This window comes from Zea mays, chromosome 10, assembly GCF_902167145.1.
Source record: "Zea mays cultivar B73 chromosome 10, Zm-B73-REFERENCE-NAM-5.0, whole genome shotgun sequence".
Taxonomy (NCBI): domain Eukaryota; kingdom Viridiplantae; phylum Streptophyta; class Magnoliopsida; order Poales; family Poaceae; genus Zea; species Zea mays.
In genome coordinates this window covers 103852287-103924253 of record NC_050105.1, presented here as the reverse complement: position 1 = coordinate 103924253, position 71967 = coordinate 103852287, and the positions used below count along the sequence as shown (strand labels likewise).

Genomic DNA, 71967 nt, shown 5'->3' with positions numbered 1-71967 from the left:
AGGAGAATAATTTGCGTACCCTTTTTGCCAACCTCAACATGCAACAAAAGGAGAAACTTAATGAATTGATTAGTGCCATCCATGAAAAGGATGATCTCTTGGACACCCAAGAGGACTTCCTTATTAAAGAAAATAAGAAGCATGTTAAGGTTAAAAATGCTTATGCTCTAGAAATTGAGAAATGTCAAAAATTATCTAGTGAGCTAAGCACTTGCCATGAAACAATAGACAACCTTAGAAATGAAAATGCTAATTTATTAGCTAAGGTTGATTCTCATGTTTGCAATGTTTCAATTCCCAACCCTAGAGATAATAATGATGATTTGCTTGCTAGGATTGAAGAATTGAACATTTCTCTTGCTAGCCTTAGAATTGAGAATGAAAAATTGCTTGCTAAGGCTAAAGATTTTGATGTTTGCAATGCTACCATTTCCGACCTTAGAACTAAGAATGATATCTTGCATGCTAAGGTTGTAGAATTAAAATCTTGCAAACCCTCTACATCTACCATTGAGCATGTTTCCATTTGTACTAGATGTAGAGATGTTAACATTGATGCTATTCATGATCATATGGCTTTAATTAAACAACAAAATGATCATATAGCAAAACTAGATGCCAAAATTGCCGAGCATAACTTAGAAAATGAAAATTTTAAATTTGCTAGAAGTATGCTCTATAGTGGGAGACGCCCTGGCATCAAGGATGGCATTGGCTTCCAAAGGGGAGACAATGTCAAACTTAATGCCCCTCCTAAAAGATTATCTAATTTTGTTAAGGGCAAGGCTCTCATGCCTCAGGACAACGAGGGTTACATTTTGTACCCTGCCGGCTATCCTGAGAGCAAAATTAGGAGAATTCATTCTAGGAAGTCTCACTCTGGCCCTAATCATGCATTTTTGTATAAGGGTGAGACATCTAGCTCTAGGCAACCAACCCGTGCTAAGTTGCCTAAAAGGAAAACTCCTAGTGCATCAAATGAGCATGACATTTCATTTAAGACTTTTGATGCATCCTATGTTTTAACTAACAAATCCGGCAAAGTAGTTGCCAAGTATGTTGGGGGCAAGCACAAGGGGTCAAAGACTTGTGTTTGGGTACCCAAAGTTCTTGTGTCTAATGCCAAAGGACCCAAAACCATTTGGGTACCTAAAGTCAAGAACTAAACTTGTTTTGTAGGTTTATGCATCCGGGGGCTCAAGTTGGATACTCGACAGCGGGTGCACAAACCATATGACAGGGGAGAAAAGGATGTTCTCCTCCTATGAGAAAAACAAAGATCCCCAACGAGCTATCACATTCGGGGATGGAAATCAAGGTTTGGTCAAAGGTTTGGGTAAAATTGCTATATCTCCTGACCACTCCATTTCCAATGTTTTTCTTGTTGATTCTTTAGATTACAACTTGCTTTCTGTTTCCCAATTATGTCAAATGGGCTACAACTGTCTATTCACTGATATAGGTGTCACTGTCTTTAGAAGAAGTGATGATTCAATAGCATTTAAGGGAGTGTTAGAGGGTCAGCTATACTTGGTAGATTTTGATAGAGCTGAACTCGACACTTGCTTAATTGCTAAGACTAACATGGGTTGGCTCTGGCATCGCCGACTAGCCCATGTTGGGATGAAGAATCTTCATAAGCTTCTAAAGGGAGAACACATTTTAGGATTAACAAATGTTCATTTTGAGAAAGACAGGATTTGTAGCGCATGCCAGGCAGGAAAGCAAGTTGGAGCCCATCATCCGCATAAGAACATAATGACGACCGACAGGCCACTGGAGCTCCTACACATGGATCTATTCGGCCCGATCGCTTACATAAGCATCGGCGGGAGTAAGTACTGTCTAGTTATTGTGGATGATTATTCTCGCTTCACTTGGGTATTCTTTTTGCAGGAAAAATCTCAAACCCAAGAGACCTTAAAGGGATTCTTGAGACGGGCTCAAAATGAGTTCGGATTAAGGATCAACAAAATTAGAAGCGACAACGGAACGGAGTTCAAGAATTCTCAAATCGAAGGCTTCCTTGAGGAGGAGGGCATCAAGCATCAGTTCTCTTCTCCCTACACGCCTCAACAAAATGGTGTAGTGGAGAGGAAGAATCGAACTCTACTAGACATGGCAAGAACCATGCTTGATGAGTATAAGACTTCGGATCGGTTTTGGGCCGAGGCGGTCAACACCGCTTGCTACGCCATCAACCGGTTATATCTACACCGAATCCTCAAGAAGACATCATATGAACTCCTAACCGGTAAAAAGCCCAACATTTCATATTTTAGAGTCTTTGGTAGCAAATGCTTCATTCTTGTTAAAAAGGGTAGAAAATCTAAATTTGCTCCTAAGACTGTAGAAGGCTTTTTACTAGGATATGATTCAAATACAAGGGCATATAGGGTCTTTAACAAGTCCACTGGACTAGTTGAAGTCTCATGTGACGTTGTGTTTGATGAAACTAACGGCTCTCAAGTGGAGCAAGTTGATCTTGATGAGATAGGTGATGAAGAGGCTCCGTACATCGCGCTAAGGAACATGTCCATTGGGGATGTGTGTCCTAAAGAATCCTAAGAGCTTCCAAATGCACAAGATCAACCATCCTCCTCCACGCAAGCATCTCCACCAACTCAAAATGAGGATGAAGCTCAAGTTGATGAAGAAGAAGATCAATCAAATGAGCCACCTCAAAATGACGGCATAGATCAAGGGAGAGATGCAAATGATCAAGACAAGGAGGATGAAGAGCAAAGACCGCCACACCCAAGAGTCCACCAAGCAATCCAACGAGATCACCCCGTCGACACCATCCTCGGCGACATTCACAAGGGGGTAACTACTAGATCTCGTGTTGCACATTTTTGTGAGCATTACTCGTTTGTTTCCTCTATTGAGCCACACAGGGTAGAGGAAGCACTTCAAGATTCGGATTGGGTGGTGGCGATGCAAGAGGAGCTCAACAACTTCACTAGGAATAAGGTATGGCATTTAGTTCCACGTCCTAATCAAAATGTTGTAGGAACCAAATGGGTCTTTCGCAACAAGCAAGATGAGCATGGTGTGGTGACAAGGAACAAAGCTCGACTTGTGACCAAAGGATACTCTCAAGTCGAAGGTTTGGATTTCGGTGAAACCTATGCACCCGTAGCTAGGCTTGAGTCAATTCGTATATTATTAGCCTATGCTACTTACCATGCCTTTAAGCTTTATCAAATGGACGTGAAAAGTGCCTTCCTCAATGGACCAATCAAGGAAGAGGTCTATGTTGAGCAACCTCCCGGCTTTGAAGACAGTAAGTATCCTAATCATGTCTATAAGCTCTCTAAGGCGCTTTATGGGCTCAAGCAAGCCCCAAGAGCATGGTATGAATGCCTTAGAGATTTCCTTATTGCAAATGGCTTCAAAGTCGGAAAGGCCGATCCTACGCTCTTTACCAAAACACTTGAGAATGATTTGTTTGTATGCCAAATTTATGTTGATGATATTATATTTGGGTCTACTAACGAATCTACATGTGAAGAGTTTAGCAGGATCATGACACAAAAGTTCGAGATGTCTATGATGGGGGAGTTGAAGTATTTCTTAGGATTTCAAGTGAAGCAACTCCAAGAAGGCACCTTCATTAGCCAAACGAAGTACACTCAAGACATTCTAAACAAGTTTGGGATGAAGGATGCCAAGCCCATCAAGACACCCATGGGAACCAATGGGCATCTCGACCTCGACACGGGAGGTAAGTCCGTGGATCAAAAGGTATACCGGTCGATGATTGGTTCATTACTCTATCTATGTGCATCTCGACCGGACATTATGCTTTCCGTTTGCATGTGTGCAAGATTCCAAGCCGACCCTAAGGAAGCTCACCTTACGGCCGTAAAACGAATCTTGAGATATTTGGCTTATACTCCTAAGTTTGGACTTTGGTACCCTCGGGGATCCACTTTTGATTTGATTGGTTATTCGGATGCCGATTGGGCGGGGTGCAAAATCAATAGGAAGAGCACATCGGGGACTTGCCAGTTCTTGGGAAGATCCTTGGTGTCTTGGGCTTCAAAGAAGCAAAATTCGGTCGCTCTTTCCACCGCCGAAGCCGAGTACATTGTCGCAGGTCATTGTTGCGCGCAATTACTTTGGATGAGGCAAACCCTGCGGGACTACGGTTACAAATTAACCAAAGTCCCTTTGCTATGTGATAATGAAAGTGCAATCAAGATGGCGGATAATCCCGTCGAGCATAGCCGCACTAAACACATAGCCATTCGGTATCACTTTTTAAGGGATCACCAACAAAAGGGAGATATCGAGATTTCTTACATTAACACTAAAGATCAATTAGTCGATATCTTTACCAAGCCTCTTGATGAACAAACTTTTAACAAACTTAGGCATGAGCTCAATATTCTTGATTCTAGGAATTTCTTTTGTTGACTTGCACATATAGCTCATTTATATACCTTTGATCATGTCTCTTTCATATGCTATGACTAATGTGTTTTCAAGTCTATTTCAAACCAAGTCATAGGAATATTGAAAGGGAATTGGAGTCTTCGGCGAAGACAAAGGCTTCCACTCCGTAACTCATCTTTCGTCGTCACTCCAAGCAACTCTCCATTCTTGGGGGGGGGAAAGCATGAGCACCAAGCAAAAGGACTTCGTCTTTGGTATAATCTTAACTCATTTATTTATGACCAAAGGGGAAGAAAGTATGTCTAGGGCTCTAATGATTCTGTTTTTGGCGATTCATGCCAAAGGGGGAGAAAGTAAGAGCCCAAAGCAAAAGGACCGCACCACCACCAATTTCAAAAACTTCGTGTTTTCCAAGAATTTTATCAATTGGTAACCTATTGTGTTCAAAAGGGGGAGAAAGTAGTATTTCAAAATGTTATATCAAAACCCTCTTGAACACCAAGAGAAGGATCTCATTTAGGGGGAGTTTTGTTTAGTCAAAGTAAAAGCATTTGAAACAGGGGGAGAGAATTTCAAATCTTGAAAAATGCTTCTCAAAATATTATTCATTTACCTTTGACTATTTGCAAAAGAACTTTGAAAAAGATTTACAAAAGAATTTGCAAAAGCAAAACATGTGGTGCAAGCGTGGTCCAAAATGTTAAAAATAAAGAAACACTCCATGAATATCTTGTAAGTATTTACATTGGCTCAATTCCAAGCAACCTTTGCACTTACATTATGCAAACTAGTTCAATTATGCACTTCTATATTTGCTTTGGTTTGTGTTGGCATCAACACCAAAAAGGGGGAGATTGAAAGGGAATTAGGCCTACACATAGTCCCTAATTAATTTTGGTGGTTGAATCGCCCAACACAAACAATTGGACTAACTAGTTTGCTCTAGATTATATGTTCTACAGGTGCCAAAGGTTCATCTATAACTATACTAAATCGACTGTCCGGAATACCGTAGATTATTCCGGACAGGAGAAGCTTTTTGGAAAAACAAGGCCAAGCGCGGACCGTCCGGGTCCCTACGGCGGACCGTCCGGGACACCAGGATACCCTTCGGACAGAACCAATGCAAAATTACAAGTCTCCACTACGGACCGTCCGAAGGAAAAGCAAGGACCGTCCGAGCCCTCGCGCGGACCGTCCGGCCTCAGGCGCGGACCGTCCGGTAGGTGAGAAACCGAAATACCCGAAGGTGACGGGTTCGGAAAAATGAATTATAGCGGCCTCGCGGACCGTCCGGGGTGCACGACCGGACCGTCCGCGACTGGCTTTATCTGACATCTGACGTCGCATTAAATGCAATATAGCCGTTACTGCTGACCGTTGCGTTTTCAGCCCTTGATCTACAGGCGCGGACCGTCCGGGCCAGGCGGGCGGACCGTCCGCGGTCGGCAGAATGGAGCAACGGCTAGGAAGTGGTTGGTGGCTATAAATACAACCCCAACCACCTCCATTCACTACACCCAAGCATTCCAACCTTCAACATTCAATACAAGAGCTAGCAATCCATTCCAAGACACATTCAAAGCCTCCATCTCTCCAAGTTTCACAATTGAGAAAAGAGATCATTAGTGATTAGTGACTTGAGAGAGAAAGTGATCCGTGTGTTATTTGTCGCTCTTGTCGCTTGGCTTTTGCAATCGTGCTTTCTTTCAATCTTTCTTACGTTCAACTCAATTGTAACCAAGGCAAGAGACACCAATTGTGTGGTGGTCCTTGTGGGGAAGTTTGTTCCCGTTTGATTGAGAAGAGAAAGCTCACTCGGTCCGAGGGACCGTTTGAGAGAGGGAAGGGTTGAAAGAGACCCGGCCTTTGTGGCCTCCTCAACGGGGAGTAGGTTTGCGAGAACCGAACCTCGGTAAAACAAATCCGCGTGTCACATTTCTTATTTGCTTGCGATTTGTTTTGCCCCTCTCTCGCGGACTCGATTATATTTCTAACGCTAACCCGGCTTGTAGTTGTGATTAATTTTTGTAAATTTAAGTCTCGCCCTATTCACCCCCCCCTCTAGGCGACTATCAAAAACCAAGATCCTCAACGAGCTATCACATGCGGGGATGGAAACCAAGGTTTGGTCAAAGGATTGGGTAAAATTGCTATATCACCTGACCATTCCATTTCCAATGTTTTTCTTGTTGATTCATTAGATTACAATTTGCTTTCCGTCTCTCAATTATGTCAAATGGGCTACAACTGTCTATTTACTGATGTAGGTGTCACTGTCTTTAGAAGAAGTGATGATTCAGTAGCATTTAAGGGAGTGTTAGAGGGTCAGCTATACTTGGTAGATTTTGATAGAGCTGAACTCGACACTTGCTTAATTGCTAAGACTAACATGGGTTGGCTCTGGCACCGCCGACTAGCCCATGTTGGGATGAAGAATCTTCATAAGCTTCTAAAAGAAGAGCACATTTTAGGATTAACAAATGTTCATTTTGAGAAAGACAGGATTTGTAGCGCATGCCAAGCAGGAAAGCAAGTTGGTGCTCATCATCCACACAAGAACATCATGACGACTGACAGACCACTGGAGCTCCTACACATGGACCTATTCGGCCCGATAGCTTATATAAGCATCGGCGGGAGTAAGTACTGTCTAGTTATTGTGGATGATTATTCTCGGTTCACTTGGGTGTTCTTTTTGCAGGAAAAATCTCATACCCAAGAGACCTTAAAGGGATTCTTGAGACGGGCTCAAAACGAGTTCGGCTTAAGGATCAAGAAAATTAGAAGCGACAACGGGACGGAGTTCAAGAACTCTCAAATTGAAGGCTTCCTTGAGGAGGAGGGCATCAAGCATGAGTTTTCTTCTCCCTACACCCCACAACAAAATGGTGTAGTGGAGAGGAAGAATAGAACTCTATTGGACATGGCAAGAACCATGCTTGATGAGTACAAGACTTCGGATCGGTTTTGGGCCGGGGCGGTCAACACCGCCTGCTATGCCATCAATCGGTTATATCTACACCGAATCCTCAAGAAGACATCATATGAACTCCTAACCGGTAAAAAACCCAATATTTCATATTTTAGAGTCTTTGGTAGCAAATGCTTTATACTTGTTAAAAGAGGTAGAAAATCTAAATTTGCTCCTAAGACTGTAGAAGGCTTTTTACTAGGATATGAATCAAACACAAGGGCATATAGAGTTTTTAACAAGTCCTCAGGACTAGTTGAAGTTTCTTGTGACGTTGTGTTTGATGAGACTAACGGCTCTCAAGTAGAGCAAGTTGATCTTGATGATATAGGTGATGAAGAGGCTCCGTGCATCGCTCTAAGGAACATGTCCATTAGGGATGTGTGTCCTAAGGAATCCGAAGAACCTCCAAATGCACAAGATCAACCATCCTCCTCCACGCAAGCATCTCCACCGACTCAAAATGAGGATGAGGCTCAAGTTGATGAAGGAGAAGATCAACAAGATGAGCCACCTCAAGATGACGGCAATGATCAAGGGGGAGATGCAAATGATCAAGACAAGGAAGATGATGAACTAAGGCCGCCACACCCAAGAGTCCACCAAGCAATCCAACGAGATCACCCCGTCGACACCATCCTTAGCGACATTTATAAGGGGGTAACCACTAGATCTCGTGTTGCACATTTTTGTGTGCATTACTCTTTTGTTTCCTCTATTGAGCCACACAGGGTAGAGGAAGCACTACAAGATTCAGATTGGGTGGTGGCAATGCAAGAGGAGCTCAACAACTTCACTAGGAATGAGGTATGGCATTGGTTCCATGTCCTAACCAAAATGTTGTAGGAACCAAATGGGTGTTCCGCAACAAGCAAGACGAGCATGTTGTGGTGACAAGGAACAAATCTCGACTTGTGGCCAAGGGATACTCCCAAGTCGAAGGTTTGGATTTTGGTGAAACCTATGCACCCGTAGCTAGGCTTGAGTCAATTCGTATATTATTGGCCTATGCTACTTACCATGGCTTCAAGCTTTATCAAATGGACGTGAAGAGTGCCTTCCTCAATGGACCAATCAAGGAAGAGGTCTATGTTGAGCAACCTCCCGGCTTTGAAGATAGTGAGTACCCTAACCATGTCTATAAACTCTCTAAGGCGCTTTATGGGCTCAAGCAAGCCCCAAGAGCATGGTATGAATGCCTTAGAGATTTCCTTATAACTAATGGATTCAAAGTCGGAAAGGCCGATCCTACACTCTTTACCAAAACACTTGAAAATGATTTGTTTGTATGCCAAATTTATGTTGATGATATTATATTTGGGTCTACTAACGAATCTACATGTGAAGAGTTTAGTAGGATCATGACACAAAAATTCGAGATGTCTATGATGGGAGAGTTGAAGTATTTCTTGGGATTTCAAGTGAAGCAACTCCAAGAGGGCACCTTCCTAAGCCAAACAAAGTATACTCAAGACATTCTAAGCAAGTTTGGGATGAAGGATGCCAAACCCATCAAGACACCCATGGGAACAAATGGGCATCTCGACCTCGACACGGAAGGTAAATCCGTAGATCAAAAGGTATACCGGTCGATGATAGGTTCACTACTCTATTTATGTGCATCTCGACCGGACATTATGCTTTCCGTATGCATGTGTGCAAGATTCCAAGCCGACCCTAAGGAAGCTCACCTTACGGCCGTAAAACGAATCTTGAGATATTTAGTTTATACTCCTAAGTTTGGGCTTTGGTATCCTAGGGGATCCACCTTTGATTTAATTGGTTATTCGGATGCTGATTGGGCAGGGTGTAAAATCAATAGAAAGAGCACATCGGGGACTTGCCAGTTCTTGGGAAGATCCTTGGTGTCTTGGGCTTCAAAGAAGCAAAATTCCGTCGCTCTTTCTACCGCCGAAGCCGAGTACATTACCGCAGGCCATTGTTGCGCGCAATTGCTTTGGATGAGGCAAACCCTTAGGGACTATGGTTACAAATTAACCAAAGTTTCTCTTCTATGTGATAATGACAGTGCAATCCGCATGGCGGATAATCCCGTTGACCATAGCCGCACTAAACACATAGCCATTCGGTATCATTTTCTAAGGGATCACCAACAAAAGGGAGATATCGAGATTGCATACATTAACACTAAGGATCAATTAGCTGATATCTTTACCAAGCCACTAGATGAACAAACCTTTAACAAACTTAGGCATGAGCTAAATATTCTTGATTCTAGGAACTTCTTTTGATGTTTTGCACACATAGCATATTAATATACCTTTGATCATATCTCTTTTATATACTATGACTAATGTGTTTTCAAGTGAATTTCAAACCAACTCATAGGTGTATTGAAAGGGAATTGGAGTCGTCGGCGAAGACAAAGGCTTCCACTCCACTCCATGACTCATCCTTCGCCGTCGCTCCGAGCATATCTCCGTCTTTGGTATAATCTTCACTCATGTTTTATTTTGCCAAAGGGGAGAAAGTAGTTTTATAAGGGCTCTAATGATTCCGTTTTTGGCGATTTATGCCAATGGGGGAGAGAGCATGAGCCCAAAGCAAAAGGACCGCACCACCACCTAATTTTAAAAAGAGTTTTTCAATTGGTATGATTTTCAAATTATCTCATTATGTTCAAAAGGGGGAGAGAGTACTATTTTCAAAATCGATATCTTAAAACCCTCTTGAACACTAAGAGGAGAATTTCATTGAGGGGGAGTTTTTGTTTAGTCAAAGGAAAAACATTTGAGACAGGGGGAGAAAAATTCAAATCTTGAAAATGCTTCGCAAAATCTTATTCATTTACCTTTGACTATCTGCAAAAGGACTTTGAAAAGAATTTACAAAAGAAATTTGCAAAAACAAAACATGTGGTGCAAGCGTGGTCCAAAATGTCAAAAATTAAAGAAACAATCCAAGCATATCTTATAAGTATCTATATTGGCTCAATTCCAAGTAACCTTTGCACTTACAATTATGTAAACTAGTTCAATTATGCACTTCTATACTTGCTTTGGTTTGTGTTGGCATCAATCACCAAAAAGGGGGAGATTGAAAGGGAATTAGGCTTACACCTATTTCCTAATTGATTTTGGTGGTTGAATTGCCCAACACAAATAATTGGACTAACTAGTTTGCTCTAGTCTATAAGTTATACAGGTGCCAAAGGTTCACACTAAGCCAATAAAAAGACCAAGAAAAGGGTTCAACAAAAAGAGCAAGGGATAACCGAAGGCTGCCCTGGTCTGGCGCACCGGACAGTGTCCGGTGCACCAAGGGACTCCAAGCTAAACTTCGCACCTTCGGGAATTTTTAGAGGCGCTTCGCTATAATTCACCGGACTGTCCGGTGTACCACCGAACAGTGTCCGGTGCCCCAGAGGAGAGCGACTCTGAACTCGCCAGCTTCGGATTTCCGCTCCGCTATAATTCACCGGACATGTCCGGTGCACACCGGACTGTCCGGTGAGCCAACAGAGCAACGGCTACTTCGCGCCAACGGTCGACTGCAACGCATTAAATGCGCGCCAGCGCGCTTAGAGGAGCAGTGCACGCGCGGGTGGCACACCGGACAGTCTACAGGACTTGTCCGGTGCACCACCGGACAGCCAGGCGGGCCCACAAGTCAGAGCTCCAACGGTCAGAACACAACGGCCTGGTGACGTGGCTGGCGCACCGGACACTGTCCGGTGCGCCATGCGACAGCAGCCTCCACCAAACGGCTAGTTTGGTGGTTGGGGTTATAAATACCCCCAACCACCCCACATTCAAGTCATCCAAGTTTCCCACCTTCCAACTACATTACAAGAGCTAGCATTCAATACAAGGCACACTAAAGAGATCAAATCCTCTCCCAACTCCACACAAAGCTTTAGTGATTAAAAAGAGTGATTTGTTGTGTTCATTTGAGCTCTTGCGCTTGGATCGCTTCTTTTCTTTCTCATTCTTTCTTGAGATCAAACTCACTTGTAAATTGAGGCAAGAGACACCAATCGTGTGGTGGTCCTTGCGGGAACTTCGTGTTCCAATTGATTGAGAAGAGAAGCTCACTCGGTCTAAGTGACCGTTTGAGAGAGGGAAAGGGTTGAAAGAGACCCGGTCTTTGTGACCACCTCAACGGGGAGTAGGTTTGCGAAAACCGAACCTCGGTAAAACAAATATGAGTGTCACACTCTTTATTCGCTTGCGATTTGTTTTGCACCCTCTCTCTCGGACTCGATTATATTTCTAACGCTAACCCGGCTTGTAGTTGTGATTAAGTTTGTAAATTTCAGATTCGCCCTATTCACCCCCCTCTAGGAGAATTTCAGCCCACGCGCTTCACGGTGGCGCACACCAACGACCTCACGACGACCAGCGTTTTAGTGTTTATCTCCGGTAATTACTAAGCGCTATAGCAGGCGGAAGAAAAGGCAAACTCGATGGAAGTACCCATACCGAAGGTCCAGGCGTTGGTGGCGCTGCCCACGACGCTATGTGGCACAGCGGCGGACCCCCGACACAGACGAGGAATTAGGGACGGCGCGATTGATCACTGGTTCCCGTGACACCACGCCTAGGTTCCCCACGACCCGTCGATGGCCCACGGCCCCACTCCGGCCACGGTCCGGCAGTCGGGGCGGAATACATCGGCAGCGACCGGTTTTCTCCCAACAATGGTAGCTCTGGCACCGCCCGATTCTCTCCCTCTCAGCGCTCTTTGGTGCTTTTGCTCGATGTCTTGGACGATAGAAGGTGGCCAGGTCTTAATAGATAGTCCTGCGAAGATCTCGGTCGGGGCAAGGACCGACCGGGAGGAACTCCACTGGAATCTGGCGGCGGCGGCGTATCCTAACAATCGGAGGGAGAAGAGGCCCCTAACATAGGTGTCCCACTGGCTAGGGTTTAGGGTTTTTTAGGGTTTAGGGTTTAGAGTATGAGAGACAATTTGGCTCTCCTTTCAGATCGTTTTTTAGGTGTGCGAAGAGGTACACACAGGTCTGATCCCATACGTAGGCCCTTGGAGGCAATTTGACTCTATACAAGTATGTCAAAACAAAAAAAACATTCTGAAAGGATGTTTGCCATGTCATAGTATTGTGCTTTTTGTGATGGTGATAGTTTTACAATCTTCTTGGTATCGCTATTTCATTTTTTATCCTTATACCTCTTCATAATTCATTAATAATCAAATGATGCGATATCCTTTTGTGGCATGTTTTGTGCGACTTCAATTAGAATTTGGTTTCTCGCTTAGTCTTACATTGGTACCTATTTTCATGTTGGGTACACTTCCATTTATGTAATGGATAGAAGCTGGATTAATCACCTTGTCACAATTGTTAGTCTACTTGTCCCCGAGAAGCTTTGGTGGTCCCTTGAATCTGATGTTGGAGGCTGGTGTATGCAAACACACTTCATGGAGACCACAACAAAATCGATGGAGAGGGACGGATGCTTCTACAATTTGAACGGAATGGCACGAAATAAAAAAAAATGTCGTTGGATGCAAGGATAACAAAAATGATGTTAAAATATTAAAGGCGGTCGAACCGAGGGGCTTAGAGCTAGTTTGGAAATTTTATTTTTTCCAAGGATATCCTATATTTACAAGAGAAAATGAACTAATTTTTCTTGGAAAAATAAAAATCCCTTAGGAAAAATGAGGTTGCCAAACTAGTCCTTAGAATTAAATATTCCGAATTCGCAGTACATGTTGACATAAGTACCATGTTAGACAATGAAGATGCTCCCTACTTGTGATCTGATCATTATGAAGGGATACTTATAAAGAAGAGTGTGATTATAAGAAGGCAAAGTATGAGGTGCAAACCAAGTTTCTGTGCAAACTCCATACAAACTAACTAACAAAAGTCACAAAAATTTCTCAAAAAGTTATAGATATAATCCATCGCCTACACTATCACTGTATAAAATTTCAATTTCAAATGTATCATATATATATGATGAATTTGAACTTAAAATTTTATACAATGGTAGAATGGGCAACGAAGTACATCCATAATTTTTTTTAGAATTTTTTTGTGACTTTTGTTAGTTGGTTTGCATGGAGTTTGCATAAAAGTACTGGTTTGCGTTTGATATGTTGCCTTGTAAGAAACGATAGATTGTAATGAGGGGAGACTGTATTGAATTATGAATTTCATTGAATTTTTTAATATGTTGACATTGTCCTTATTTGGATTTTTCAAAATGAATAAAATCTTTACTACATTAACTAAACCCTAAAGAAATAAAGAAATATTTAGTAGTTAGTAAACTTCATAGTACTTGCTTGTATACTTATATATATATTATTATTATTACTATTTATATTAATGTACGTATATTAATTAATGTATGTATAATAAAAGACTTTGGACACTTTAATTAATTTGCTCTTGCTATGTATATATTAATTTTTGGTATCTTTAGTGTGGGTGTTAAAAAGAACCGGTACTAAAATGTACCTTTAGTATTAATTTCCGTCTAGAAGGCGCTTTAGTATTTATGTTCTAAACAATCAGTACCAAAGGTGTATTTATAGTTCCTACCTAAATGGTTTAGTACTAGTTCTTTTTAACAACCACTACTAAATCTCTAGCTAGGTGGGAACTAAAAGTACACCTTTAGTATTAGTTCTATTTAACAACCCGTACTAAAAGCTTATTTAGTGCTGGTTCTTTTTAACAGCTAAAGTAAAGTTTGGAAACCCCATTTTTCTAAGTGATTTTCATTTTTTTCAAGTGAAATTAGTTCATTTTCCCTTGAGAAAACGAAAATCTCTTAAAAATGTAGTTTCCAAACTAGCTATAATACTAAAAGTTTCCCTTGTAAATACATCCTTGCATGCAGTTGCACCCTTTGTTCACTTCAGACAGCCAAACCACCAGACCTTCTAAAATAAACCTACAGACTGGCAAAGCAAGAACACATTCAGTGAACCGATCAGCTAGCAGAAACACAGTCTTCACACAAGAGCCATGAACTTCTCCAAAAAGAACAAAACCTCGAGAGCATTTCCTCCAACAAAGTTGTACCACCAGCTTGAGGAGAACACTCTAAATCACTCCAGAAAGCGTTGAGAAATCTCAACATTAATTTTTCCAATACTTCAATTCACTACTATGTCGCTTCCTCCTCCATCGATGCTCTTGAAGCTGAAAATCCAAGAATGCACCTCCTCTAGCTTCTTCTCCAACATGATTTGCTCATCTTCAGATAGCAACACCTTCCATTTCTGCAAAAACGAAACAACATCACGGAGGAGCACAAAAGGGTTGCATGGGAACTCTTTCTCGAACATCATCTTATTTCTATTACGCCATAAGGCCCAGACCATGCCTGCAAGCAGAAATAAACGAAAAAGATAAGCCCTCTTAGGTTTCGCTTCAATCCAGAAGCAGAACATCTCTTCCACCGAGCTGGGAATATTGTTCCTTCCAAAAACTTGCCTCAAACAACTCCACACAAAATATGCCAAGGAGCACTGAAAGAATATATGATCCACTGTTTCTTGCTTTTGACATAATTGCCACAAAAAACTTTAATCCGGTCACTACCCTTCCAACCTTTTTTCAGCACCGCGCCTGCCTGAATTTTCCGGTTACATAATTGCCACAAAAAACTTTAATCCGCAAGGGCACCTTGGACTTCCAAATATTTTTATACATATCTTTTCTAATCCCTCCATCAGTCATAAACCTATACATAGACTGAGTTGTGAAAGTTTTAGATTTGTCTAGGCCCCATATCACCTCATCTCTCTCATGAGTGAGCTCTTGATCGTCAAGCATAGTTATAAATTCATCCCAAACCTGAAAATCAGCAATCGTCAGGGGCCGCTTGAGGTCGATATTCCACTCCTCGTCCTCATAATAATCTACAACTCTGGCATCTTTGTCCATGCAAATGTCAAAGAATCTAGGATATACTAATTTTAGGGGCACATCCCCCCGCCAGGTATCTTTCCAAAAGAGGGTACCTTCCTCGTTCCTAACTTTATTAATAGCACCCATTTGAATAGGTGTTTAACCTTGTGCAACCCTTTCCAAAATTGAGACGCATCTCTATCCGATGACAGGAAAAAATTCCCTTGCTCATGTATTTCCCTTTGATAAGTTTGAACCAAGTGCCATTAGACCCCTGAGCAATTTTCCATATCGATTTTACCAGCAGACATTCATTCATCAATCTGCTGTCAAGGATGTCGAGACGACCTTGGTCTTTTGGTCTAGTTACCATCTCCCATTTGGCCATGTGATAGCATTTTTTCTTTTCAGCTCCTTGCCAAAAGAAGTTAGATCTAATCGAATTCATTTTATAATGAAACTCTTTAGGGAGGAGATAAAAACCCATGCAATACATAGGTAGACTACTGAGACAGGAGTTAGTTAGAATTAATCTCCCCCCAGAAGAGAGGTGCTTGCCCTTCTATGGGTCTAGCCTTTTCCTCATTTTCTCCAAAATAGGCTCCAAGATTACCGAGTTAATATTATGATCAGAGATAGATATACCTAGATATTTCATTGGAAAGGATCCCAAGGAACAGTTAAGCATATTGGCCATCTCTTTTTCTTCCTGGTAATCTGCTCCAAACACAAAGACCTCGCTTTTATGAAAATTTATTTTTAGCCCTGATAACCATTCAAAGCAATAAAGAATTAATTTCAGATTTAAAATTGATTTTTTGACCCGTCAATCATAATCACTGTGTCATCTGCGTATTGAATATGTGAAATACCTCCTGGTAGAACATCGTTCAAAACTCCAGAGATGTGACCTTTGGAAATCCCTACATCCAAAAGCACACTAACGGCATCAGCCACCAAATTGAAAAGCAGAGGGGAGAGAGGGTCGCCCTGCCTAAGACCCCTAAAGGTCTTGAAATATTTACTCCTACCACCATTAATGTTCACACATACTTTCCCATTCTCCACTGTTCTCATAACCATATTGGTCCATCTGTCAGGGAACTTCTTCAATTTTAAAACCTCAGCTAAAAAAATCCCATCTAACCTTGTCATAGGCTTTCTCAAAATCAATCTTCAAAATCAGACCTCTTTTTTTTAATTTCAAATCATGAATTACCTCAGGAAGTATCACTACTCCTTCAAGAATGTTTCTGTTTTTTATGAAGACTGTTTGATTGCCCCCAACAGCCACCTTGGCTACCTGGGAAAGCCTATTAGAAAGGCCTTTCGTGAAAATTGTGAAATCGACGTTAAGAAGACAGATTGGACGATATTGCTTAATCGAGGTGGCATCTTTAATTTTTGGAACCAAGGAGATGACCCCATAATTCAGCCTCTGAATATCTAAATTTCCGCCATGGAAATCTCTAAACATTTTCATAAGATCTCCTTTGATTAAATACCAAAAGTTTTTGAAGAAGGCCACCCCAAACCCATTTGGACCAGGGGCAGAGTCAACATGCATAAGGCCAATCGCCTGTTTTATCTCCTCTTCATCAAAGGGCCTAATCAGGTGAATGGCCTCCTCAGTAGATAGTTCACTTCTACCTTCCCAGAAGTCCTCGTGTAACTTCATCGCACAAGGAATAGATGGCCCAAAAAGATTTTTATAAAAATCAACCACGTGGTTTCTAATATCTTTCTGGTTCACCAAAGTACAAGAATCTGCCACCAAGTGCAAAATATTATTTTTCCTCCTCCGCCCGTTAGCAAACAGGTGAAAAAAACTAGAATTAGAGTCACCTTTGAGAAACCAGTTTTTTCCAGCCCGTTGTTGCCAATACACTTCTTCCATATGATAAACCTGCTCTAATTTTCTCTCAACTCTATATCTTTCGTTCCAATTTAGGGGAAGTTTGTCATTCATGTCCAAAACAGCATCCAAGTTTTTCAGCTTTAATAAAAGATCATGTTTAATCTTATTTTGTTCACCTCTTTTTTGTCTGTTCCACCCTCTTAAAAATCTTCTAATAGAAACCAGGCTCCCATGCCACCCATCCATCGAGTAGGAACCTTCAGGCCTACGATCCTTAAGTTTAGTCCATTTTTGCGAAATCAAAGGTCTGAAGCCTTGATGGAGAAGCCAGTTATTCTCAAAGAAAAAATAATGGGATTTATTAAGATTATTCTCACCAGAGTCAAGCACAATAGGACAATGATCAGATCCCACTCTAGTTAATCCTTTAGAGAAGCAAAGAGGGAACCTTTCCTCCCACTCAGTAGAAACAAGGAACTTGTCCAACTTAACTAGCACCGGATTAACTTGATTATTAGTCCAAGTATACTGAGGCCCCCTGGCAATTTCTCGCAGCTTGTAGTGATTAATAAATTCATTGAACATGTTCATGAGGTTCTAATCGATGTTCTGGGAATTCTTCTCTTTCCTATTCCTTATTAGATTAAAATCACCCCCAACACCATAGGAAGGGTCTCCCTTTCACATATCTCCGACAGCTCTTGCAAAAAACTAGCAGACTGGTGGTGCTGAGCAGGCCCGTAAACACACAACACCACCCAACGGTAATTGCTGAATTTATTTCTGATCGTAGCCTTAATAGCAAAATTGAAGGTTTACCAATTTTCCACCTCCAGGGAGTCTTCCTTGACCCCTAGTAAAATACCTCCAGAATGACCTCTCGTTGAAATCCAATTCCATTGGAAACAACAATTAGAGGAGATCTAGTTAAGCTCTCTAACCGAAAATTCTTGCTTAATGGTTTCTTGGATCCCAATTATGTCCACTCTTTCTTGAGTGAGAAATTCCCTAAGTTGATTGATTCTCCCTAACTGTCCCATTCCCCTAATATTCCAACTGAGAATTTTCATTTATCCTTTTTTAGACTGTTTCCCAGGCCTCCCTTTCTTTTTATTTTTCTCAGGCTCAGCCCCCCTGGGCCTTCCTGATTAATTACAGGAGCCTCCAATCTCTCTTTATTTGTTATAGCCCCATGGCTAATTCTTGCAGGTCCTCTTCAGTTTGAGGAGCATTTTTACTGTTAATTCTATCCACATATTTTTTATAGTATGCTTCAGCTATAGTGGCTCTAACCCGCTCTTCAGCTTTGAACACATTTTTTCTTGTCATAATTTTCTAGAACAATGCCTATATCTTTCATAACAATAGATAGATTTTCATTATATTCATTATTCAGGATGAGAAAAGGATTTGGATGCGATGTACCTTGTAGCTGGTTTTTCTCACGAACTCTTTTGGTTGCTTTCTCCAGTATGGGGATTCCATCTCTGGCAATTCTCGAGCTAGCTCTTGTAGCTATCACTGGAAAGTTCCTTCTATTTTTTTCTTCCCTTTCTTGCTTAATGCCTTCTCCCATTCATGTTCACCATATTCTTCTGTGTGGTAAAGCTCAGCCTGCTCCAATATGTTCCCATGCCAATCTTCCTCATTGCCCTCTATTGGGAAGTCATCCAGCATGTGTTTCAAATCCTGTTTCCCTTCCTCCTGGTTTGAAAGCTGAAGGTTAATCATTTCCCCAAAAAGATTCATACCATCCAGCCCAATACTGTTTTTGTTGACCCGACTGGTTGTAGTTGCATTAATCTCCTTGTTTGAGCAGAATGTCTGACCTTCCACTCTCTGCTTCATCATTTCAATCTGAGATTTCTCTGGAGCCACCATGGCCCGATCATCCACCGAACCTTCATTATCCAACACTTCAGAGAGTTGACTATCAGAGATGATTTATTGTTCTATTTCTTTATTAAGCATCAAGACTTCAGCTCTGTTCACCGTAGAAGTGTGATCTTTAGCCTTTTTTAGACCGGGCGAAAAGAATCCTTTTGTGGGGTGAAACGCCGCAATGGGTATCTCATCACAAATCTCTTGCAGTGACCCCTCCTCCCCAGCATCTTCCTCCATGTCCTCCTGAGACTCTCCAAAACCAGATTCTTGATTTTTCTCTAACTCCTTCCCTTTCCTCTCAAATTTCCCCCCTTTTTTCTCATAATTCCTCCCTGGTTTGTTCCTATCTTTATCTTGGTCTTTATCCTCTTGATTCTCAGATCCACTCGGCCCTGACAAGTAAGGAGATCGAGTGCAAGCTCCCTCAGCCACAACCTTCAGCTCATATCCCACTTTGTTAAAGAAGACTTCTATGAAACCTTTAATTCGAGAGGGATCCCGACAATCCACTTTGACTCTAACTGGTTCCTCCTTGATAATACTTAACTCATCGACCACCACTGGCTTACCCACTAAGCTTGCTACTTCTCTTATAATCCCTTCCTCACGCGTAATGTCTGGCAGGTTGTAAATTTTGATCCAAACACACTGGAGCACAGATGAAGCCTTCGGATCTGATTTGGATTTGGTTACTTGAACTCTATAACTGTATAAAGGCAACTCAAGGCTGCTCAGTTTTGTATATGATTCCAACGAGCTTTTGTCAGGAAAGGAGACACTAAAATCATATTTGTCCATCCTTCTAACTCTGAAATCCCAGTTAGCTTGCACCAGATTTTTAAGCTCTTTGTCTAATTTCTCTTTTGTGGGTTCCCCCTCAAGAATGTGAATAACAACATTTAACATATTCACCTGCACTTTTTTCTCAAGAATATCAAAACCAAAGAAGCCCTGCTCCGGAATTCCAAATCCAAACAACCGAAGTTTCTTGTTATTTTGGCATTCCGCCACCATATGTCCAGACTCTTTACATTTGTAACATAGAGGGTCATTCGGGCAGTCAGCTTGATGATGTCCAGATTGTGAGCAACTGAAGCATCTAATCTCCTTGACCAGTCCTTCCTGGATTTTAGAATCCCTGCCCTGCTGCATCCCAAATCCGAAAACAGAAGACCTCCCCCTCTATGTACATGGTTGAGAGCCTTGTTCCCTATCACGATTTTCTTGGTTTTTGCTTCCCCTACCGCCTGTCTCATTCCTACCAAAAGAACGATTACTGAAAGTCGCCTAGAGGGGGGTGAATAGGGTGAATCTGAAATTTATAAACTTAAGCACAACTACAAGCCGGGTTAGCGTTAGAAATATAAACGAGCCCGAGAGAGAGGGCGCAAAACAAATCGTAAGCAAATAAAGAGCGAGACACGATGATTTGTTTTACCGAGGTTCGGTTCTTGCAAACCTACTCCCCGTTGAGGTGGTCACGAAGACCGGGTCTCTTTCAACCCTTTCCCTCTCTCAAACGATCACTTAGACCGAGTGAGCTTCTCTTCTCAATCAAACGGAACACAAAGTTCTCGCAAGGACCACCACACAATTGGTGTCTCTTGCCTTGGTTACAATTGAGTTTGATCACAAGAAGAATGAGAAAGAAAAGAAGCAATCCAAGCGCAAGAGCTCAAATGAACACAAATGTCGCTCTCTCTAGTCACTATTGATTTGGAGTGATTCCGGACTTGGGAGAGGATTTGATCTCTTTGGTTGTGTCTAGAATTGAATGATATAGCTCTTGTAATGTGTTGAAGGTGGAAAACTTGGATGCCATTGAATGTGGGGTGGTTGGGGTATTTATAGCCCCAACCACCAAAATATGGTCGTTGGAAGGCTGTTGTCGCATGGCGCACCGGACAGTCCGGTGCGCCAGCCACGTCAGCCAGCTGTTGGGTTCTGACCGTTGGAGCTCTGACTTGTGGGGCCCCTAGGTTGTCCGGTGGTGCACCGGACAGGTCCTGTGGACTGTCCGGTGCGCCAATTGCGCGTCCTCTGTCCTCTACACGCGCAGACGCGCATTAAATGCGTTGCAGTCGAACGTTGCGCGCGAAGTAGTCGTTGCTCCGCTGGCACACCGGACACTGTCCGGTGCTTCACCGGACAGTCCGGTGAATTATAGCGGAGCGCCCTCTGATTTTCCCGAAGGTAGCGAGTTCAGCGTCGAGTGCCCTGGTGCACCGGACAGTCCGGTGCGCCAGACCAGGGTGCCTTTGGGTTGTCTTTTGCTCTCTTTGTTTGAACCCTTTTTGGTCTTTTATTGGCTTATTATGAACCTTGGCACCTGTAAAAACTTATAGACTAGAGCAAACTAGTTAGTCCAATTATTTGTGTTGGGCAATTCAACCACCAAAATCAATTAGGAAAAAGGTGTAAGCCTAATTCCCTTTCAATCTCTCCCCTGTTTTAAATGCTTTTCCTTTGACTAAACAAAACTCCCCCTCAATAAAATCCTCCTCTTAGTATTCAAGAGGGTTTTAGATATTAGTTTTTTTCTTGAAGAGGGTGAACCAATTTTGAAATTCTATCAAAAATAATATACGAATTGAAGAATTCATCATTTCAAAACTTTTTCTCAACTTCAAATTTTTGAAAATTGGTGGTGGTGCGGTCCTTTTGCTTTGGGCTATACTTTCTCCCCCTTTGGCATGAATTGCCAAAAACGGATACTTGAATGAAATATAAGCACTGTTACTACTTTCTCCTCCTTTGGCAAACAAAATATGAGTGAAGATTATACCAAAGTTGGAGAGTTGCTCGGAGCGACGGCGAAGGGTGAGTGTTTCGATGGAGTGGAGTGGAAGCCTTTTTCTTCGCCGAAGACTCCAATCCCTTTCAATCTATGACTTGGTTTGAAATTCACTTGAAAACACATTAGTCATAGCATATAAAAGAGACATGATCAAAGGTATATTAATGAACTATGTGTGCAAAATATCAAAAGAAGTTCCTAGAATCAAGAATATTTAGCTCATGCCTAAGTTTGTTAAAGGTTTGTTCATCTAGTGGCTTGGTAAAGATATCGGCTAATTGTTCCTTGGTGTTAATATAAGCAATCTCGATATCCCCCTTTTGTTGGTGATCCCTTAGAAAATGATACCGAATGGCTATGTGTTTAGTGCGGCTATGCTCAACGGGATTATCCGCCATGCGGATTGCACTCTCATTATCACATAGAAGAGGAACTTTGGTTAATTTGTAACCATAGTCCCTAAGGGTCTGCCTCATCCAAAGTAATTGTGCACAACAATGGCCTGCGGCAATATACTCGGCTTCGGCGGTAGAAAGAGCTACGGAATTTTGCTTCTTTGAAGCCCAAGACACCAGAGACCTTCCCAAGAACTGGCAAGTCCCCGATGTGCTCTTTCTATTAATTTTACACCCTGCCCAATCGGCATCCGAATAACCAATTAAATCAAATGTGGATCCCCGAGGGTACCAAAGCCCAAACTTAGGAGTATAAACTAAATATCTCAAGATTCGTTATACGGCCGTAAGGTCAGCTTCCTTAGGGTCGGCTTGAAATCTTGCACACATGCATACGGAAAGCATTATGTCTGGTCGAGATGCACATAAATAGAGTAAAGAGCCTATCATCGACCGGTATACCTTTTGATCTACAGATTTACCTCCCGTGTCGAGGTCGAGATGCCCATTGGTTCCCATGGGTGTCTTGATGGGCTTGGCATCCTTCATCCCGAACTTGTTGAGTATGTCTTGAATATACTTTGTTTGGCTAATGAAGGTGCCTTCTTGGAGTTGCTTCACTTGAAATCCCAAGAAGTACTTCAACTCCCCCATCATCGACATCTCGAATTTCTGTGTCATGATCCTACTAAATTCCTCACATGTAGATTCGTTAGTAGACCCAAATATAATATCATCAACATAAATTTGGCATACAAACAAATCATTGTCAAGAGTTTTAGTGAATAGAGTATGATCGGCCTTTCCGACTTTGAAGCCATTAGTGATAAGAAAATCTCTTAGGCATTCATACCATGCTCTTGGGGCTTGCTTTAGCTCATAAAGCGCCTTAGAGAGTTTATACACGTGATTAGAGTACTCGCTATCTTCAAAGCCGGGAGGTTGCTCAACATAGACCTCCTCCTTGATTGGTCCATTGAGGACAGCACTTTTGTAACACCCCACTAGTCACACACAATGGATATTACCAAAACTCCTCCCACCAAACTTACTCAACACAAGAGATGTAATAAAGAGAGAAATACTGCAAAATCCGGCAGCACCTCCTTTGAAACTAGCATAACAAGGAGGGGAAACATGTGGTTCAAACAGGATATAAAGACAGATAATCTACGTAGTAGAATTTAAATGCAAAAGTGGTAAAACACATTCATGACCCAACAGAAACAAAAACAAATGAGATAAGGAACTCAGCCCACCCCAAAACAAACGCTCAACCAAGAACAAAGTAATTCACTAGACTTGACCCTCTCTGATTAACAACATTATTAAGTGGTGGTTCCTTTATTAAAGGTGTAGTGGTCGTGCTGCTACATCCCTCTTTTCCCAAAGCAGAAATTAGGTGCCTGCATCAAACAATGCAAGATGTGACACATCTCAGCAAGTAAACATAACAACAACAAATTGGGCATAGTAAATCAACTGTGCTTAAACACCCATGTGGTTCAAACTTCCCTTTTGAACATTAAATTGCAGCAAGTAAAAAAGTAACTAAATACTTAACGTCAAGAAGAAACACCATGCACAAGACCAGATTATCCACATCCACATAATAGATTCCACACCTCTCCCATGAATGCACATGGCTACAGATACAATAATGACTTCTGCCTCCATATCTCTAAGGATATGAAGCTGCATCATACCCCTTCTCGGGCAACATATGATGCTCAATGTACCGGTACGGTCGGACCATAAGATCGTGACAAAACTTCAATGCAATGGATGATGAGTGCATTATGCATGACAACATCGTGAGTTCTTCTCAAATAAAATGTGCTAGACATATACTTCCACCCCTTCCACATAATAACCACTTGAGTAACATAATCAAACCTCAAACTCAACATATGAAATCCATGAAACATGAACCTTTTCAAATGATGGTACTCAATAAAAAAATATGAATATGGACACAATAGCACGACATAATCAAGTATAAGACTCCTCATTTGACAGAAGGAATAACCATCACAGTTTTACTTGCCTTCACCGGGAGTTTGGGCAAATCCCTAAGAACGATCCGGAAGTCCACCACCTATTTTTGACACCCAACTTAGTGCACCAAATTCACATAATAAGCCTCAAGAACAACGCCGCACCTATGTGCAATCTCAAACCCCGCCGCGGTAACAATTCTCCCCACACCAACCAAACTGTAGCGGCGCTGCTTAACAATTCCATAACTTTAAAATTAAGACAGCAATGGTGTCAAACAAAAACTCCAGAGACAACTACATAAAATTCCCCACAAGTTTTGTATACAATTTGTGATTAAATTCTAACATCTAATTACCCCTAAACTGTCCACAAAATAAACCATGCAATCTGTTTTTTTCCTGATTTGGGCAGTGACATACTCGGATTCAAACAGCGATAACCTTTAAAATATAATTCCGAATCGAGCGCATAAGTACTTGTTGGAAAGATAAGAAAAATCCCTACATGATTCTCATACTGATTAACACTAATTACTCCCGAAAAATCCCCAGAAACTGCTAATCCTGCTGCTGTTCATCTCCCTAAAAATCTGTTTTTTGGACAGCCACATACCCGGATTCAAACGGTGATAACTTTTAATTTATAACTCCAAATTGAGCGCATAAATACTCGTTGGGAAGGTAAGACAAAGTTCTACATGATTCCCAAACTGATTCCCATTAATTTCCCACGAAAAGTGCCCAGAAACTGCTAGAACTACTGCTGTTCATCCACCACCTAAAATTCTGGACAACCCCTCTACCCAATCGCATACGCAACATCTAATCAATTGGATTGCAGCGCAAATGAACAAGAGATGAACACAAAAATCACCTTGGATTCTCCCCCTTTTCTTCCTCCTTTCTTCCCTCCACCAAAACGATTGAAGATTCACACCACGCGACGACGATCCGAGTGGCAAGGAATGGTACCTTGGGAGGAGGAGATGGGGGGGGCGGCTAGGGCTTGGTGGTGTGGCTGCAAGGATTGAGAGAGGGGGGAGATGGAAGGGGGGCGGCGGCCAAAGGGTGGGGAAGTGGGGGCGGCTGCACAAAGGGGAAGGGGGTTAGGGGGGAGGGCGGCTAGGGTTTGGGAAGGATAGTGGGCCGAATCACTAATCGCGGCCCAACTAGCCCATGCGACAGCTCCCGACCCCATCACAAGCGCCAAACCAAAGAAATTCTACTGCCCTAGTTGTGAATGTTTTCCACAAATTCCAAATCCCCAAAATGCAACAACCAAATGAGGAAAAAAACCAAAAAGAACAACCCCCAACTTCTCTTCTTTGTGAACCGGGTATCACAACTTTTCACGTCCATTTGGTAAAGCTTAAAGCCATGGTAAGTAGCATAGGCAAGTAAAATGTGAATTGACTCAAGCCTAGCTACGGGTGCATAGGTTTCACCGAAATCCAAACCTTCGACTTGTGAATATCCCTTGGCCACAAGTCGGGCTTTGTTCCTTGTCACCACACCATGCTCATCTTGCTTGTTGCAGAAGACCCACTTGGTTCCTACAACATTTTGATTAGGACGTGGAACTAAATGCCATACCTCGTTCCTAGTGAAATTGTTGAGCTCCTCTTGCATTGCCACCACCCAATCCGAATCTTGTAGTGCTTCCTCTACCCTATGTGGCTCAATAGAGGAAACAAAAGAGTAATGCTCACAAAAATGTGCAACACGAGATCGTGTAGTTACCCCCTTTTGAATATCGCCAAGGATGGTGTTCACGGGGTGATCTCGTTGGATTGCTTGGTGGACTCTTGGGTGTGGCGGCCTTGGAACTTCATCCTCCTTGTCTTGATCATTTGCATCTCCCCCTTGATCATTGTCGTCATCTTGAGGTGGCTCATTTCCTTGATCTTCTCCTTCATCATCTTGAGCCTCATCCTCATTCCGAGTTGGTGGAGATGCTTGCGTGGAGGAGGATGGTTGATCTTGTGTTTGTGGAGGCTCTTCGGATTCCTTAGGACACACATCCCCAATGGACATGTTCCTTAGCTCGACGCACGGAGCCTCTTCATCACCTAATTCATCAAGATCAACTTGCTCTACTTGAGAGCCATTAGTCTCATCAAACACAATGTCACAAGAGACTTCAACTAATCCAGAGGATTTGTTAAAGACTCTATATGCCCTTGTGTTTGAATCATAACCTGGTAAAAAGCCTTCTACTGCCTTAGGAGCAAATTTAGATTTTCTACCTCTTTTAACAAGAATAAAGCATTTGCTACCAAAGACTCTAAAATATGAAACATTGGGCTTTTTACCGGTTAGGAGTTCATACGATGTCTTCTTGAGGATTCGGTGTAGATATAACTGGTTGATGGCGTAGCAGGCGGTGTTGACCGCCTCGGCCCAAAACCGATCCGAAGTCTTGTACTCATTAAGCATGGTTCTTGCCATGTCCAATAGAGTTCGATTCTTCCTCTCCACTACACCATTTTGTTGTGGGGTGTAGGGAGAAGAGAACTCATGCTTGATGCCCTCCTCCTCAAGGAAGCCTTCAATTTGAGAGTTCTTGAACTCCTTCCCGTTGTCGCTTCTAATCTTTTTGATCCTTAAGCCAAACTCATTTTGAGCCCATCTCAAGAATCCCTTTAAGGTCTCTTGGGTATGAGATTTTTCCTGCAAAAAGAACACCCAAGTGAAGCGAGAATAATCATCCACAATAACTAGACAGTACTTACTCCCACCGATGCTTATGTAAGCAATCGGGCCGAATAGATCCATGTGTAGGAGCTCGAGTGGCCTGTCAGTTGTCATGATGTTCTTGTGTGGATGATGAACACCAACTTGCTTCCCTGCCTGACATGCGCTACAAATCCTGTCTTTCTCAAAATGAACATCTGTTAGTCCCAAAATGTGTTCTCCCTTTAGAAGCTTGTGAAGATTCTTCATTCCAACATGTGCTAGTCGGCGATGCCAGAGCCAGCCCATGTTAGTCTTAGCAATTAAGCAAGTGTCGAGTTTAGCTCTATCAAAATCTACTAAGTATAGCTGACCCTCTAACACTCCCTTAAATGCTATTGAATCATCACTTCTTCTAAAGACAGTAACACTTGTATTCGTAAAAAGACAATTGTAACCCATTTTACATAATTGCGAAACTGAAAGCAAGTTGTAATCTAAAGAATCTACAAGAAAAACATTGGAAATGGAATGGTCAGGTGATATAGCAATTTTACCCAATCTTTTGACCAAACCTTGATTCCCATCCCCGAATGTGATCGCTCTTTGGGGATCTTGGTTTTTCTCATAGGAGGAGAACATTTTCTTCTCCCCTGTCATGTCGTTTGTGCACCCGTTGTCGATGATCCAACTTGAGCCCCTGGATGCATAAACCTACAAAACAATTTTAGTTCTTGATTTTATGTACCCAAACGGTTTTGGGTCCTTTGACATTAGATACAAGAACTTTGGGTACCCAAACACAAGTCTTTGACCCATTGTGCTTGCCCCCAACATACTTGGCAACTACCTTGCCGAATTTGTTAGTTAAAACAAAGGATGCATCAAAAGTCTTAAATGTAATGTTGGAATCATTTGATGCAATAGGAGTTTTCCTTTTAGGCAATTTTGCACGGGTTGATTGCCTAGAGCTAGATGTCTCACCCTTATACATAAAAGCATGATTAGGGCCAGAGTGAGACTTCCTAGAATGAATTCTCCTAATTTTGCTCTCGGGATAACCGACAGGGTACAAAATGTAACCCTCGTTATCCTGAGGCATGGGAGCCTTGCCCTTAACAAAATTAGACAATCTTTTAGGAGGGGCATTAAGTTTGACATTGTCCCCCTTTTAGAAGCCAATGTCATCCTTGATGTCAGGGCGTCTCCCACTATAGAGCATACTACGAGCAAATTTAAATTTTTCATTATCTATCTCATGCTCGGCAATTTTTGCATTAAGTTGAGCTATGTGATCATTTTGTTGTTTAATTAAAGCCATATGATCATGAATAGCATCAATGTTAACATCTCTACATCTAGTGCAAATAGTGACATGCTCAATGGTAGATGTAGAGGGTTTGCAAGCATTAAGTTCAACAATCTTAGCACGTAAAATATCATTGTTATCTCTAAGATCAGAAATTATAACATTGCAAACATCTAAATCTTTAGCCTTAGCAATTAATTTTTCATTATCATTTCTAAGGCTAGCAAGAGAAACATTTAATTCTTCAATCTTAGCAAGTAATTCAACATTATTATCTCTAAGATTGGGAATTGAAACATCACAAATATTAGAATCAACCTTAGCAATTAGTTTAGCATTTTCAATTCTAAGGTTGGCAATAGTATCATGGCAAGTGCTTAGCTCATTAGATAATTTTTCACATTTTTCTACTTCTAGAGCATAAGCATTTTTAACCTTAACATGCTTCTTATTTTCCTTAATTAGGAAGTCCTCTTGGGAGTCCAAGAGATCATCCTTCTCATGAATAGCACTAATTAATTCATTTAGTTTTTCCTTTTGTTGCATGTTTAGGTTGGCAAAAAGGGTACGCAAATTATCCTCCTCATCACTAACATTATCCTCATCACTAGAGGTTTCATATTTAGTGGAGGATTTTGATTTTACCTTCTTCCTTTTGCCGTCTTTTGCCATGAGGCACTTGTGGCCGACGTTGGGGAAGAGGAGGCCCTTGGTGATGGCGATGTTGGCGGCGTCCTCGTCGGAGGAGCTCTCCTCGGAGTCCCACTCGCGGCACACATGGGCATCGCCGCCCCTCTTCTTGTGGTACCTCTTCTTTTCTCTCCTCTTGCCCTTCTTGTCGTCGCCCCTGTCACTATCACTAGATAACGGACATTTAACAATGAAATGACCGGGCTTACCACATTTGTAGCACACCTTCTTGGAACGGGGCTTGTAATCTTTCCCCTTCCTTTGTTTGAGGATTTGGCGGAAGCTCTTGATGATGAGCGTCATTTCCTCATTGTCAAGTTTAGAGGCGTCGATGGGTTGTCTACTTGATGTAGACTCCTCCTTCTTCTCCTCCGTTGCCTTGAATGCAACCGGTTGTGCTTCGGGTGCGGAGGGGCCATCTAGATCGATGATTTTCTTTGAGCCTTTGATCATCAACTCAAAGCTCACAAAATTCCCTATTACTTCCTCGGGAGACATTAGTGTATATCTAGGATTACCTCGAATTAATTGAACTTGCGTAGGATTAAGAAAAACGAGGGATCTTAGAATAACCTTGACCATTTCATGGTCATCCCATTTGGTGCTCCCGAGGTTGCGCACTTGGTTCACCAAGGTCTTTAAGCGGTTGTACATGGCTTGAGGGTCCTCGCCTTGGTTGAGTCAGAACCGACCGAGCTCCCCCTCGATCGTCTCCCGCTTAGTGATTTTGGTCACCTCATCTCCTTCGTGCGCGGTCTTGAGTACATCCCAAATCTCCTTGGCGCTTTTTAGCCCTTGCACCTTGTTATACTCCTCTCGACTTAGAGAGGCGAGGAGTATAGTGGTGGCTTGGGAGTTGAAGTGTCGGATTTGGGCGACCTCGTCCGAATCATAGTCTTCATCCCCCGGTGATGGTACTTGTACTCCAATTTCAACAACATCCCAAATGCTTGTGTGGAGTGAGGTTAGGTGATGCCTCATTTTATCACTCCACATATTATAATCTTCACCATCAAACATAGGTGGTTTGCCTAATGGGACGGAAAGTAAAGGAGTACGTTTGGAAATGCGAGGGTAGCGTAGGGGAATCTTACTAAACTTCTTGCGCTCATGGCGCTTAGAAGTTACGGACGGCGTGTCGGAGCCGGAGGTGGATGGTGACGAGGAGTCGGTCTCGTAGTAGACCACCTTCCTCATCTTCTTCTTCTTGTCACCGCTCCGACCCGACTTGTTGTGTGAAGGGGATCCCTTCACTTTGTTGGCGGACTCCCCAGATGGAGCCTTCCCGTGGCTTGTAGCGGACTTCTCACCGCCGATCCCCATCTTCTTGGCGTGATCTCCCGACATCACTTCGAGCGGTTAGGCTCTAATGAAGCACCGGGCTCTGATACCAATTGAAATTCGCCTAGAGGGGGTGAATAGGGCGAATCTGAAATTTATGAACTTAAGCACAAGTACAAGCTGGGTTAGCGTTAGAAATATAAATGGGACCGAGAGAGAGGGCGCAAAACAAATCGTAAGCAAATAAAGAGCGAGACACGATGATTTGTTTTACCGAGGTTCGCTCCTTGCAAACCTACTCCCCATTGAGGTGGTCACGAAGACCGGGTCTCTTTCAACTCTTTCCCTCTCTCAAACGGTCACTTAGACCGAGTGAGCTTCTCTTCTCAATCAAACGGAACACAAAGTTCCCGCAAGGACCACCACACAATTGGTGTCTCTTGCCTTGGTTACAATTGAGTTTGATCACAAGAAGAATAAGAAAGAAAAGAAGCAATCCAAGCGCAAGAGCTCAAATGAACACAAATGTCGCTCTCTCTAGTCACTATTGATTTGGAGTGATTCCGGACTTGGGAGAGGATTTGATCTCTTTGGTTGTGTCTAGAATTGAATGCTATAGCTCTTGTAATGTGTTGAAGGTGGAAAACTTGGATGCCATTGAATGTGGGGTGGTTGGGGTATTTATAGCCCCAACCACCAAAATATGGTCGTTGGAAGGCTGCTGTCGCATGGCGCACCGGACAGTCCGGTGCGCCATCGGACACTGTCCGGTGCGCCAGCCACGTCAGCCAACCGTTGGGTTCTGACCGTTGGAGCTCTGACTTGTGGGGCCCCTGGGCTGTCCGGTGGTGCACCGGACAGGTCCTGTGGACTGTTCGGTGCGCCAACTGCGCTTCCTCTGTCCTCTGCGCGTGCAGGCGCGCATTAAATGCGTTGCAGTCGATCATTGCGCGCGAAGTAGTCGTTGCTCCGCTGGCACACCGGACAGTCCGGTGTTGCACCGGACACTGTCTGGTGCTTCACCGGACAGTCCGGTGAATTATAGCGGAGCGCCCTCTAATTTTCCCGAAGGTAGCGAGTTCAGCGTCGAGTGCCCTGGTGCACCGGACACTGTCCGGTGGCACACCGGACAGTCCGGTGCGCCAGACCAGGGTGCCTTTGGGTTGTCTTTTGCTCTCTTTGTTTGAACCCTTTCTTGGTCTTTTTATTGGCTTATTGTGAACCTTGGCACCTGTAAAAACTTATAGACTAGAGCAAACTAGTTAGTCCAATTATTTGTGTTGGGCAATTCAACCACCAAAATCAATTAGGAAAAAGGTGTAAGCCTAATTCCCTTTCAATTACCCCCAAAGCCACCCCTGGCTGGCACAAAATTCCCACGCCCTCTCCAGAAACCACCCCTCCGAGGAATCTTGTTACCTGTAAAACTTCCTTGACGATGATGTCCAATTTCTTGCTGATCCTGCTCAGTCTGTTCCCCTGGGGCTCTCTAGAGCTTGGCTCGTAGGTCTTCCTCCCTGCTAAACTCTGAATCCAATAAGTCATCATCTTCCATCCAATCCTTAGGGGGTCGCTTCCAACTATTCCTCCTGGTTCCGTTCTCCACGCCATCCCTCCTTCCTTAACCACCTGAGAAAAGGATCGCTCAAATGGTGTCGGTGGCTCAACTCTCTTGATACGCCTAGCACTTTGCCCTAGCCGGCGTACCTCTTCTGGTCTTGCCTAGTATCCTTTACCTGAGAGAATGTTGGTCCTGGGCACCCATAGCCATTTCGAGTTAATGGGCCTCCAGGAATGCCTGAACACCTGGGCCAGGGAGAGGCCCATACAAACGTGCTTCTCCTCCCCAACTTCCAAACGACCATCCCCGGTAGAACCCTCTTCCACCTTGGAATTCGATAGGACATGTTGTGCATTCGTGCATGAATGATCTATAGCAACTATTGGATTTGCCATCCTTCTCACCCTTGAGAAAGTGATAACCAAATCGTCATCAACCCTGTCATCTTCTAGCCCAAACTCCATAACCCCAACCCCCTAACGGCAGGCGCCGCGAACAAGCTGACACCCCAACCGCGCACAAACAAGGAGACAACAGACCTCAATACTTACTAGTGGGAATGACCTTTGCGCCGCACGCTGAAGACCCTAGTGTGGAAAGGCAGAGCGCTACCACCAACGAACTTGCCAGCTGCAACGCTGAATCCCCCTTCGCCTCGCCGGCTCCCTTGTTTGCCCTAGCTGCGATGGCGAATGGGCCGGAAGCCGTTGGGGGGGTAAGCGACGACGGCGAGCAGTGGGCGGTAGGATCGAGCCCCCCCACCCGATACCTTCTCTCTCTCTGGGTTTCGCTCCTTTCAGAGACCAACTTCACCCTTTGTTCACTTTGTTCATGACATTCCCTCACCCGACAATCCCACGCTCCTGTCAAGCTGTGCGCCCTCCCTACCCTCGTTGAGCCCAACCACAACCTTTGCTTGCCACCATTGTCCCCATCGGCCACACATGCCCTCCCTGTGTCGCCTCTGCTCTTCCTCTATTGACTGTGCGCCCTCCTGCGTCATCAAGGTACTAACCATTGCTCTATCAAGTGCGACAATGGATATGTTGTAAGTTCTCTCAATGTTGTAACTAGATCTAGTTTCTGGTTGCTAAATGGATGTGTTGTACTCCCTCCGAGTTCTTTTTACTAGTCATCATTCTGCCGTTTTTTTTTCAAAGAAGCTGAAAGGAAGTCAGCGTGCACACGCGAAGCTAAAAAGCAGCAAGAAGCTCAAAAAAAATTAAAAAATACCAGGTTTCGAACCTAGGCAACAGCGCATATGTATGCCCTATAGTAGGGCTGATAACCAGTTGAGATACAAAACTTCTTGAAAAGAGTATAGAAACACATAATTATAAGAGTGGAAAGTAGCATCCGCCTTGATATGTGAAATGCTGTCGAAAACGACTACTAGGGAGTAACAACGCCCAGTTCTCTCAATGTTGCAACTGCATCAAAACAGTCTGCTACATGGATATGCTATTATTTGTTATGTGTTGCTCATATTATTAGTTACCCGACGAGGAGTTGAATGACATCATCAGCGTAGAAGTGAAGGAACATTTCAAAACAACAATACCCGAGAAGGAAACACTAATAGATGCATCCAAAAAGACTTCTTTGTTAAAGATGAGCAAGAAAACAAAGAAAAAAATTGCATCTCTAGCTACTACAAGCACATGCTGATTAAAGCACATAAAATGTCCAAATAAAAGTGTACCATCACAAGAGCTCTCATGGATACACTAGCATGGCAAGCCTCTAGTCCGACCAGAAGAAGTGTGCGTAGATTCCATGACTCATACATGAGGGAGACAACCATTAATAGGGCATGTTTTGGTGTGCTTATAAAAGATTGTCCTTTCTATAATGTTTTGTTGATGTGGTACGGCCAAATTTCAAAGGTATATTTAAGATATACCAGCAGAATATTCTAGACATCTCTCTCCTCATTCGTTGGGTTCTTTAAATGTTTGCATTTCTCTTGTACACGATTGAATTATATATATTTAATGCTACATGGTATTCCCTTACACCTACTTTGTTTTATGAAGGATAGAGATCCGGAGATATTGTAAAGCAGGGACTTTCAATATCAATTTTATTGACCCGATGGTTATTAACCAAAAAATAATTACAGATTTCTGCGTAAACGTCTTAAAAAGATTGTTCAAGTTTTTAGAAGCAACTTCTTCCTTGCAATTTTAAGTTAGTCTCCACTACCTTTTTGTAGTTGTACCTTTTTGTAACTAAAATGTGTAGTCTAATTTGCTCTCCCTATTTATATCATTTCTATAACTTTCATTAAATGTTTCTTGTGATCTCAATGCATTGCACATATCTTTGACTCTAAGGAAGCAAATATGAAGAGGGTGCACATCTCTTGTGGATGTATATAGATGAGATATAGGTGGTGCTTATATGGTGAAAATTTGACCATTATAACTGTTTTTTTTATTTTTAGGGGTGCATGTGGACCCGCCAGACAACATATAGCTTCGCCCCTGGTGTCGAATGGCACGTAAGGAGAGGGGAGTGGGCACCTAGTGGCAACCATGAACAGGACACGCTACGATCTAAGGTTTGACTATCTCGACCATTATATCTCTCCCATTTAGGACCTATTTGTTTTGGCTTCTAGCAAAATTTGATCGCCAAAATTGGCTTCTGGCTGTCAAATGTTCCGTTTCTCGTTTTCGTGAAAATCGCTCAAATCGACATTAATGCGGAATCCGTCGAGTCATTGCAACAGAAGGAATCTATCGCTTCCTAAACCCTAAACCGTGCAAACTCCATTTTCATCTACACATAAGCCCCACGATGTACAGATTCTCGTGACAACTAGATTATCCAGGAATCTAGATTCTCAGAAAAGCTCTTCAAAATAAAAGTTGTCCCAAACAAGCTTTTACTCTTTTCCAAAATATTTCTCCTCTAATATCATTCTCTATATCTCATCATCTATACATGAATGTCTATTGTATAGATATATTTTACTCTAAACTTTTATACGTACTTATTTATCAGTCTCAAATATTTTTATATATTTTAGTTTTACTTAATTTGTTATTTAAAACGATAAAATAAAATATATAGAGAGAGGACACAAAACGTCCATTATATTTAGAGAACACTACTAAAGCATATTGAAGAGAAATTCTTCTCTAAGTATAGGAAGTCCAAGTCGATCTTTTGCTAGTTTCAGTTAGGGGTGTAATGTTACTGATATTATTTGTAAGTAACCGAATTCGATATGTCTAATTGATAAATATCCGAGTCTGGATACTCAAATACCCTATCTTCATATGTATCTGTATTCTTAAATTTGGATATTTAATCTTATCCGCCACAACTTAGTAATATTCGTATTCGATCCGAATGCAAAAAGAAAATATGAAAATAAATATGGAACGAGTAATACACATCCATATCTGATTCGATTAGCTTCAGTTAACGTTTGCAACAGTATTTTCTGATTATTGTAATCTTTGATCCTAGAGAATTATTTTTTCCTCATTCAGAAGGCTACATTTGTGGGAGTAGGCAACTTGTTGCCCGTGCAGGAAGATGCTGGGTTGTAAATCTCCAGGTTACCACAAGATGGTTGGATACAACCAGGGATTACATTTTTTGTTTTGTAATATCCAAAAACTATTTTGGTGACCAAAGTTTGACTTTTATATTTTTCTAATTTTACCAGCTTGTATATCTCGGACCAAACCGAAAACGAGAAATATACCAAAAAAACTGGACTTCTCGAGAAGTTTAACGCTAGATAGAACAAGAGCGGCAATCACGACAAAGAACGATTAGTAATAAGTGCTAAAATGTAATGACAAATCGATTCAGATTTGAGCCCTCTGCCCAGCATTAAACCATTGGGAAAGCTGAGAAAACGTACGTTCATACATTAGATATTGTTTCGGAGACCGTATCCAATAGTTCACCCATATAGCCACTCAAACCAATGTTTTGCACTGTAAACTGCATTGTTCATAGAGTAAGTTTAAATATAGGTATATGGATAAGTAAGATGCTAGAGCTAGCATGAATAGAGGAGAATTGAGCAATTCAATTATCAGGTGCTCTATAGTCTATACTTAAACTATTGGTACAATCACCATTTGGCTAAATATAAAATCATGTTACACAACATGATGGGTTCAAGCAGCATGGACCTCAGTAGTTGTCTCTGATCCTCAAGAGAACCCACCACTGGTGTTGCTGAGTTCCTGCCCTGACGAACAACGGAACAAAGGTTTAACCGTTTTCTGCTCGGTCATAGGCATTGGACTTGTGCTTCGGTGCGAAGGTAAACCCTTCTGGAACTTTGCCAAGCAACATCTCTGAGATCCTTATCTGCATGCACGGAATAGACGCATCAGTTTTACAGCCATGTCTCAGTTAGCCATACAACATTCTGAGCAACAGAAAAGGGAGTGCCTACCCAGTCAGCTGCTGAATCTGAGACCATCAGGGTTTCGAGGTCATCACGCCCATAGTAGCTTGGAGGCCTCCAGTTCAATCGTTGTGGAATCACATCCAGCAGACCCACCGGAATGTAGCGGCAGGTGTAACTAAGCCATTCTAGGAGGAAATGGCGTGTTGTCTCAACTCCTACAAAAACAGAACCAGAAACACCTGGATGGTTCAAGAATCGACATTGCACCAAGGAAAAACAACAGACTAGTTCTGCAATGCATTCATAATGCGCTGATCTTATTTACATTTCACAATCCACAAGACCCTGAATCTGTCTAAACATCTACAAGGATGAGCTGAGATAAGTCACCTTTGAAATCGGAGCCCCAATGTTCCAGACCAAAACGCACAAAATCTTTAAGAATATTTAATCTCTCGCCAGATGTGATATCCCAGTGCCTTTGTTCTTTTATCTCAGTAAATAACCAAGGCTGCCAAGTGTCATGTGTTAGCACAAAATCAATCATGCATGCATACATAAAATCATGTCAATATAGACATGAATATTCTTGAGCAACAATATCAAGTTAGTAATAGTAACTATGACCAAAGATGGCACATATTAAAAGCAACACGGTTCTGCAGCTGTGGAAAGAACATGAGATGGCAATCTCATTTATGTTATTTAGGAGGTATTAAATGCCTTCGGTCCTTTTAACCAACCAAACTCAACCTCCTACTGCCTCAACTGGACAGACGATGTGGCTAAAGAAATTTGTCACGATGTACAAGCTACAAACAAACAATCATTGCATTGTCAACAATACATGTTGAGTTTGTCACGATGTATGAGACAACTGGACAGACGATGTGGCTAAAAAAATATGTACCCGAGTTAAGTGTGGTGGATAGTATAGAAAGACCACTAAAGATATAATGCGACAATCAGACATCAGTATTTTACTCGTACAACAAGAAGTCAAGTGGGATTGCCAAGTACATTGACATTATGTTGTTAAGGAGAAGATTCATGATCAAACTATTAAAGTTGAGCATATCAGAACCATAATATCAGAACCATAAGATATCAGCAGATCTATTCACAAAAGGCCTTCTACCTAGAGTGTTTATAGGGCACGTAGCCATCTTTGGGATTAAAGGAAACCCTATGATTATGGTTCCAAGGGGCTATCAGACAACCATATTTTTTTCCCGAGAAAAATGTAGGGGAAGCCTCCACAGTGAAAAAATATATATTAAAAGAAAATGAAGCATGTTACAGTGATAGCCAAAGCCATTATCAAAAATTATTTGGTAACATGGCTTCTATGTTGTTTTTTAAAATAAACCTTATATAATTATTTTTTATATATTCAATAACATTATAGTCAATCTTAAATATACTATCTTTTTTTTTCAATGATACTAAAATGGCAATGCTTAAAGAAAAAATGGAAATGAAGAAAAAAAAGTTTCGCAGCACAAGTTTTTCTTTATCCCTGCCTTTCCTCTCACTGTCATATACGCCCCAATCCCCATGATGCCACGGTGCCCCACGTTGGCGAGCTCCATGGCGTCCACGTGCCAGCGAGCTCCACGCTGGGCCACGCTGCTCCCTCATCGACAAGCTTTGCTCTACATGTCGCGTTGGGCGGCCCAACTCTGCTCCCTGCGCTGCGCCGAGAGCTCCGTGTCGGCCATCACAACGCCATAGAGTTTCATTCGTGCGTGGAAAAAAACAAACCGTAGATTGGGTGGATGTAATCCTCATTCTTAATGCATCCGGTGAGGGTGGTTTTCGTAAAATAACCACGAGCTAAAGCTGGGTGAGCCACTTTTTTGGCTTCACCTCTCTAGTATAAAAGGATGCGCTTTTTACTAAAAGCTATCTGCTAATTTAGGGTCTGTTTGATTGGGTTGTGGCTGTGAAAAAAGCTACTGTAGGCTTTGAGCTGTGGAAAAAGCTGATGTGGGTTGTGAGTTGTTAAAAAGCTAAAAATCGTTTGGTGGAAACCACTAAAAGCCGTTAAAAGTCCTTCGATATATGTTTTCGCAGTTTCATCCGAAAACCACTGAAAGCAGGTCCAGGGGTGCTTTCAGTTTTGCACTGCAAGAAAGTCGGCTTTCAGAAAAAGTTGCTTCCTGGATCCTGCCCTTTGGTTTGGCTTTTGGCTTTTAGGGGACAAAAGCCAAAGCCAAAGGCCAAACCAAACACACCCTTAACGTTTGGTATGGCTTATAGGGAAAAACAAGAAGCCACAACAAAAGCCCGTGGCGAGAAACCGAGCCAAAGGGGGCCTAAATAGCATGAGAAAAGCTCTGGACAACAAGATGATGCTAAATACTGGTGATCTAACATGTAAGGATGAAAATTCATGAACATTTTTCGCATTGGAGTGAAAAATCAAAGAAATATCCTTCCTGTTTGCAAATATGATGGTTCTGATTAAAGATTACTCTTTGGGACTGATGAAAAACTGCATCTCCATTTGTAACTTCCATTCAGACTATTATTTCAGTGTGAGCTCCCACAAATGCATATGGTGACGGAAAGGAGTTCAATAAATGTTGCATCCAAGATGAAAAGTTAGAAGCTCCTTGCTATCATTGTTTCAATATGTATGCAAACATGTAAAATGTCAGATGCTAACCTTGATAAGTGCACCTCTAGCAATCATGCAAGTGGAAATTTTGGAGCAGTCTGAAACATGCTTGTTCCAGTCAGTAAAGGAGAATACATCGCCATTTCCAATAACATGCAAATAGTCAGGAGCCTTCTGTGCACACTGGTAGATATAGTCCCAATCAGCAAGTTTGCTGTAGCGTTGTTGCCGTGATCGACCATGTATTGTTATAGCTGAAGCACCCCAGTTGTAGATATCTGAAACTAAAGAATCAGCACGATTCCTGCCCTCAAAGAAAGCTGTCCTTACCTGAAACCAAGCAACAGGGAGGAACATAAGTAAAATACTTCTGCAATTTCTACCTAAAAATATTACATGTGCAGCACCATACCAAAAGATTACATGTCCAGATGCATACAGACAGGAATATTTCCATCAGTGTGAAATTACAAAAATCTAGCTCTAGTACATTAATTAGCTCAGAATTTCATGGCCGCATTACCTTAACAGTTAACGGTTTTTCAGTAACAGTTGATGCCGCTTGAACAATACTCCTAATCCTCATAGGCTTTGTGAGCAATGATGATCCAGCACCCTTGTTGACAACTATATCAATTGGGCAGCCCATATTTATGTCTATGAAATCAACTGAACATTCGTTATCCACAAGTTCAACTGTTCGTGCTACAGTATCTGGATACGGTCCACAAATTTGCACCCCAAACAAATCCTCTGATGGATGCCGTCGCAGCAAAGCCCACTCTGAAGCTTGCCCCTACATGAAAATATCATAAGGAAAGACCTCATGAAGAAAACCAAACAGCCTATGAACTTCGCTAGCAAATTCAATGCTGCATATCGCAAAAAATTCACTCAGAAAAAAGGAAAGATAAAACAAATAAATGTCTTGATCTAACCTGCAAAAGATTTGTGCACATAGCCATTTCTCCACAAGTAACATCAGCTCCCAAGGTTTTACAGAGCCTCCGAAAAGGAAGATTACCAACAGTGGTTAAGGGAGCAAGGTACAGCTTCTCTCGAAAATCTATAATTTTCTTTTCACGTAAATGAGGTATCGTGATCAGATCAACTTTGCAGGAACTTTGGTTATTTGAGGAAACTTTTACTCCACTGATTGAATTAACTTCAGATTCAGCCTCATTGTCATGAATACCTAATCCATGATATAGTAAATCAAAAGGGTTAAAAATATTTAAGAAATAGAAAATTGAGTTAAAAGCTAGAAAAAATAAGCATCAGGAGAATTTTAAACAGTATCTATGTTCAGAAGCAAATTACCAGTGGTAGGACCTTTGATTTCATTATCCCGAGTTTCATCAACTTCAACCTTTGATTTCTTTGATGCCCTTGGCTCCACAGATTCAACTGAGTCAACAACTAAAGGTTCTCCCCCTGAATTATCTATTTCTTTGCACAACGTGGGATCAGGTTCAACATTTTCAGGAATGCTAGAAAGAAGTGTTTTGTCATCACCATTTAGGTTACATGTTTCATCTGGATTATCATCATTTACTGCTTCTGCTTTATTCTTGTTTCCATCCTGCATCATAAATGTTAGATTGCAAACCTTGAACTTAATTGGGTAGGGGATGTATTAATATATAGCAGCTATGTACATGGGCCAAGGCCCATTACAGTGATAAGATACAATATGCTAACACCCCCGCAGTCGTAACTCTAGCCTTTAAAGATGTTGAGAATGGACTGAAACTTCGAGAACATTGTGGATGAGAGCCCCTTGGTGAAGATGTCGGTGAACTGCAAAATGGTCAGAACGCGGACATCGCCAACAACGACACGCTTGCGGCCGAAGTAGAGGTCGATCTCCATGTGCTTTGTATGCTGGTGCTGCACGGGCTTGGTGGAGAGGTAAGGCCACGATGACATTTGTTGCAGTAGATGAGTGTGGCGCGCGCAAGGGGGATGTTGTCAAGGGCGTCGGGCCCGTGGGTAGGAGGACCGCGGCTCCGAAGGTCGTAGCCGCCGTCCATGTTGCCGACCGGGTTATGCCCCCAGGAACGGCGGTCTTCGTCAACGGGTTATGCCCCCTGTTGCCGATTAGAGAGAGAGGTAGGAGACTGAGATAAAACTTTCTTGTCCTCATCATGGGTGCTTACAGGGGGTATATAAGGCCATAGGCCAGGGCTACTAAAGGAAGCCACTAATCACTCTTATTCCCTTCTAAATCTAGCCCGGATTATTAAAGGAAAGCCATCAATCACTAATCACTCTTATTCCCTTCTAAATCTAGCCCGGACTAATAAAGGAAAGCCATCAATCACTAATCACTCTTATTCCTTCTAAATCTAGCCCGGACTAATAGGAAGGCCATCAATCACTTTTATTCTTTCTAGATCTAGCCGCTAGGCCTGGCTGCCTGCTGGATCAGGCGTCCTGCGCGCTCAGCCGCGCGCCGCACGTCGCGTGCCCTGTGACGCCGTGTGTACGTATTTCCGTACATCACATCTCTCCCCTCCTCGAGAGGCAGCTCGTCCTCGAGCTGAAAGAGTGGGTATGAAGCGCGGAACGTGTCCACATCCTCCCATGTAGCCGATGCCGGAGAGGCTCCCCGCCAGCGAATGAGGACCTGCCGAACTCCCCTGAGCAGCCGCATCTTGACTGCTTGCTCTGGCTCTGGAATAACTGCGTCGTGGCGAACCAAAGGTAGAGCTGGAGGCTCTTGCGGAGGCGCGCCGTGGAACTTCTTGAGAAGCCCCACGTGGAAGACGTCGTGGAGGCGAGCTTGAGGAGGCAGGGCCAGGCGGACAGCCACGGCGTTGATGCGCTCGACGACGCGGTAAGGGCCGTAGAACCGCGGCTTCAGCTTGCCAGCCGACGAGTCGGGCATGGAGGTCGTCGGGCGCTGGCGTAGACGAAGCAGCACCCACTCGCCGACCTGCACGTCGATGTCACGATGTAGACGATCATAATGATGTTTCTGGACAGCCTGGGCCTGCTCCAGCCGGTGACGGATATCTGCCAGGAACTCCGCGCGCTCCTCCAAAGTCCTGGCCATCGCAGGCACCGGCGTTGCCCCTGCTCGTAGGAGCGAAGTAAGGGAGGGTCGCGGCCATAGACGACGCAGAACGGCGTGTCGCGCAGGGACGACTGAAAAGCGGTGTTGAAGATATATTCCGCCCATGGGAGCCAGCGCAACCAGTCGCGGGGTCGATCTCCCGTCAAGCACCTGAGATACATGATGATGACCTTGTTCGCCGATTCGGACTGGCCGTCTGACTGGGGATGAAATGTCGTGGTCATCTGTAGCTTGGTACCGCTCAAGCGCATCAGCTCGCTCCAGAAGTTGGAGGTGAACACTGAGTCCCGGTCAGAGACGATCGACTGGGGAATGCCGTGGAGACGGACGATGTCGGTGAAGAATGCCTGCGCCACAGACTCGGCCGTGTACGGGTGCGCCAGGGGAACGAAATGTGCATACTTGCTGAAGCGGTCTATCACCGTGAAGATGACGGTCTTGCCGCGGACGCGAGGCAGCGCTTCGACGAAATCCATGGTGATGTCCGTCCATACCCCTTGCGGCACCGGCAGGGGCAACAGCAAGCCGGCCGGGTGCTGATGGTCGGGCTTGTTGCGTTGGCAGACTGCACAGCCACGAATCAGATCCTGCACCACACGTTTCATGTGAGAAAAATGGAAGTCGCGCCGGAGTCGGTGCAGGGTGCGTTGTACGCCCTCATGGCCTTCCTCGTGGACCGCCACCAAGATCTCCTGGAGCAGCGGGGAGGCGGGCGGAATGTACAGCCGGCCCGCATAGTGGACGAGGCCATCGGTTAGCGCCCAGGGCCACGACCTGGCGCCTCTGCTGATGTCGTGCTGGAGGGCCGCGAGCGTGGGGTCGACGGTGTGTGCCTGACGGAGCCGATCTATGAAGTCGAAGCGTGGTCCGGACAAGGCCAGCACCAAGCCCTCCTCCTGTGTGTCGCGGCGTGAGAGCGCGTCCGCGACGACATTGGTATGCCCCGGCTTGTACTCGACGGAGAAGTCGAAGCCGAGAAGTTTGCCCACCCAGTGGTGTTGTGGTATGGTGGACAACCTCTGATCCAGCAAGTACTTGAGGCTGTAGTGATCGGTCTTGACTTCGAAACGGCGCCCCCAAAGGTAGGGCCTCCAATGGCGGATTGCCTGGACTAGGCCGATCAGCTCCCGCTCATAGGCGGCTAGGGCGCGGTGACGAGGCGCCACGGGCCGACTGAAGAAGGCCACGGGGTGGCTGTCCTGGACCAGCACCGCCCCGAAGCCGTGGGACGAAGCGTCGCATTCGACGACGAACGTCTTGGAGAAGTCCGGCATGGCGAGTACCGGGGCCGACGTGACCGCCTCCTTCAGAGCGGCGAAGGCAGCCGCCGTCTCGTCCGACCACAGGAACCCTTCCTTCTTGAGCAGGGCGGTCAGCGGCGCGGCGATTGTGCCATAGTTGTGCACGAATTTCCGGTAGTACCCGGCAAGACCGAGGAAACCGCGAACCGCGCGGGCCGACCGCGGCTGCTGCCAGTCTCGCACCGCCTGCACCTTGGCGGGGTCTGTGGCGACTCCGGCCGCCGAGACAACATGTCCCAGGTACGCGATGGAGGAGGCCGCGAAAGCGCACTTAGAGCGAGCGCTTGACGAAGAGCTGGTGCTGCTGAAGCGCGCCGAAGACAGCACGCAGGTGACGAAGGTGGTCCGCCCATGTGCGGCTGTAAATCAAAATGTCGTCAAAAAACACCAGCACGAAGCGGCGGAGGAAGGGGCGCAGGACATCGTTCATCATCGCCTGGAACGTGGCGGGAGCGTTGCACAGCCCGAACGCCATGACCAGGAACTCGTAGAGGCCGTCATGTGTGCGGAACGCCGTCTTGTGCACGTCAGTCGGCCGCATGCGGACCTGGTGGTACCCGGAGCGCAAGTCGAGCTTGGTGAAGAAGCATGCCCCGTGGAGCTCGTCCAGCAGCTCGTCGACGACTGGGATAGGGAATGCGTCCTTGATCGTGAGCGCGTTAAGCGCCCGGTAGTCGACGCAGAAACGCCACGATCCGTCCGGCTTCTTGACGAGGAGGACCGGGGACGAGAACGCGGAGTCGCTGCGATGCACGATGCCTTGTACGATCATCGCTGCACATTGTCGCTCCACCTCATCTTTGTGGGCCGCCGGGTAACGGTACGGCCGGACCGCTACCGGCAGTGTGCCCGACTTGAGTACGATGTTGTGGTCACGCGCCCGCGGCGGTGGCAGTCCCGAGGGCTCGGCGAAGAGGCCATCGAACGTGGTCAGCAGCTCCTCCAGCAAGGCTTCGGGCGCCGTGATGCTGTCGAGGCGCGGTGTGCGCCGGGCGGCCACGTCCTCCCAGCAGACGGGGCGGCCATGGCGTGTGAAGGCCACGGTGCGTGTGGTGAAGTCCCACACCATCTTGCCTAGCGTGACCATCCACTGGGTGTCGAGGACGACGTCGTAGCCGGCCAGTGGCATCACATAGAGGTCGACGCAAAAGTCCTCGCCTGCGATGGTGATCGAGGCCTGACGGAAAACACCCGGGCAGGCGATGCGCTCGCCATTCGCCACGGTGGCCGTGAGGCATGGGCTGGTCTGGACAGCAAGCCCCGTGCGTGACGCTGCGGCCTCGGCGATGAAGTTATGCGTGGAGCCAGTGTCCAGAAGGGCGGTCAGCGTCACGGCGCCCACTTGCACGTGCACCTGCATGGAGTCAAAAATGGGCATACCAGCCACAGCGCGAAGGGAGAACAATGGTGCGGAGGTGTCTACGGCGTCAGCCTCCTGGGCAGCGTCCTCCAGCTCGAAGCCGTCAATGTAGAAGACGCGGCGACACACCCGATTGTGCCCGCGGGAGTACGGCTCATTACAGTTGTAACACAAGCCAAGACGACGACGTTCCGCCTGCTCCTCCGTCGTAAGGCGCTTGGCAGCCCCAGCCGCGCCGCGTGGAGGAGGCGCCGGGACGGCCAGCTGCTGTGCTGGGGGAACCGGTACGGGAAGCACCGGAGGCGCGCCGGCCGCTGGCAGCGCTGGCCGCGTAGGTAGAGCGGGCAGGGCCACGCGCGGGGCCGCCCGACCGAGTAGGGGGCTGAGCCGGTCTAGCTCCACCAGTTCCAGCATCCTGGCCAGGCTCATGGCTGCGGCCAGGGACTCCGGCGCGTGAACGCGGACCTGATGGCTCAGCAGCGGCAGCAGCCTACCTGTGTACAGCTGTACGCGCTGGCTTTCCTGCAGCCGGCCAGCACGCGAAAGAAAGGCCTGGAAGCGGTTGGAATATTCTTCCACCGATCCCGTGCGTCGACACTCCGTCAGCTCGAACAGCGGCGCCGATCTCAGCGCTGGTCCGAACCGGAGGTTGAGGAGTTCCTTGAAGTGACCCCAGGGCGGCGTGCCCTCATCCTCCTGGAGTTGGAGGAACCACAGCTGGGCCATGTCGTCCATGTTGTAAGATGCCATCCATACCTTTTCCTCCGGCATGGTGCGTTGATGTCGAAAGTACGACTCGCACTTGTTGATGAAGATCAGCGGGTCGGACTTGCCGTCATAGCGCGGGAACTCCATCCTCTGGAACTTCGGCGGGTGATCCGTGTGGGGCTGCCCATCTTGGTGGCCGCCGTAGTCGGTCGCGGAGGCGACCTTCTCCTGCATGATAACCATGTCGGACTGCATCTTGGACATGTTGGAGGACAGGGTCTGGAGCATCTGCATGACGTCGGCCATGGAGGGTTGAGCGTCGTCACCCATGGTGATGAACCTGGACGTAGCGGTGGGGGCTGGTGGTGGTGGTGCGGCTGCAGTGGCTGAAGGGCTGGGGGTGGTGGTTTGGGATCGCCGACTTCCTGATACCAGGTTGTCAAGGGCGTCAGGCCCGTGGGTAGGAGGACCGCGGCTCCGAAGGTCGTAGCCGCCGTCCGTGTTGCCGACCGGGTTATGCCCCTAAGAACGGCGATCTTCGTCAACGGGTTATGCCCCCTGTTGCCGATTAGAGAGAGGTAGGAGACTGAGATAAAACTTTCTTGTCCTCATCATGGGTGCTTACATGGGGTATATAAGGCCATAGGCTAGGGCTACTAAAGGAAGCCACTAATTGCTCTTATTCCCTTCTAAATCTAGCCCGGATTATTAAAGGAAAGCCATCAATCACTAATCACTCTTATTCCCTTCTAAATCTAGCCCGGACTAATAAAGGAAAGCCATCAATCACTAATCACTCTTATTCCTTCTAAATCTAGCCCGGACTAATAGGAAGGCCATCAATCACTTTTATTCTTTCTAGATCTAGCCGCTAGGCCTGGCTGTCTGCTGGATCAGGCGTCCTGCGCGCTCAGCCGCGCGCCACACGTCGCGTGCCCTGTGACGCTGTGTGTACGTATTTCCGTACATCACAGATGTGGAGCTCCTAGAGCAGCTGACAGAGCAAGGGCACCTGGGCCACGCCATTGGCCCCAACAGCCAACACAATACTCAACCTCAACGTTGGAGCAGGCGACGACGGACTGTGGCTTCGAGGGCCAGGAAACAAGGTTGGTGCCCAAGAACACGGTAGCAAAGGTGGGTTGACGCGTATCTAGGCAACCAGCCCAATCCGCGTCGGTGTAGACGGACAACTCAAAAGTTGGAGAGAGCCGAAGTAGTAGAAAGTGACGCGGAGATAGCAAAGAATCCGCTTGTCAGCAGTGAGGTGGGGCTCCTGCGAGACGTGCATGTGAAGGTATACCACCTGCTGGACCGTGTAGACGATGTTGGGCCGAGTGAAGGTGAGACCTTGGAGAGCCCCAGCGAGGCTCCGGTAGGCCATCACGTCGTGGACCGGGGCACTGTTGTTGTCGCAAACCTTCGTCTGAGTGTAAACAAGCATGGAGCAAAGCTTGCAGTTGGACATGCCAGCCTGCTCCAGAACATTAATGGTGTACTGCTGCTGGTGAAGGAAGAGGCCCTGTGAGCGACGCTCCAAGGTGACCCCGAGAAAGTGGTGGAGAGGGCCCAAGTCCTTCATCACAAACTCGCGCTGCAGGGCAGCGATCGTGAACTGGAGGAGAACGGCACTGGATGTCATGAGCACAATGTCGTCGATGTAGAGGAGGTAGAAGATGTCGCCGCCGCGTCAAAGGATGAACAAGGACTTGTCCGACTGAGCCTCGACGAAGCCAAGCGAAACCAATGAGAAGGCGAAGCAACTGTATCAGGCCTGCGACTCCTACTTGAGGCCATACAAAGAACGGTTAAGTTTACACACCATACCTGAACGAGTGGAGTTGACGAAACCGGTGGGCTGGCTGCAGTACATTGTCTCGGTTAGAGTGGCGTGAAGGAAGGCATTGTTGAAGTCTAGCTGGTGAACCGCCTAGTCCCAGGAGAGGGCAAGGGAGAGGGCGGTCCGAACGGTGGCAGGCTTCATGACATGGCTAAAGGTCTCGTCGTAGTCCACTACAGGATGTTGATTGAAGCACCGAAGTACCCAACGAGCCTTGTACCGATCTAGGGTACCATTGGCCTTTAGCTTGTGATGGAAAATCCACTTGCCGATGATCACGGTGGTGCCCCAAGGATACGGCACCAAGTCCCATGTAAGGTTGTCCAGCAGGGCCTCATACCCATCCATAGCTGACGCCGGTGGAGATCGACGAGCGCGGTCCAGAGGGAGGGGACATGCGAGGAAGTCGTAGTGGTGGCCGTGAGCACCGATCGTCATGTGACCATCAGGTAGACGTGGCGGGGATCATGGTGTAGGCGACCGGATGGTGCACCAACGGCTCATCATGGGAGTGATATGAGGCACGGAGCGACTTGTTGGAGGAGGGGATCAGTGGACCAGACCACAGACGTCGCTGGTAGACATGGGCAGAATCGACGAAGCAAGCCGAAGGTGGTCGGAGAGGTGGGGTCGTGCGTGATGTGAAATAGGACACCGGAACCAGGGGTACGGAAAGAGGAGGTATGTCTATGGGATCGACATCAAGGAGAGAATCAAGGTCAGGAGGTGGGGAGGAGCCAGTAAGGGGAAAAGCGTCCTCTTCGAAGACAACATATCGAGATAATGACACGGTGGGTGAAAAGATAGGGGCACGGGTACCCGTTGTGATCAGAGGAGTACCCGAGGAAAAGGCAACGAGTGGATCGGGGCGCAAGTTTTTGAGGAGCAGTGGCGAAGGTGTTGGGATAGCAGGCACAACTAAAGACGCGAAGGTGCATATAGAAAGGGGTGGTACCGACGAGGGTGAAGGAGTGGGATGATTGGCTCAATTGGAGGGGAGGCAGTTCAGGAGGTAGGTGGTAGTGTGGAGACCCTCGGGTGAAAACGGTCGGTAAACACTAAAACCATTTCCGTTTTCATATCTTTTCCTCGGAAACGAAATCAAAAAAATGATAAATCCGAAAACGGAAACAACATCGATAATTCGGAAACATCAAAAACAGAAGTTCGGTATGAAAAATACATCAGTTGCTGTCGAAATCTAAAATAAGGTCGGTAAAAATCGCAACATGTACCCTCAATTGACTTAAAAATTCACATACGACGTACATCCACATAGAAATTAGTAATAATATATAAATATTCAAAAAAATCGTGAAGAATTAAAGCATATCTCACAAAGCATTAAAGCAATATCTAACAAATATAAGTGACAGGCATTGTGCACACATACATATAGTTAGAAAGTCACAATGCAATACCTTACAAAACTAAACTATTTGATTGAAAATACATTGGTAACCATTGAAAAGCATAAAACATATCACAGATCATACCATAGAGCGTAGAACTAGAAATATAACTTGACCTAGCATAATATTAATAACTTATAAGACATTTTAATACAAGGTAGGAAGTCACAATCAATATAATACAATGTAATATAGTAATAAAATCATTATCATGTATTTAAATAAAGGACTAGTAAGTCAAGTAGCATATAACTATAGAATCAAGATATGTATGATGACATGACACTTGCATTCTAATTGATACTCCTACAGTCCTACTACGTGACATAGTCACATAATTGGTGTCCTCCTGGTCATTCTCAAGTTCTCGTGCAAATTTTTGAATATATGCATCAATAGTAATATTTGGTAAGAAAATATAAATAAGAGTCATAAAAGTATTAAACATCTCTAAATTATATACATCAGATAGATCTCGATTTTAGGAAAACAATAAAATTGGTTTCATATTTTTCTAAGTTAAGATGAATTATAAAGATCAATTTAGATTTAATATTTTTCTGAAAAATACCGAATTGATTATCGACGGTAAAAAAAATACCGAATAAATACAGTAATTTTTGAAAACGGTTGGAAGAGACCCAAACCGTTTTAGATTTTTTTCCTACTTATTTTGTTTCCATATTTTTGGGCGAAAGGGCCTCTACCGTAATGGTTAAGGCTTCCGAGTAGCACCTCCAGGTCTCGGGTTCGATCCCCCTCGGGGGCGAATTTCGGGCTTGGTTAAAAAAAATCCCCTTGCTGTGCCCCACCTGCTCTCAGGGATCGATATCCTGCGCCACTCTCCGGCTGGGCCGTTGCAAAGTGGGCAGTTGATCGGCCCGTTAGTGATGGGGGGGCAGGGTTCGAGGGTTTTCTCCCCTTCTCTGTAAGTCTTTCGAATCTTTAATTATTGCTAGACTATTAGTTCCATGTAATGCTCTGAATCCCTACGAGTGTCTTCTCTAATCTACTAGCCTGAATCTCTGTGATGATCTAAACGATTGAAACTTTGCCTTGTTTTTTTTGTTTGTCACCTCTCTACAAAGTACAAACTATTTTTGTTTGCCTTGGTTAGTCTCTTCTTGTGCCTTTTGAACACGTCATTTTGGTCTTTATTTGTGTCAACACCTCCAGATCTTACTCCCAAAGAGAAAAAACACACACACAAATGATTAATCATGTTTAATCTACACTTAATCTTCCTAGGCGCTAAGCAATGTCCTAGTGCTTTTTACAAATTTGCTCCATATTTTAGTTGATTTTTAGTTACAAATTTTATGAGGGGATATAGCTAGCACCATAATTTATGTTTAAAAATATAATATACTTATATCAATATTTTTATAGGTTAGGACTTATAATAACAAATTAACACTAGAAATACGAAATTGTATTAAACTTAATGATTTGAAATTCATAATAAATTTTTAAAACAATTTATTGTGCACACTATCACCTCACAATTTTTTAAATTAAAATCCAACTTGTACGTATTACGTAGAGAAATGAAAAAGACAAATCTTGTTAAGGGATAAATTAAAACGACTAAAATAGTTAAGGGGAGTAAATGGAATCGAACATTCGTTTACTTTGGAGGTAGTAATTTGGACTTTTGCCAATTAAGAATACAATATTTCAATTTCTAGCAATCATATTAGTTGTGGCAATGTCATTGGTATATTCAATTTTGAAGGAAGGCACTACCCTTTTGGCGGATGCTTACCACCAACATATGTATTATGTACCCATGATCAAAGTAACTTATAATCTTTTAAGAAGCAAATTGAACACAACAAGAATAAATGTATAGGAAGGTTACTTTATTGTAGAAAATCAAGAGATACAAAAAACTAAGAGATCAAAGATATGGCTAGACATTGTTAAAAGTTAGCTATATACCTTAAGACCAAGAAGTTTGATCTGGGCACTGGCCTTGGGAAATTTATATTTGCTCTTCCATAAGAGCTTTTGAATTTCTTTGCTCAAAGGATTTCTCTCACAATTTCCCTCTGGATGATTTTGAGGAGCAAGGTTATCCTTATGTGTACTAAGGAATCGACAAGTTAGTCCATATGGACACAAATGTCCCAGTGCAGTAAATGGGCATGTGCCTTCAAGGTCAGCTGGTTTCTGCACACGAAAAGGCAATTTAGGATTAAATAAGTTATAAAATTCACTAACAATTTATATAGCCAAATAAAAAGAATACCTGAGACAAATAAGCATTTATGTCATGGCTGAAATGACAAGAAGTACCATATTTGCATGAGTCCACATTTCCACTTTTCCCTACTTCGATACAAAGGTGAGAAGTAGATTTTTGTTCCTGTGCAATATAATAAGTTCAGTGGATATTATTGCCGGTACAATGAGGAAACAAAAAACTACCAACCTACCACCAAAATAAGCGGTGTATAAGCATGCAAAGATAATAAACAGTTCTGAAGTGCAGGAATATGAGGTATATTTCACTGATGATTATAAAAAGAGAAACATATGCTAAACTTGCAGGTTTTAATAGTAATAGTACTCCCTCTGTCCCAAATAAATCAACTTCTAGAGTTGTCCTAAGTCAAAGTATTTAGAGTTTGACCAACTTCGTAGAAAAGAGTACCAACATCTATGACCCCAAATAAATATACCATTAAATTATACTTCACATGGTATCTGATGGACTTAGATGTCGTAAATATTTGTGCGTGTATCTATAAATTCAATCAGATTTTAGATCGTTTGACTTTCTAGAAGTTGAATTATTTTGGGATGGAGGGAGTACTTAACATATATGTGCCCCAAATAATAACTCAGCATTAACTTGTTTTCAAGTCGTCTAATTAATCGCGATTAATCGTCAAAGTCGGTTTGGACCAATCGCGATTAATCATCCAAGTCGGTTTGGAACAATCGCGATTAATCGCCAAGTCCTCCGACTAATCATGATCAATGCCATTAAGCATGGTTATTTTACAAGTGTCAAAAGAAATGGAGAAGTACAATGTCATTCCCAATTTCCACCTTAGGAGTAGGATATAAAATTCCTGACTAACCAACAGAAATAATGATTAACATAAATATTCCAGATTACTAAATCAAGCAATAATTGGGTGTGGATGTCAAATACAGATATTGCAAACAAAAAAACCATGGTCTTCACTTTTCAACATGCTATGATTTGACAAAATTTAATATAGGGTCTGTTTGGTTGGGCTGTGGCTGTGAAAAAAGCTGATGTGGGCTGTGAGCTGTGAGAAAAGCTACTGTGGGCTGTGAGCTGTTAAAAAGCTAAAAAGTGTTTGGTGGAAACCACTAAAAGTCGCTAAAAGTTTTTTCATATATATTTTCATAGTTCTATCCAAAAGCCGCTAAAAGCAGATCCAGAGGTGCTTTCAGTTTTGCACTGCAAGAAAGTCGGCTTTTAGAAAAAGCTGCTTCCTAGATCCAGTCCTTTGGTTTGGCTTTTGGCTTTTAGGGGGTAAAAGCCAAAGCCAAAAGTCAAACCAAACACACCCATAATACATACCACTCACATAACAATCAGAAACCTTGAAATGCCACATGATCTAGCTACCAGTTGGCCCATGCTATGGAAATCAGGTGCCTAGAAGGTAGAAGCTTGTTTTCTAAAAAAAAAAGCAAACACTACATGAATCCAGGGGCGACTTCTAGATTTTATTTCCTCTCTTTACACTAAATTTGTAGAGCTTCCGGCATGTTCCAATAAGCTAAAAAGTAAGTTTTATAGGATGGCGGTTAGACCTGCTATATTGAATGCTGCAGAATGTTGGCCTACAATGAGTGTCGCGGAAATGCATTGTGTTGGAATTTATGGTCATAAGAAGGATCGAGTGTGGACTGTGGAGTGATATATACAATAAGCTAGGGATAGCACCGATTGAAAAAAAAACTTTGTTGTTGTTGTTCCAGTATATTTGTCGTTTTTTATAATATTCAAACAGGTGGAAACATCATCTTCTGTTAATTAATGCAAAGACCCGTGATTCTCATGCATGTTCTAGAAAAACAGAGCTCAAACTACAGGTTGCTAAACCCTACTACGCAACAAGGTAACAATTTGATACGCATACACAGACGCACAAGTCACAGGAATCGGCACGGTTTTGAGCACAAGTTACAGCACGACGTAAATAGCGCCGTCGTGAAACAATTGCACTGATCTGCCGACATTTCAAGAAGCACCTAGCAAGCAGAGCCCAATGAAAGCTGAGACAGCAGAGCAAGCACCCTGCGTCGCTACCGCGGTGGTTACCTGCTGCCGCTCGCGCTTGAGCTGGCGCTTGGACTTCTTCTCCACCTTTACGACGGCCCCGCCGCCGGCGGCTTTACCCTCCTCCTTGGGTGCCTCACGGACGGGAGGCGGGCAGAGGAAGGCGGGCTTGACGGGGGCGACGGCGCGGGCTACCAGCTCCGCCGGGGTGGGACGAGCAGGAGTGGGAGCATCAGCTGTTACTGCAAGCAAGGCATCCGGCGGGTCGGTGGCCGGCGTGGTCGCAGCCATGGTGGAGGTGTGGCGGCGGCGCACCGAGGCAGGCTAGGGGAGTACGGGATGTACAGGCAGCAACGAGGGTTTTATGTAACGGGAACTTTGGCAGTGCAGCCCATAATGGAGTACTCTTTGTTTTACGGAACAATTGGATCTATACCATTAAAAGATCCAAACTTTAGATATATACCATGGACCCCACATGTCATTGACTCATGTGGACCCACATGTAAGTGAGATAGTAATGGTATGGATCCAAAGTGGTGATCTTTTAATGGTATGGATCCAAATTTCCCTTGTTTTACTGAAACTATGAAATCAAAAGAAAATAATGTCCTATGGTTAAGAGCAACTGCCCTAAACACATAAACAAATTAAAATATAGGTCTAATCAAGATAAGACAGTTTTACCAGGAGCCCTATTTCATAAAATTTATCTAAATATTTGTTGTAGCGAAGACGGAAAGCTCCCTCGATCCCTCTTGCCTCTCACACTAACCTATTGTTGAAATGTTGGGCCGAGTTCGCCCCTTCACTCTAATGAAGTAGACAACCTGATGGACTCACCCGAGGGGTGGCCTTCGTTCAGCACGCGAAGGCTCATCAAGATCTAGTCCTCGTACCGTATGGTCTTAGGCGGCGGCGTTCTTCCGATCTAGGTCAACCTGTCGGTGACCTGTGTGGGTATGAAACCTGGTGTAATAGGAAAGTATGTACTTACCATATTGTAATTACCTTATTGTACAATGCATGTCGGGAATATATTTAGTAGCAGGGGGCATAACTGTATTTAGGTTCACCTGCTACCCTGTCGCTTAGGACATGTTTAACAAAGCATTTGCGCTCCCGATCTATTGTTTTTCCCTGCCTCCTGTTTTCCTGCTCCCGAGTGCTTGGTTCGCGGTTTTCTGTGCCAACATTTGGCGACGACCGTTTGTGCTCCGAACACCGACTTCCACGATGGCTCCTGTCGGTGTTTAGAGTCCGACCGCACACCCGGGGTTACCCCTCGCGGTGCTTTTGGATAGGACGGTGTTGTTGACTGTAACTCAATGGTTCGTGCGAGATGCACGAGAGACGACATGCAATTTTCTACAGGTTCGAGCCGCTTGGAGAGGCGTAATATCCTACTTCCTGGTGTGGATCTTTATGTGGTAGGCTACAAGGGAAGTCTCCAAGATGGAGAAAAGCTAGTGATATAGGTAGATGGTTGATGGAAATGATGGGGTACCTCCTAGGCCTTATATACTCGACCATGGGGCACTACATGCGTATGTGATGAGTACGTATACCCTAAATAATAGTGAACCGACTGAACTGAACTTCCTACAATCTTGCCGACTTATCCCTAATCCGCCCTGATATTCAAGGGCGCTGCACGCGGGAAAGTCGGGTGGACAATACGGATAGCGTTCGAGTCTGACGGGTTGCTTGGGCCTGAGTCTGCTTCTTTCTCGTGTCAGCCCACTCTGCCAGCAGTTCTGTCCCGGCCCACGAAGGGATGGCCTTGTGAGGTAATTGGCCCATAGCCTCTCGCGAGGCCTTCCTGCCTTCTAGTGGACCTGGGGTATATCTGTCCCCTACAAGCCCCCAATCTTTGAGTTGATTTTGAAATAATCAGCCCAAAGATTCTAGGTTCGGCTCGTAGGTTTGTTATGTGGCATGGTTTCCACTCTGCCGATGGGTGCTGTTGGAGACTTGTTCTCAAATGCTATGAGTTAAGAACAAAGCAACACAAATGTTAATGGTTAAAGACCTTCGTCCTCCGAAACATTATCTCCTTTAGGATATAATGATCTTCAGACGAAGGTCATGAAGAGCATACCTGTAATACTCAAAGTTGTATACCAAGAATAATAGAGAGATATCCTCAATTTTATGTGTCTCATTTGCATCATAAGAAAAGAGCACACATAATTGAGAGTGATCAATTAAAACCAATAATACCAAAAAAAAAGCATCATGCTGGAGTTTATATGTTTGCGCATTAAATAAAATAATAATGCTAATGATAATAAGATAATAATTACTAGAAATTGAATTAAACCCTAAATTGAAAAAAATAGGGTTTTCCAAAATGAGAAGAAGAGGAATGATACAAAAAATATAAATAATGTTATTATACTTTTGAAATTGGTATTTTTCATTTCACAATATGATTTGAGAATAAATTTGCACAAGGTTTGAAACTAAATTCGAATTCAAATTGATTTTAGAAATAAAGAAAAGAAAATGGGAGATGAAAAGAAAAGGAAAAGCAAAATCCCACTGTTGGGCCCAAAACCCTCAATTCGGCCCACCATCTCTTTTGATCCGTGCAGCCAACCACTCACCCACGGCGCCGACATGGTGGGTCCACAGGGCAGTGGCGCCAGCGCACACAACGTTCCCCCTTTCACTGCGTCGCGGGGACCACTGGCCAGCCTCTCTTGCTCACCGCGCTCACTTCCACATGGGCCCCACGTTGCCAGTGCTTCACCCCGCACGCTCGGGCTCGGATGTCCCTGGGATGTGGCCCCATGTCGTCAGCGCTTTCCTCACCAACGGAACGCCGCGAGTCCACCGCCGCAGAAACCGGCCGTGCGCCTGACTGGCGCGGTCTCGCCGGAGCTGTGGCAGGCCAGCTTTCCCCGAAACGAGCGGCGTAGGACCCGGGCGCCTCATCCCCCTGCCTCTCGTTAAAGCGGCGTCAATTTTCTCTATCGCGGAGCCAGCTTCATACCCATCTCCCTCGCCGGGCGGCCGAACAGAGTGCTCGCCGGCGCCCCACAAAAATTGTGTGTGCTCGAGCCTTGGAAAACCACTCGGTGCATTCCCTAGGGCATCGTGGAGTCGTTGCTTGCTGCCATTGGTGAGTAGGGAAATCAATCCGGTGGCGGCCGGAATTCGTCATCGCGCCCGTTGATCCGCCGTGAGAAGTCTAGCGCCAATTCGACCTCCGCGTTTGGTGAGCTCTCGATTCTTTACCCTCGCTGTATTACCTTACCTATCTAATGTCGCGCCGTGGTTAATCGTGGGCGAATTGGGCATGAATTTGGCCTTGGTGCGGGGAATGTCGTTTGGGCGCCGCCCGTGTCGTGGTCGGGGGTGTTCGGCTACGCGATGGTCGGCGAAATCATTCCCCTGTGTTATCCTTGAGTTCCGTTTAGGGCTAGACTAGGTTGATTTGGGGGTTGGGGCTCTAGAACGCGAAAGCTGGGAGCTCCGGTGAACTCGCCGCCGCGGTAGAGTGAGGTCCGCCGCGCAGTCTGTCGTGGGGAGGAAGAGAGTCGCGTGGGCCGTTGGATCTTATTCAACGGTCACGATTAGATCTCAGGGAAATCAGAGGTGTGCCGTTGGATGGCCGGGGGTCGGCTGAGATTAGATTGTTGCATACCTATTCATAGGATTCATCCGCGCCGTTCGATCTAGATCGGGCGCATAGAAAATGATTCGGTTATTTTAAATCTGCGCCGTGGATCTCGGATCCAAGGGCAGTTATTGTGTACCGGTTTCGGGTGAGGTTGTTTTAATCTGGGCCGTCCGCGCGATATCCTGCAGCCAGATCTTTCTGATACCCCTTCGCGGTGCACTTTTGCATAAAGAGCCCCTCTGGAATTGCAGATTAGAACCCGCGGTCCATTCTAACTATTCACTGAGTCTCGGTAAAAGTGCGCCAGAGCCCCTGGACTTTCCAGGAATTGAGGCCCAGTCCAGGAATTAAATGAAACCAGAAAATAGATTTAGAAATTGATTTTGAGTATAAAAATAATTATAAAACTTGGTAATTAATAGAAAATTCATATTAAGCCCAAATTAATTCGTCCCAATTCCTATAATTTTGTAATATTATTGTATATCATCTAATACCACTGTTTTGATATGAAAGTCACATTAGAATTTATATCCCATTTAATCTTGTACAAAACACATAAGAATCTTCAGAAAATCATAACTCCTCCGTTTTAACTCCGATTTGATCCGTTCGAGTTGCGTTAGTCTCGTAGCACCGAGTATATCATTATTATGCAGTATGTTCTTATGTTTGGCGTGATGTTAATTTTATCTATATCATGTTTGCTTGTATTGCTACAACTAGCGCGAGGACGTGTGTCATCTGAAAAGCAAGTTGGTACCTGGATTCTCAAGTGCCAGGCAAGTTGTGCCCTTGATCACTTACTTTCCCAGCCATGTTCTTATTAATTTTAATGATCTGCATAGGATAATTTTGATGGGAGCCTTTATGTTACCCCAGTTTTGATTACCTCTATACCTTGTTCACCCCTGAAATATTTTTGGGTAGTACTTGCTATTGCTTTATGTGGATTGGGTATGGAGATACACTATTCATGATTATTCTGTTATTAACTTGTTATTATTATTGTTCATGTTAAGATCATTAAATTAATGGGAACATGGAGCGACCACCCGGGAAAACAGTGCTACCACAAGGGTATAATGGGACGCCCTTGGCTGACTAATTAGGAAAGCTAGTGGAAGACTACCTTACCCGAAAGGGGCAAGGGCAGTAGGGGAGAGGTCAGTGCGGGGAGGTCCCTGGTTGATTTTGCTGCGATGGCTGTCAGCCAGGAACCCTGTACTGGATCTTCCTATAAACTGTAGCGGGTTTTCGGAAGCTAGTGGAACTTTGTAAAGGCCTCGTAGTGGATCCCTAGCCATTCACCTCGGTAGTGTCTAAGGGCCTTGCAAACCCAGGCGACATGGGATACACGACTTGTGGGTAAAGATGCGCAACCTTTGCAGAGTGTAAAACTAGTATACTAGCCGTGCTCACGGTCAAGAGCGGCTCGGACCCTCACATGATTAACTATGGAACCTAAATTTAATTTGACATTTGCATCGCATTTGGGATTATTTTACTATTACTGTTCTTTATTATTATTAAGGTTTGGTATTTACTTACACCTAGTAATTGCTAATAAAATTTTGACCAACTTATAAAAGCAATGCTCAGCTTCAGCCTTTATTCCATTGATCAGCCTTACACTTCATGAACTCCCACCTTTGGTGAGTTCATGCCACATTATTCCCCACAACTTGTTGAGCGATGAACGTATGTGAGCTCACTCTTGCTGTCTCACACCCCCCCACAGGAGAAGAACAGGTGGTCGAAGAGGAGCCGCCTAACACTGAAGAGTTTGATCTGATCTAGGTGGCGTTTCTCAGTCGACATTGGCGCCGACGATCCTTAGTTCGTTTTATGGTTATACTTTTATTTTGTAATAAGTCTTCCGCTATGTAATAATTACTCTGATGTTTTATGACATTTATCTCTATACACTCTGTTATTATATATGTTGTCTTCTTGGCGCATGTATGAGATGCACCCGGCTTTGTTCCTTAAAACCGGGTGTTACAGAAGTGGTATCAGAGGAAATGTTGACTGTAGGACGAAACCTAGATAGAATGGACAAACCCTTACCTACTTATCTCATTCTGATTCATTCTACACTTACCTTACTCTGATTCTTTCTACACTTATCTTGATCCTGTCTCACCTTCTACTGTTCCACTCTGATCATTCTTACCTTTTCTACTCCAAGACAAGACAAATTTCACACCTTGGAATCCCTATCCCTATGACATTCTTAAGAGTTAGGGAACCTAAGACAAGATCAAAACTATTTTCTATATTTAAAAAAAATGTTGTTTGATTGTTCTGATGATCAATGCCTGATTTGCTTCTTTGATTGATTGAAATAGTATAGATGGGCATCTTAGCATGTACCACCATAAGATAATGAATTAGCTTTAGTAGGTGACACACTTAGCTAATAAATCACCCAAAGTAACATGCTTCGTAATCACTGCCTTGTCTACAATCCTTTCTTTCGTCCCCTGTGTTTCTAACCCAGATGAACTACCCCTATAGTGTTAGAAGAGAGCACTATAGACGTGATCCTTGGTATGTCGTGGTTAAGAAAGGCAAAGGCAGTTTATACACTGTGTTAGAGGAACCATAGAACTCACCAGTTCCAAAGGAGAAAGATTTGAAGTTGGAATTGCAGTAACTACTGCCACCAAACTAGCGGCATTCTTAGTTGATGGGAAGTTTGTTGGTGACAACATCCGTGTGGTTAGAGATTTTCCGGATGTCTTCCCAGAAGAACTATCTAGGACTGCCCCTATTTCTAAACGGCCATACATGATGTTCGTAGAAGAGCTAAAGGAACTTAAAAAGCAGTTAACGGAATTATAGGATGTTGGGTACATTCGTCCGAGTTCTTCACCTTGTGGAGCGCCAGTTCAATTCATACAGAAGAAAGATGGATCGCAAGGGATGTGCGTGGATTATAGATCCCTTAATGATGTCACTATGAAGAACAAGTGTCCATTACCCCGCATTAAGGATTTATTTAATCGGATGAGAGGTGCAAGGGTATTCTCGAAGATTGATCTCCGATCAGGTTACCATTAAATGAAGATTAGGCCATCAGATATTCCCAAGACGGATTTCTCGACTCGATATGGATTATATGAGTTCACCGTTATGTCATTTGGATAACTAATGCACCAGCCTATTTTATGGATCTGAAGAATAAGGTGTCCATGATCTGGACAGATTCGTCGTGGTTTCATCGACGATATATTTTCATTTCAAGAGTGATAATGATCATGAGGAACATCTGATATTGGTGCTACAGAAGCTACGAGATAATCAACTCTATGCCAAGTTTAGCAAGTGCGAGTTTTGGATTGACAAGGTGCCATTCCTTGGACATATTATTTCTAATGGAGGAATAGCAGTGGATCCTGCTAAAGTGAAGGAGATAATGGAGTGGAGAGTGCCCACTACAGTTACTGAGATTCGGAGTTTCTTAGGACTCGCAGGATATTATCGGAGATTTATTGAAGGGTTCTCTAAGATTGCCAAGCCTATGACCTCGCTTTTGGAGAAAGGAAGAGAATTCAAGTGGGATGAGAAATGCCAAGAGAGCTTTGATCAATTGAAGGATAGGTTGATGTCGCCACCAGTATTAATTATGCCAGATCTACAGAAGGGAATTTGACATTTATTGTGATGCATGTGGCCAAGGATTGGGATGCGTGCTTATGCAAGAAGGTCATGTGATCGCCTATGCATCTCGTCAGTTGCGGAAACATGAGTTGAACTACCCCACTCATGACTTGGAATTGGCTGCCGTTGTGCATGCACTTAAGATTTGGATACACTACATTATGGGAACCAAGTGCCAAGTGTACACGAATCATAAGAGTCTGAAGTATATATTCACTCAGAAGGATCTCAACCTTAGGCAACACCGTTGGTTGGAGCTTATTAAGGATTATGATTTGGAGATTCACTATCACTCGGACAAGGCAAATTTGGTTGCAGATGCCTTGAGTCGAAAGGAGCATGTTCAGTCCGCTTTCGTTGTCCAGCTACCTGATGAATTAGCAAAAGACTTTAAGAGACTTAACCTGGGGATAGTTGCTCATACTGAAGGAGTTACTATTGATGTGGAACCTACTTTGGAGCAAGAAATCCGCAAAGGTCAAATTGGTGATGCCAAAATACAAGAGATTAAGGATCTGATTACTGAAGGTCGAGGCCCAGAGTTCACGGAGGGTGAGCAAGGCACCATATGGTTCAAGGACAGGATATGTGTTCCTGATATTGAAAGCCTTCGTGAGACTATTTTAAAAGAGGCCCATGACTCGGATTATTCTATTCATCCGGGGAGTACCAAGATGTAACAGGATTTGAAGCTGAAATATTGGTGGTATGGATTGAAGAGAGATGTGGCTGCACATGTGGCTATGCGCGATGTGTGTCAAGGAGTTAAGGCTGAGCACCAGAGGCCAACTGGACTACTGCATCCATTAAAGATACCCGAATGGAAGTAGGAAGAGATTGGTATGGACTTTATTACTGGATTGCCTCGCACCTCAAAAATATATGATTCTATACGGGTTATTGTGGATAGACTGACCCAAAGTGGCTCATTTCATTCCGGTCAAGACTACTTGTAAGATATCTCAATTGGTAGAGTGATATATGGCTCGAATTGTGTCTCTACACAGTGTACCAAAGAAGATCGTTTCAGATAGAGGGTCACAGTTTACCTCTCGATATTGGAAGAAGTTGCACGAGTCATTGGATACGAGATTGAATTTTAGTTCGGCTTACCATCCACAGACTGATGGGCAGACTGAGAGGACCAACCAAGTGCTAGAGGATATGTTAAGAGCTTGTGCTCTTAAGCATGGTGGAAGTTGGGATAAGAGTTTGCCGTATGCGGAGTTCTCTTACAATAATAGCTATCAGGCCAGTTTGAAGATGTCACCGTTTGAGGCTTTATATGGCAGAAAGTGCACGACTCCACTATATTGGGATCAAACTGGTGAAAGGCAGTTATTCGGACCTGAGATTATACAGGAAGCAGAAGAACAAGTTCAACAAATAAGGGAGAATTTGAGAACTGCGCAGTCAAGACAGAAAAGTTATGCTGATACCCGGAGAAGACTGCTTGAGTTTAAGGAGAGAGATTATGTCAATTTGAAGGTGTCACCACTCCGGGGTATGAGAAGATTCAAAGTCAAAGGAAAGTTGTCCCCTCGCTTTATTGGACCCTTCTTAATCTTAAAGCGAGTGGGAGAAGTTGCATATCAATTGGAGTTACCGGATCATCTTGCGAATGTTCATGGTGTCTTTCATGTATCTCAGCTGAAGAAATGTCTCAGGGTACCTGAAGAACAATTACCAATGGAAGACCTTAGTGTTCAAGATGAACTAACCTATGCTGAGTACCCCATTAAGATTCTTGATACACTGACTCGGGTTACGAGGAACAAGGTTATAAAGATGTGCAAAGTTCAATGGAATCACCATGGCGAAGATGAAGCAACTTGGGAAAGAGAAGAAGAGCTTCGCATAGACTTTCCCCATCTTTTCCCTAGATCTTCTTAAATCTCGAGGACGAGATTATTTTTAAGGGGGGTAGGATTTGTAATACTCAAAGTTGTATACCAAGAATAATAGAGAGATATCCTCAATTTTATGTGTCTCATTTGCATCATAAGAAAAGAGCACACATAATTGAGAGTGATCAATTAAAACCAATAATACCAAAAAAAAGCATCATGCTGGAGTTTATATGTTTGCGCATTAAATAAAATAATAATGCTAATGATAATAAGATAATAATTACTAGAAATTGAATTAAACCCTAAATTGAAAAAAATAGGGTTTTCCAAAATGAGAAGAAGAGGAATGATACAAAAAATATAAATAATGTTATTATACTTTTGAAATTGGTATTTTTCATTTCACAATATGATTTGAGAATAAATTTGCACAAGGTTTGAAACTAAATTCGAATTCAAATTGATTTTAGAAATAAAGAAAAGAAAATGGGAGATGAAAAGAAAAGGAAAAGCAAAATCCCACTGTTGGGCCCAAAACCCTCAATTCGGCCCACCATCTCTTTTGATCCGTGCAGCCAACCACTCACCCACGGCGCCGACATGGTGGGTCCACAGGGCAGTGGCGCCAGCGCACACAACGTTCCCCCTTTCACTGCGTCGCGGGGACCACTGGCCAGCCTCTCTTGCTCACCGCGCTCACTTCCACATGGGCCCCACGTTGCCAGTGCTTCACCCCGCACGCTCGGGCTCGGATGTCCCTGGGATGTGGCCCCATGTCGTCAGCGCTTTCCTCACCAACGGAACGCCGCGAGTCCACCGCCGCAGAAACCGGCCGTGCGCCTGACTGGCGCGGTCTCGCCGGAGCTGTGGCAGGCCAGCTTTCCCCGAAACGAGCGGCGTAGGACCCGGGCGCCTCATCCCCCTGCCTCTCGTTAAAGCGGCGTCAATTTTCTCTATCGCGGAGCCAGCTTCATACCCATCTCCCTCGCCGGGCGGCCGAACAGAGTGCTCGCCGGCGCCCCACAAAAATTGTGTGTGCTCGAGCCTTGGAAAACCACTCGGTGCATTCCCTAGGGCATCGTGGAGTCGTTGCTTGCTGCCATTGGTGAGTAGGGAAATCAATCCGGTGGCGGCCGGAATTCGTCATCGCGCCCGTTGATCCGCCGTGAGAAGTCTAGCGCCAATTCGACCTCCGCGTTTGGTGAGCTCTCGATTCTTTACCCTCGCTGTATTACCTTACCTATCTAATGTCGCGCCGTGGTTAATCGTGGGCGAATTGGGCATGAATTTGGCCTTGGTGCGGGGAATGTCGTTTGGGCGCCGCCCGTGTCGTGGTCGGGGGTGTTCGGCTGCGCGATGGTCGGCGAAATCATTCCCCTGTGTTATCCTTGAGTTCCGTTTAGGGCTAGACTAGGTTGATTTGGGGGTTGGGGCTCTAGAACGCGAAAGCTGGGAGCTCCGGTGAACTCGCCGCCGCGGTAGAGTGAGGTCCGCCGCGCAGTCTGTCGTGGGGAGGAAGAGAGTCGCGTGGGCCGTTGGATCTTATTCAACGGTCACGATTAGATCTCAGGGAAATCAGAGGTGTGCCGTTGGATGGCCGGGGGTCGGCTGAGATTAGATTGTTGCATACCTATTCATAGGATTCATCCGCGCCGTTCGATCTAGATCGGGCGCATAGAAAATGATTCGGTTATTTTAAATCTGCGCCGTGGATCTCGGATCCAAGGGCAGTTATTGTGTACCGGTTTCGGGTGAGGTTGTTTTAATCTGGGCCGTCCGCGCGATATCCTGCAGCCAGATCTTTCCGATACCCCTTCGCGGTGCACTTTTGCATAAAGAGCCCCTCTGGAATTGCAGATTAGAACCCGCGGTCCATTCTAACTATTCACTGAGTCTCGGTAAAAGTGCGCCAGAGCCCCTGGACTTTCCAGGAATTGAGGCCCAGTCCAGGAATTAAATGAAACCAGAAAATAGATTTAGAAATTGATTTTGAGTATAAAAATAATTATAAAACTTGGTAATTAATAGAAAATTCATATTAAGCCCAAATTAATTCGTCCCAATTCCTATAATTTTGTAATATTATTGTATATCATCTAATACCACTGTTTTGATATGAAAGTCACATTAGAATTTATATCCCATTTAATCTTGTACAAAACACATAAGAATCTTCAGAAAATCATAACTCCTCCGTTTTAACTCCGATTTGATCCGTTCGAGTTGCGTTAGTCTCGTAGCACCGAGTATATCATTATTATGCAGTATGTTCTTATGTTTGGCGTGATGTTAATTTTATCTATATCATGTTTGCTTGTATTGCTACGACTAGCGCGAGGACGTGTGTCATCTGAAAAGCAAGTTGGTACCTGGATTCTCAAGTGCCAGGCAAGTTGTGCCCTTGATCACTTACTTTCCCAGCCATGTTCTTATTAATTTTAATGATCTGCATAGGATAATTTTGATGGGAGCCTTTATGTTACCCCAGTTTTGATTACCTCTATACCTTGTTCACCCCTGAAATATTTTTGGGTAGTACTTGCTATTGCTTTATGTGGATTGGGTATGGAGATACACTATTCATGATTATTCTGTTATTAACTTGTTATTATTATTGTTCATGTTAAGATCATTAAATTAATGGGAACATGGAGCGACCACCCGGGAAAACAGTGCTACCACAAGGGTATAATGGGACGCCCTTGGCTGACTAATTAGGAAAGCTAGTGGAAGACTACCTTACCCGAAAGGGGCAAGGGCAGTAGGGGAGAGGTCAGTGCGGGGAGGTCCCTGGTTGATTTTGCTGCGATGGCTGTCAGCCAGGAACCCTGTACTGGATCTTCCTATAAACTGTAGCGGGTTTTCGGAAGCTAGTGGAACTTTGTAAAGGCCTCGTAGTGGATCCCTAGCCATTCACCTCGGTAGTGTCTAAGGGCCTTGCAAACCCAGGCAACATGGGATACACGACTTGTGGGTAAAGATGCGCAACCTCTGCAGAGTGTAAAACTAGTATACTAGCCGTGCTCACGGTCAAGAGCGGCTCGGACCCTCACATGATTAACTATGGAACCTAAATTTAATTTGACATTTGCATCGCATTTGGGATTATTTTACTATTACTTTTATTTATTATTATTAAGGTTTGGTATTTACTTACACCTAGTAATTGCTAATAAAATTTTGACCAACTTATAAAAGCAATGCTCAGCTTCAGCCTTTATTCCATTGATCAGCCTTACACTTCATGAACTCCCACCTTTGGTGAGTTCATGCCACATTATTCCCCACAACTTGTTGAGCGATGAACGTATGTGAGCTCACTCTTGCTGTCTCACACCCCCCCCACAGGAGAAGAACAGGTGGTCGAAGAGGAGCCGCCTAACACTGAAGAGTTTGATCTGATCTAGGTGGCGTTTCTCAGTCGACATTGGCGCCGACGATCCTTAGTTCGTTTTATGGTTATACTTTTATTTTGTAATAAGTCTTCCGCTATGTAATAATTACTCTGATGTTTTATGACATTTATCTCTATACACTCTGTTATTATATATGTTGTCTTCTTGGCGCATGTATGAGATGCACCCGGCTTTGTTCCTTAAAACCGGGTGTTACAATACCTTCATCATCTCAATATTTAATGGAAAGTTGGACCATGCGTTACATATAAAGAATACGAATAATCATATTAAATCATTAGATTATTTATATTCTCCTTAGATGACCATGAATAAACATTAACGATATTTAATTACATTGGTACCTTCGGCTTAACAAAAGGTAAGGATCCAAGAGTGACTCGCGAGTGAATACAAGTCAGCGTGAACAGTACGGTGTTACTGTTCATCTATTTATAGGCGCAGGTTACAGACTGTGCGAAATTACATCCATATCCTTGACATTTACTATTGCCTAAAGAGTAATCTGTCGATGACTAGACAGCCTTTTCCCCTTTAGGTCGGTTTTATTTTCCACCGTTAAGCCGAAGCTTCTCCATTCATAGCTTCGGAATTGATTCATCCTTCTTCTAGACCATGCCTTTCATACCGTGTGCACCTTCATCTCAAATCCGAAGGTACCTGTGACAGTATATTATACTTGGAAAACATGTTAGTCGTGTTTTTGAGGACCTTCGGAAGACGAAGACTCCTAACAATAGCCCCTCACAGTATTAGTTTGTTCTTATATATAACAAATTCAGACTGTGACGTGAACGAAGGCCTTAAGCTAAAGGTCCGAAAAAACACCTTCCCTTCGCTAGAATAGCGAAAGTCAATGACAAATGGGGCCCGCCAAGTTGCAATGCACTAGGCGTATAAATAGAAACCCACAGCAGCGACATTTGGTACGCTATTTCTGTTGTTTGCGATGTTTTCTCAAATTTTAATTCTCTTGCTGCCAGCTCTTGCTTGACTTTCGAGCTTCGTGAAACACTGAAGTTTTGAAGAAATGTATGAGGAGAAGAAGGTGTCTGAGATGACGAAGGTGGTCGAAGAGAAAAAGGTTGTGGACCCTTTTATTGCTGGGTTTTATGAATCTATGGCAAAAATGAATACAGAGAAGATTACCAAGGAGATAATGGAGGATTTATCTGAAGATTCTGATGACAGTGATGATTTTGATGTGGAAAGTGGAGATGAATATTCCGAAGATCGACCCTGGCGGCCAAGCCATACTATCTTCGGAAAGTCGACCATCAAATAAAGTCAGGTTGACGCCATGAGGGGAAGGTAATTTCGTAATATGTCTATTGTGAGAGTTGGAGGAGACAGCACCGCCCCTGCTCCTGAAGAAAATGAAGTTGTTGTTTACCGAAGCTTTTTGAAGGCAGGCCTTTGGTTCCCATTGAGCAAATTTGTGGTTGAAGTGTTGAAGATATTCCAAATCTTTCTTCATCAAATTACTCCCGAAGCTATAATTAGGATGGGGATGTTTGTTTGGGCTGTAAAAAGCCAAGGGCTGGAACCGAGCGCAAAGTGCTTCTGCAATATGCACGAGCTATTGTACGAGACGAAGGCTACTGGCAAAGAACAATATCACAACAACTTCGGCTGTTATGGATTTATTGCTCGTCCCAATGCAAGCTACCTGGTTCCAACATTTCGGAAAAGATGGCCTGGGGCCTGGATGGAGGAATGGTTTTATGTCAAGAACGATCTGATTGAGAGGGAGGACATTAAGGAGATTATCTAACGTCCCATCTGGTCTCGCTTTGACCTTCAGAGGCCGAGGGTGGCGATTGAAAATGATGTCGAAGCGTGTCAAAAGGCTTTCAGCAATGTCTATGCTTTCATTGGCACAAGAGACATAATCCAAGAGCACATAGCCTACAGAGTGTGGCCACTTGTGGATAGCTGGGAGATGTCGAAGGAGACTGTTGCTGGATCCAGTGAAGGCGAATTGGTTCGATTGAAATATACCTTCAGATACAGAGAGAAGTTCGACGAACCAAATGATGACTGGTTGAAATGTGTTGAGGCTACTAGCGACAAGTTGCTTGGGACATATACTAGAGCCGAAGATGATGCCTTGTCCTCAGCCTTCGGTGGTTGGGGCAAGAAAAGATTGAACAGGGTTTTTGATGCAATTGGCTTCATATACCCTGATTACTGCTACCCCTTGCGAAGGCAAGGAAAAAGAGAAAAACTGCCTCTTCGGCCACCACTGTTGTGCTGAAGGGCAAGAAAATAAAGGTTTTGACCCACCGGCCACGATATATTGAAACGACCGTAGTGCCTGAATTTGGTGAAGGGACCTCCTTCGCTGCCGAAGCAAAACAAGCTGCTCCCGCCGCTCGGAGCGCTGAAGGATCTATTGTAGTGCCGAAGGTGCCTATAGTCGGGCCAGCCAAAGATGATGCGGCCAGAGAGCCAGAATTGGAAAAAACAGTGATGATGCCAAAAATTCTGAGTCCTCCGGCAGAGGTAGAACTGCTGAAGGTGACAAGGGCTCCCGCCACAACTCCCAAGAGAAGAATGGCAAGCGTGCTAGACGCTGTTGTGGAAACAACAAGAGCACTGACTCCTGCTTCAGTGAAGAAGGTTGCCGAAGCTGCTACAACACATATGGAAACCGAAGCTGGGCCCTCAGTGCCCGCTGAAACGAAGCTCGCCGCAACCGAGCAAAGGGCCGAAGAAGAATCTCCAGATACTGGCGTAGCTCTAGAGAAAAGTATGGCCAAAGAAGCCAGATCCCCTGCTCCCGAAGCACCGTCCGAAGGTCTTGATTATACCGTTCGACATGCTTCGAGAAAAAGTTTATCTGAAGAAGAAGTTTTTGAAGCCAAGCACTATGCCCGAGAACTGAAGTACCCGAAGGGGGCCTTAGTGTTTAACAGTACAGACGAAGATGATTTCCTGTACTGCCTCCCGGACAACAAAGAGTTATCCATCTGCCGGGAGATGGCCAAAAGTATGGTATTTCTGAAGCTCGAAGCTGGCCTCTGCGCCATGACGAAGGCTGAACTCGCAGACAGCCTCGCATACAACAGTATGAAGGTACAAAAGTGAACTTTGAAGCTTATGGACATGGAAATGAAGTCTTTTATTCTCACGTTAATCCTTTATTCGTTTTTGTAGGGCTTAATCCTTAGCAACGCTCTGAGGGCGCAAAAGAATGCCGAAGACGAGAGCTGCACTATAGCTCTCAGCAACCTTCGATCAGAGGTCATCAGGCTGAGAAACGAAGCCATGGAAAAAGAAAAAATTCTACTTTCATTGGTGGATAAAGCAAAAGAAGATGAAGTAAAATTTAATACTCAAACTGAAGCTTATAAAGCCGAAGTTGAAGATCTTCGTAAAAAACTTGCCGAAGCCAATGAAAATTGTGCGGTCGCAAAGGCTAGCCAAGAATTAGTGAATGGTGGAAGACCAAGCTAGAGAAAAAAATTGAAGAGCTTAGCGAATCCAAGGAAAGATGTTTTGAAAAATCCTTGGATTGTGTGAATAAATTAAAAACTAGCTTTTCCAAAGTGGGTGCTTATTCCTCTGAGGAAAATTTTATCTAAGGCGACCCTGAGGGCGTTATTGATTGGATAAGCGAAGAAGCTGAAGCCTTTGAAGAAATCCTGAACGATCGCGGGGATATTTGCGCCTTTTCTGGTGCTCGAGGTATTGCAGCAATTCTGGAGAAGGCTGGTTGCGACCACGTTAAAACTGAGCCCAGGCCGAGGCCACCTTCTCCACAGATGATACAAAAGACCCTTCGGCTGAAGCTACTTTAGTGGGCGGAAAATTTTATTCTGATGTTTGGGTGAACGGTGGCCAGGAATTGGCCAACGAAATTATAAAGAAAAATGAAAAGGAAACCCATGAAGCCCGAGAAGAAGCTAAACGAGCCGAAGAAGCTGCTGAACGCGAAAGACACATAGGTAATGCTTTTTGAATTTTAGCTTCGGCTCTCATTTTCTGGCTTCGAACTAACGGTTTGCCTACTACAGTTGAATTGTCACCGCTGCCCGAGCCATATAACCCCCTAGCTGATCCGGTCATGAAAGAAGCACTAGACATAATGAGCATTGCCAACTCCATTATCGACGAAGTCGTCGACAAGCTGCTGAACGAAGCCGCAGAGAAAATACTTAATGAAGATTAAACTTTGTTGTAATGATACTATGTGACATTTGGTGTTTTGAACAGTTGGTGAGACATGTAAATTGTTGTAATATATTTCTTTGCGATGCATGAAACTTATGTACATACCGTTTTTGAGCCTTCGGCGAAAAAACACCTTCACTTCTTTTTATGCTTCGTAAAGAAAGATGTCCCTTCTATGGCCAGTCCGATACAATTGCATTTCTCAAAGTTTGCTTCGTGCCTCAGCACACTTTCATTTAACAAAGTATTGTTGAAAATTTACTTCGTGTCCAATCCTTTTGCTGTTAATGCGGTATGATGTATGATGTAATGTTGTGCGAAATGATGCTATGATATGATGCACTATGATGATGATGCCAAAGACACACACACACGTGCCCACACTGGAATACACAAGACTCTGCATCCCCTTAGGAACGTCTTTTGAGTTTTTAAGCTCTGCATCCCCTTGGAAACGACTTTTGAGCTTCTTCACCTTCTATTTCGGTGGCATTTAAGCTCTGCATCCCCTTAGGAATGACTTTTGAGCTTCTTCACCTTATATTTTGGTGGTATTTGACTATGTATTCCTTTAGGAACGACTTTTGAGCAAAAAACTTACGTTGTGCTCCCTTAGGAACAACTTTTTATAGCTTCGGATCGTGATTTTTGGCTCTGCATTCCCTTAGGAACGACTTTGGAGCTTCGAAAGTCTGTGATGAAGATATATTTTACTCATTGATGCAGGCAGAATTATTACAAGAGATCGAAATTAAGTCCTTTGTTACTTGTTTCTCGTACAAAAATAAAATAGCATAAAAGATGAAGGTACATCAAAAGTAGGATATTCCTCAGTATATATGCTTCGATTCTGGCACAGTGCTGTTGACTGTATGAGCTTCGGACTCCTCCCGGAAGTCGTGCTACTGTTGGGCGTGCTGGTGCCCTTCTAGCTGCTGGCTTCGGGTGTGAGTAGGTGGCAATGGTGGTGGTAATGGGAGCTGGGCCCAGGAAGCTTGTGAATGACTTGTCGAAGCGACAGAAGCTGCAGGTTGATTACCTACGTATTCTGGTACATAGGGAGAGTAGCATGAAGCAGTATGTAAGACCTGCTTTGGCTGATTCTGTCGTGCCTCTGCTTCAGCAATCTCCTTCTGCTTCTGAATGGTGACATGTCATGTTCTTGTAGTGTGGCCATTGTCTTCACCACAGAATAAGCAGTAAAGTTTTCTGGGCTGATCCCCGTACCTTCCTCCGAAGCCCCTGTCGCCTCTGCCCCTTGGGGTTGGTGGCCTGAAAGAACTTTGTTGTTGCCCTGAGGATTGAGAGGTGTGTTGTGGCCTTTGAAGCTGGCTTCCTCTATCATCACTTTGGCTAGAGTTATGGATTAATCTGGCATGCCTAGGGTGGATTCTTCCTCCGAAGCCCCTAGTCATTTCAGAAAACCTGTAGGCTTCTTCCCTCCTCTAGCGGAAATCATTATTAGCCCGGATGTATTCATCCATCTTCTGAAGGAGCTTCTCCAGGGTCTAAGGGGCTTCCTGGCAAAATATTGAGCTGTAGGTCCTAGTCGAAGCCCTTTGATTACGGCCTCAATGACAATTTATTGGGCACTGTGGGCGCTTGTGCCCTCAGACGCAAGAACCTTCGGACATACGCCTGGAGGTATTCTTCGTGGTCTTGCGTGCACTGGAACAAAGCCTGAGCAGTGACCGGCTTCGTCTGAAACCCTTGGAAACTGGTGATCAGCATGTCCTTCAGCTTCTGCCATGATGTGATTATTCCTGGCCGAAGAGAAGAGTACAAGGTTTGTACGACATTTTTGACTGCCATGACGAAGGATTTCGCCATGACTGCTGTGTTGCCCCCATATGAAGATATGGTTGCTTTGTAGCTCATTAGAAACTGCTTAGGGTCTGAGTGCCCATCATACATAGGGAGTTGGGGTGGCTTGTATGATGGGCCATGGGGTAGCCTGCAGTTCTGCTGACAGAGGAGAAGCATCATCAAAAGCAAAATTTCAATGATGGAAATCATCATACCATTCATCATCATCGTAGGAATTATCCTGACGAAGCTCTCTGCGTTGAGGTCTTCGGTCCTGGTCATCTTGAGTGAGATCAGGGGCCTCATCGATCTTCTTCTGAAGATCGGAAAGACGAAGCATCTTCTCCTTCTTCCTCTGGACCTGTTGATGGATGGCTTCGAGGTCCCTGATTTCTTGGTCCAACTCCTCCTCCTGAGGCGTTGGATTTGTAGCCTTCCTTTTTTGGCTTCTAGCTTCACGCATTGTTTCTTGGTTGACGTTGAGTGGCTGCAATACAGCCCCCAGCGTTGAAGATTTCTTCGGCGGCATGACGAAGGTCACAACTTGCCGAAGGTGGTCGAATGAGTTCACCGGAGGTGGGCGCCAATGTTGGAGACTTGTTCTCAAATGCTATGAGTTAAGAACAAGGCAACACAAATGTTAATGGTTAAAGACCTTCGTCCTCCGAAACATTATCTCCTATAGAATATAATGATCTTCAGACGAAGGTCATGAAGGGCATACCTTCATCATCTCAATATTTAATGGAAAGCAGGAGCATGTGTTACATATA

At 44.3% G+C, this 71967-nt stretch overlaps 1 protein-coding gene and 1 long non-coding RNA gene across 2 annotated transcripts; both read right to left on the bottom strand.

Annotated features, from left to right (window-relative positions):
- Positions 1-23212: 23212 nt before the first annotated feature.
- LOC118473573 (uncharacterized) lies at positions 23213-25263 on the bottom strand. Its single transcript, XR_004853253.1, has 2 exons — positions 25039-25263; positions 23213-24262 (listed from the first exon to the last, which is right to left on the bottom strand). It is a non-coding gene; the product is annotated as an uncharacterized lncRNA (long non-coding RNA).
- A 10243-nt stretch (positions 25264-35506) lies between these two features.
- On the bottom strand, positions 35507-53000 carry LOC100279244 (uncharacterized). Its single transcript, NM_001152265.1, has 10 exons — positions 52695-53000; positions 50637-50753; positions 50327-50557; positions 40006-40267; positions 39624-39880; positions 39209-39481; positions 38734-39015; positions 36453-36573; positions 36108-36277; positions 35507-36019 (listed from the first exon to the last, which is right to left on the bottom strand). Exons 1-10 carry the CDS (start codon positions 52941-52943, stop codon positions 35921-35923), a joined length of 2061 nt encoding a protein of 686 aa, NP_001145737.1. The 5' UTR covers positions 52944-53000; the 3' UTR covers positions 35507-35920.
- Between the last annotated feature and the right edge of the window lie 18967 nt (positions 53001-71967).

Bases quoted from the DNA above. Each gene is read 5' to 3' on its own strand.
- LOC100279244 (NM_001152265.1), bottom strand. From the start codon at position 52,943: ATGGCTGCGACCACGCCGGCCACCGACCCGCCGGATGCCTTGCTTGCA. The intron at 39,881-40,005 runs GTAATTTGCTTC...ATCATGGATTAG, and splicing joins AATCAAAGGTCCTACCACTG to GTATTCATGACAATGAGGCT. The intron at 36,574-38,733 runs GTTAGCATCTGA...GACACTTGGCAG, and splicing joins CTAGAGGTGCACTTATCAAG to CCTTGGTTATTTACTGAGAT.